General features: G+C 48.3%; 2 protein-coding genes and 1 long non-coding RNA gene across 9 annotated transcripts in view; 1 reads left to right on the forward strand and 2 right to left on the reverse strand.

Annotated features, from left to right (window-relative positions):
* Positions 1 to 3,117, reverse strand: part of PFKFB3 (6-phosphofructo-2-kinase/fructose-2,6-biphosphatase 3) — a 73,485-nt gene extending 70,368 nt beyond the window's left edge. For 2 of the 6 annotated variants that reach the window (XM_082738751.1, XM_082738747.1), the window contains exon 1: positions 2,927 to 3,079. In XM_082738751.1, coding sequence (XP_082594877.1) covers positions 2,927 to 2,942 — 16 coding nt within the window. In that variant the 5' untranslated portion in view covers positions 2,943 to 3,079. Of the gene's footprint in view, positions 1 to 743; positions 899 to 2,926 lie in introns of those variants that run through there. The other 4 variants (XM_082738749.1, XM_082738750.1, XM_082738748.1 and 1 more) reach the window with 4 other exon arrangements.
* A 20,972-nt stretch (positions 3,118 to 24,089) lies between these two features.
* RBM17 (RNA binding motif protein 17) lies at positions 24,090 to 51,768 on the reverse strand. Of its 2 annotated transcripts, none has more exons than XM_082738752.1 (12): positions 51,591 to 51,768; positions 44,900 to 45,037; positions 40,541 to 40,657; positions 37,460 to 37,626; positions 35,644 to 35,741; positions 32,537 to 32,593; positions 30,798 to 30,939; positions 28,817 to 28,968; positions 27,678 to 27,751; positions 26,776 to 26,874; positions 25,624 to 25,696; positions 24,090 to 25,497 (listed from the first exon to the last, which is right to left on the reverse strand). In XM_082738752.1, exons 2-12 carry the CDS (start codon positions 45,020 to 45,022, stop codon positions 25,394 to 25,396), a joined length of 1,206 nt encoding a protein of 401 aa, XP_082594878.1. In that variant the 5' UTR covers positions 45,023 to 45,037; positions 51,591 to 51,768; the 3' UTR covers positions 24,090 to 25,393. The 2 variants fall into 2 exon arrangements, with proteins under 2 accessions (XP_082594878.1, XP_082594879.1); XM_082738753.1 differs by lacking the exon at positions 51,591 to 51,768 and adding an exon at positions 50,863 to 51,034.
* LOC309868662 lies at positions 51,037 to 55,239 on the forward strand. The gene is made up of 3 exons (XR_014313771.1): positions 51,037 to 51,302; positions 54,512 to 54,612; positions 55,165 to 55,239. It is a non-coding gene; the product is annotated as an uncharacterized lncRNA (long non-coding RNA).
* Positions 55,240 to 60,948: the final 5,709 nt, after the last annotated feature.

A 60,948-nucleotide genomic window follows, 5' to 3' on the forward strand; every position in this document is an offset into this window, starting at 1 on the left:
GGGGGACGGTCACTGCTGCCCGGTCTCAGTCACGTCTGTTCATCCAGTGACACTCGGGGCTTTCTGCCTGCCTGACTGTAGCACTGTGGAGTGCTACAGAGCTACAGAGCTACAGTCGGGGAGACAGACCGTGGAGGTCTCCCTACAGGGAGGGAACTGCCAGGTCTTACCCAACCAGCACCTCCCGTGTGCCTGGTGTCTACAAGCACTCAATCTAGAGAACTGACGAAGGAATGAATGAACCGGGCGTGGCGTGCAATCTCTGAACTCTGCATTCTCGGCACTCAGGAGATACCAGGCCCATTCCTCACACACTCAAGACACAGGACCAACACCTAAGACCCTGGGCTGCTTATCTGTTTGTCTCACCGTATCCACCCTCCACAAGAGGAGGGTCTGCCCAGTTCTGCATCCCAGTGGGCGGAGAATGCAAGCAAATTCATGGGCCAATGCCCTGAGGTCAGAGGAAGGGAGGAGCAGAGGGGCTGACTAGCCCAGTTTGTTCTCTGGAGGAATCCTTAAGGGAAGGTCATCTGCGATCAGGCCACAGATCAGGCCACAGGCTCCTCAGCCCTTTAGGCTGGGGTGGTGATGCCCAGGGTCCTGTACTCTCTTCTTTGGCTTTTCTAGACCCCACCCAAACCTCTGTAATAATGCTTTCAATTTTTCTCAGCTCACCCCCATTCGCAAGCATGCCCCGTGCTTCTCACCAGGCCTCTGACCTCTTGATCCCAAGGTCTTACCTGTCAGGGCACAGAAACACGTCATGGGAAGGGAGTGAGCGGTCCAGGAACGTTCTAGAGGTTAGCTAGAAGGAAGTCCTTCTCCGGCCAGCTTCTGTTCGTCTTGGGGCGGGGAGGGGCAGAGAGCAGGCAAGTCTTTTCCTATTTTTTAAATTACTTTCTTTGAATAGAAAGCCCAAAAAGACATGAAAGAGTATCTGCACTCACTCAAGTCTCCCCCACTTGGACAGTTTCAGGGACAGAGCGCTGAGGTCCCCTCGCAGGCACACCTTTCCCCCTCCAGCAGCTCCAGATGACGTCGCATCACCGCACAGCACAGACCTGTCTCCCCACAGTTCCCACCCGTGCTTCCTTCGAGATAGGAGAGCACAACTCAGTTAAGTGCAAGTCCCTCCTTGGACTCCAAGCCCTCCAGGGTCCCTGCCCTGGCTGACCGCCGGAGCTTCCAGAACACCCAGCCAGGACTGTTTCTCACAGCCTGGGACCTTCAGGAATTGGCATCCACAGAATGGAGGAACGGTGTTTTTCCTCCGGCCATGTTCTCTTCAGATTAAAAAAAGAAAAAAGCCTAACATCTAGCAGTTTGCCAACGTCTGGTCCTGTATGATGGATCAGCGCCGTCATCCAGTGCAATCTCCACGCATGAAACGTCATTCGGCAGCCCAGGTATTTCTTCCCTCCGCGATGCGGAAGCCCGCTCCTCTTGTCCCCCCAGCAAGTGCTGGGACAAGCCTCCTGGGAGTTTGCCAGCAGAGACCGCAAGGAAGCAAGTTCGAAGAAGGGGTGAACTTGGCACAGCTGAGACTGTTCCCACGGCCGCTAAATGCCGTCAGGTGTGAGCTGCGAGAACCTCCCGGCCAGGGCACCATGCTATACGGGGAATCGGGGAGACCCCGAGGACATCAACCCTGGACGTCAGCAGCTGCCTGAGGACCCCAAGGAGCTCTCCGGCGTGCTCTCAGAAGCAGTCACCTCACCTCTCACCATCCCCCAAAGAACAAGGAGTGCCAACCATCCCCCTTCCCAACCAGGAGCTCCTAGTGGCATCTTAGCAACCTCTGTTTACAGGACAAAGGCCAACAGGGCTACACGGGCAACCACAGCCTCAACCTACTAACCTGGGTTGGGAGGGAAGGGAAGAGAGGGCAGGAGCACAGGGATGGAGGCAAGGAGAGGCCCACCCAGCTCAGTCCCAGGCACCGCGGCGGGAGGGGAGGCCTGCTTTCACTTCTCGCCAGGCCACAGGACGCGGGTGGGGGTGCAGAAGCCTAGGGTTCTGAGGGACAGTGGGACAACGGAGCCCAAGCCTCTCCCGGCCCCCATAAAACAGGAAGGAGTCGGCGCAAAGTAAAACCGAGTCTTCCTCTCCACCCCGGGGCCAGCCTTCCAGCCGAGCCCTGCGCGGACTTGGGAGCATCAGGGCCTCCATCACCTGCCCGCAACATGAGGCCAAATAAAGACAACGGGGGCCCCTTTCGGGGCGGGGGGGGGGGCATAGGAGCATCCGGGGCTTGCTAACAGGCCCTGTGCGCCCACCACGCCCCCCTGCAGAGGGACGGTCCCAGTGCAAGAGCCTAAAGGCCTGCAGGTGGGCGGGGGGCGGGCGGCGCTCCATGCAGGGGCCCCGGAGGGAAGGTCCGGCTGGAGGGCACCTTCCGTGGCCAGGCCCACCTCCTCCCGTCGGTTTGCTCTTCTGTGCCCTGTCCCACCGGTCCCCGTGCGGCGTCCCTACTCCGGTCCGGTAGAACAGGCTCCGGGGCGGCCCGAGGGCTGCTGCCCAGCAGTCGGAGGGCAGAGAAAGGGCGCCGGCAGGACTCGCACACAGACCTGCCTTCCCCACCCGCGCGCCCGCGGCCGACCCTCCCCCAGACTCAGCCTGCAGCCGGAGCGCGCGACCGGGACCCCACGCGGCGACGCGGCCGCCCCCGAGGGCCCCCAGGCCGCGGGTCCGCGCGCGAACCCGCTCCCGCCGCTCCGCGAACTTGAACGCCGCGCGCCCCGGGGCTGCTTCCAAGTCGCGCCGCTGGCTCCGGCTCCGGCTCCGGCGCGGGCACGTGCGGCGGCGGCAGGGGCGGCGCGGGGGGGCGGCAGGGGCGGCGCGGAGGGGCGGCGGGCGCGGCGAGCCCGAGGGCAGGGCGGACCCGGGGGGCGCGGGCCGGTGGGCTCGCGGGGACGGCGCCTACCTTTCCTGAAGGGCATCGCGGAGGGGGGCGCCCCGTGGGGCCGGCCCGGGACTCCGAGGCCGGGCGACGTCCGAGTGGCAGCCCCGCGGCTCGGGGGCGCCCTGGCCGGGCGAGGGCGGGGGGGAACGGGACGTATTTGGGCAAAGCGGGGCGCGTCACAGCCGGAGGGAGGAACCGCGGCGCGGCGGGCGGCGCAGGCTCCGGGGCGGGCCCGGCGGAAGCCGCTTAACCCCTGCGCTCCCGGCGCGCCCGGGGCCGCCCACCAGCCCCTCAGGAGCAGGGGCGGCGTCGGGCCCGCCGGTCGGCTCCCGCGGGCGGTTGGGGACGCCCTCCCAGGAAGGGTCTGGGGACTGTGCCCCGCGCTCATCCGTCGCGCGCAGGGGGACGGCTCAAGGGGCTGCGCTGGCTGGAACTGAAATGAAGCGAGGGCGCAGGGAGTCCCCCTACCAGTGCGTCTCTGGGAGGCTTCGAAACCCTCAAGCCTTCCCACCCCTGGGCTCCTGCCGCCCTTATTACTAACCACCCCCCCCCCCACACACACACACCCCCACCAAACCAGCGATGACCACCTCTGTCGAACATTCTACTTTTCTCCTTTGGTCCCTGCTGTTTCCAGGGAACCTGGAGCCGCACCTCACACGTAGATGGTTAAATATGTCAAAAATAATAAAAAAAAAATAATGGGACTCGAGGAGCTGTAGCCTAGAGCGATGGAGGAAGGCCGCCATTCCGCGCATCACTACTCATTCGGCCTCTGTAGAGGCCAGCGCCTGGGAACTACTTCGTTATTTGATGGGATCGGATACCTCACAGGCTGAGTTAATGCCTGTGGAAAGTGCTATTTTCTACTGCAATTTGAAGAAATGATGTGACGAACAATCTCCTGATCTAATACTTAAGACGCTCGTGCAAATAGCAATTTCCCCATTAGGTAGTAAAAAAATCCATCCAGGTGAACTGAAAACCCAGTGGGTTGTCTATACTTAATCATTTCTTAGAATCCGTTTCCAGGCCTGCTCTCTTTTATGGGTAGTAGTCCAGACTCCTGCCCCACATTCGGAGGAAGCCACTGTCTGGGGAGAGGGAAGTAATTGTTAGTTCAGACAAGGTATTGTCAGTTGGCTTGGGACACGGCCCCGGTGGAGCCTTCTGGAAAGACACTGTTGCACAGGGTTGGCTGGAGTCTGGAATCAGGAGCTCTCAGACCTCAGCTCCTGTGCCACAGGCCTCATGGGTGTGGGTGTCAGTCTGTGCAAGAGGAAAAGGAAGTGAGAGATGGGGGGGGGTGGTGCCAAATTCAGTGCACTGAGAGACTGTCAACTCCCTCTGCTGGTTTCCCTGCCACCACTGTAACACTCGGTGAACTTGCACTTTACTCCTTGGACTCACGTGCAAGGAAAGCCGATTTTATCTCAGGCCAGATACAGGGGGCAAGACTTCTCGTCTCAGTGAAGCCAGAGGACACGCACTTTGAGGTGGGTGGGCCTTTCTTCCTTGTACTCAGCACCTTTCCTTCATTGCCTTGTGGACTCACGTGCCTGATTGTGATACAGTAAGAAAAGTACATTTGGTCTTTGTCCCCAGTTCCTGGCACGCGGTTCCCAAGACCCTTGGAATCTGCGCAGGAATGAGGGAGTGTTTGCTCGTGAAAGGACTGCTGGGGCAGGGCATGTGGGCAGCTTCGGGTGAGCCCTGGTGGCCAGAAAGACTGCATCGTGCCGGGAGGGTTGGAACTTTGGATACCGCCTCCAGGTGGTCTACCTCCAGGAGGGCAGAGGGGCTGGAAATGGAGTCGGATCGCCAGTGGTCCGTCATGCCAACGTAATGAACACTCATAAAGCCCCCGAAATGACAGGGTTCAGAGCGCTTCCGCCACACCTCTGCCCTCCTGACCTTGTCCTCAGTGTCTCTCCTGTTCCATGAGTTGTATCCTTTATAATAAACTGATAATATCAAATAAGGCACTTTTCTGAGCTCTGGGAGCCGTTCTAGCAAATTCTCAGACCCGAAGGAGGGAAAGTTGTGGGGACCCCTGACTTCACAGTCAAGTAGGACAGAAGAGTGGGTACCCGGGCACGCAGTCGCGGCATCGGCATCTGAAGTCTTGTGGGACCGAGCCCTTCCCCACCCTGTGGGGTCTGCTGACTCCAGGGAGTCACGTCAGAACTGAACCGAATGGCAGGACCGAGAAACTGCCTGTTGGTGTGGGAACCGCACACAGGTGGTATCAGCAGCCTTGTGAGGAAAAGCGGTTCGGGCCCACGGAGCCTGATCTCTCCCCTTGGAGTGTCGCCCTGTGGGCGAACAAAGGCATGGGACTCGCCGCTGTCTTGCTTCTGTCGTGCAGGAGAGCGGCCCTCTCCGGTGCTGTGGGTAATCCCGGGACACTTGCTCTTTGGCTCCCAAGCAGAGCGCGCCAGCGGGGTTGCCGTGGACGTTTCACAACTGGGAGAGTGTTTCTGCTTGTCCTCGGCACCAGGGAGGGAACGGCCTCGGCAAGTTCACACAAGAGAGAAATGAGCGGCGTGAAAAATCGGATTTGCTCAAGAACGAGCTCATGGCAGCCCGGCCCCAGGACGGGCTGGGAAAAGGGGCTGGGGTGGGGGGATGTGGTCTTCGGTGTTGGACACGGAGGCAAGAGATGAAATGATTTAAAATGGGGAATATATTCCAGGTGCTGTCAACGATGCAGTACGAGCCATGGGGTGCCCTCATTCTGTCACTACTCTCCGAACTTGAACTTCCGACTGTGTCCGTCTAATCCCCGCTCTTCCGTGGAGCTCTCCTCACAGCAGAGTGTGGTCCGAGGCTCTCGCCTAGTGGCTGGAAGCGCGGGGGGAAACTGCGAGGGCTGTCGTTCCTCCAAGGCCCCAGTTACTGTCCCTGTAGGACGGTCGCCCTCAATAGCATCGTCTGGTCACTGAGATCCTGAGGACCGGGGCGCGCTCCAGCGTGGGGGCCCGGAGAGCAGGCTGGAGGGCAGGGACTGTGACAGGAGCTGGGCCGCCGGGGCAGTTTCTGATAGAGCGCAGTGCAAGAATGTGCACGGGAGCAAGCTTCTCGGTTGATCAGGATGTCCCCAGTCCTCTCAGGGCCGTCCTGCACTAAGAGACCCAGAGAGGGGCACGGAACTGGGCTGTGGGATGAGGGCCCCCGAGCACTGGATCACATTTGGGGATCCTTTCACCTGGGGCGCGAGCCACCCCCTCCTCTGGCATCGATGACCCGCTGGGTGCCAGCCCCCACCCCAGGCTCTTGAGGCAGGAAGGGCCAGGCCCAGAGCCTCTGGTGGTCTCAGTGCAGGAAGCAAAGGGCCTTCCTCCCGGATGACTTTCCCAGTTCCTAGGCCAAACCGAAGGCTTTCATGCCCTCTCCAAAGGGAGGGGGACACTCAAGAAGAAAAGATCTCACACTTTCTGGCCTGGAAACCCCTCCCTCCCTCGGCCCTCCCTTGGTAGGCATTTGCATTTTCAAGCCTTTCTTCTCTAGTTATAGAATGTGAGGTTTTGTCTGCAATGAAGGAATTCAGGCCATAGGAAGAGGGACCAGGGAACAGTGGGGCAGTATGTGAAGGAGGAAGGAAGAGGCGTGCCTGGGGACAGGGACCACCAGGGCGCATACAGTACTTGAGAGCCCTGGCCCCTCTACCAGGTTCCCCAATGTGGAGAGTCCGGTGGGGGCTGTCCCCACCTCTGGGCATCCCCTGCCCCCTACTCTATGCCCCTTGGCATGTATGCTCCCCGAAGTTTAAAGCTCCTGCTGTCTTAAGCTTTCCTGCTCCTGGGGTTCTGCCAACAGATGACCTCCAGCCAGCCAGCCCTAGGATGGGTGCGTACAAAGAGCAGGGGTGGGGAGAAGGGATGGGCTAAGAATCCCTGCCCGGCTTCCTAGGCTCTGTGACATGCCCTCTCGAGCCTCACTGTCTTATCTGTCAAATGGGTATAATGCAATCTTCACGGACTGCTGTCAGGGTTCAGTGAAACTGCATTGGCGTGGGGCAGAAGTGCTCAATGACACGTAGCTGCTGCTGCTGTTATTAGTAGTAGTAGTAGTAGTAGTAGTAGATCTGGAAGCAGGGTCCCTGGGGTAGTGAGAGGGAAGGGTCCCAGAAGAGGAGAGAAAGCAACGGGCAGCATCTGGGAGATGCAGTGTGGAGCCCGGGCGGCGGCCCAGGAATGGGCGCTGAGCTTCCCTGGGGTCGCGTGGGACAAAGGAAATCCTGCTGCCTGGGGATGAGCTCCTCACCTGCCCGTTACCAACATGTGAGTGTGTGTGCGTGCACATGTGCAGGTGCACACGTGTCTCACTGTGTAATTATGAACGAATCAGTGACCCACAGGATTGGGAAAACCATAAACATTACAAGCAGTTATACGACACATCTAACTCGCAGCTGTTGGTGTCTCAATACCAGTCTCCGACTGAAAGAACCAAGAGACCTTGGAGGGCTCGAACAGCGAAGTACCAGATGAGCCCAGAACACCTCGTGGTGCCAGAAACCAAGGAATTATTTCGCGGAGGTACCCACAGATGACGAGGGCGTGTGCAAAAGCCACAGAAGCGGAGCTGAAAGGGCGCGTCTGAGCCAGTCCGAGCAAGAAAAGAAACTGTGGTGGAAACGGATCGTGCCCCGTAGAATAAAGTGAGAATCCGTGAGTCTATACTGACATAAATAAAGAAAACACTCACTAAATACCTAGGGAAGGAGGGAAAGATCTTCCTCACAAATTCTAAAATTTATGGAAATTATTAGAATCCTAGATGTAGAAGGAATCACGGAGCGAGAAAAGTCACCCTTGGGCGAAGAACACAGACCTCATCGTCTCCGGGAGAAGCAGGACTGGGAGCAGGCGCTGAAAGTAGCGAGCAGTGGTGCGGTGGGGGGCAGGAGATGCACAGCCTCAGAGTATCTCCTACAAGGTAATCACGGATGACCAAGTGAAGATGGTGACTTTACGGCAGAGGAATCTGGAAGCCACCTGGAGCACATCATCAACATTGAGGTCTCCGGTGATAGACCCAGTCGGCCTCAGGTGCCTCTGGATATAATGCACTGGGGAGGACACATCACACGTGTAGTGCTCTTGCCCCAAACGCATCACCTGAACTGGACCTTGAGGACACATGAGACACTGAAGATATAGGACATTACAAAAATTACTGGCAAATAGTTCTTCAACAATGTCAAAATCGTGGAAGACAAGGAGACTGAGGAAGGGTTCTTGCTGAAAGGAAGCTGAAGACGCGTGAAGGCTAAATGGAAGAGCTGACCTGGATGGCGCCCGCCTCCATGGGGACGTTAGCAGGACAGAGGGTGACACAGGAATAGTATTGTGCCAATATTAATCTCCGGATTCAGGTGACTGTACTCCGCTGCTGTAACATCTGGGGAATTGGGGGGGGTGGGGAGATTCTTTGTCCTCTTTGCAATATTTTTGTGTTTTGAAATTCAAAATAAAAAGTTAAAAAAAAAAAAAACCTTAAAAAAGTAATTATAGAGGCTGCAGAACTCAGTAAATGAGAGAACTCCCAAACTGATTTGGCTGTGTAATCAGCTACTAATTACCATTAAAGATGGGAACGGCCTAATTTCCAGCAGCACGAGGAGCAGCATTACGGCTATGCAGTGACTTAAAATACCACGTACTGACGCTCGAGTCTGTAGGTCGAAAGTCTCGCAGCGAGACTGGGGTCTCCGTTCAGGGTCTCACGAGGCTGGAATCATGGTCACAGGCGGAGCGCCCATCCGGAGGATGGAGGAAAACCCTGTTTCCAAGCTCACTCCCTTGAGCAGAATTCAGCTCCCGTGGCTGCAGGGAAAAAGTCCTTTTCTCCTGCCGGCTGTCAGCCGGGGCCCCTCTCGGTTCCCAGGGGCTGCCTGCCTTCTTGCCACGTGGTCTCCTCCCTTCTGCAAGTCAGCCATCCAAATAGGCCATCGCTTCTCACGCTTCGACCTCTGACCCCTTCTTCTGGGGTCAAACTCAAAGGGGCTCAGGCCGGAGGGCGGTTAGCGGGAAGAATGCTGCTAACAAGAGGCAGAACCCCCAAACCACAGGGGCCGTGGCGGCCTGCACGGGGAGCAGCGGACCCAGGGCCCTGGTACAGGCCAGAAGCCTGCCTGTCTCTCGCCTCTTCTCTGCCCCGGTCACCCCGTTAGCTCCCGGCCGCGGCCTCCTCCGCCCGGCGGGAGTGCAACCGCGGGCGGGTGGCCGTGGCACTGGGGCCCCCACCCGCCACCACCGCGGAGACCCTGAGGGCCGCGGCTCCCGCTGGAAGGGGTCCCCAGGGGAGGAGCGGCTCTCGCGGGAGCGGGCGGACCAAGCCCGTCCGGAGAGCAGCTCAGCGCCCGGGCCTCCCCGAGGCAGAGCTCCGGACGGTTGGGCAGAAGGGCCAGCAAGCCGGGGATCTGGGTTCTGGCGCCGACTGCGGGCACCGGCTGACCCGGGACTTCCCTTCTCAACGACGCCTCGTCGTCCCGACACGACCGGACAGCGCGCGGCCCCGGGGCGGACGGGCCGGTCGGGGAGGGCGGATGGCGCGGCGGACTTCCTAAGGGAAACGGGGTTCGGACGGAAGGACGCCGGCCGCTGACCCGGGGACGCTCCCTGGCGCCCCGCGAGACCAGGCAGAGGGAGACGGGCCGGCCGCAGAGGCCCCGCGGCAGTGCCCGCCCCACGCGGGGCAGCCTGAGCCACACGCCGGACGTCCTCCTGCGCGACCTGAGCCCCGAGCGCGTCGGGTCCCGCAGCCGGTGCGCGACGCCCACGCGGGGAAGGACGGAGTTCCGAGCGCTGCGCGCCCCAAAGCGCTGAGCGGGCCTCGGCCCCGAACCTCCCGCTCCGAGCGCCCGACGAGAGCCCGACGAGCGGCAGCGACGGTCCGTGCGCGAGTCCGCGGGTCCCAGAGCGACCGTCGCTGCCGCGCGGCTCGGTGCGGGCGCGCCTCGTCCCCGGTGTCGCCGGCCTCGCCCCGCGCCTGGCGCAGAGACGCGCACCGGCGGGTTCCAAGGACCCAGAGGCAGTGCCTCCTCCGCTCGGTGTCAACGTGAAAAATAGTGCCGGGAGCCTCTCTCTCCCGGTTCTCAGGGACGGGCGCCTCCGCCCACCGGTAACGAGACTCGCGCGGCCGCGACGGCCCCGAGAAACGGCGTCTTTCTCCGGCAGAGGAGCCCGCGGTCGGCAGAGTCGTGGCGCCGTGTGCGGCCCCGCGGCTGGCGCTGCCTCGCCGAGGTCGGGGCCCGGGCTCGCGGTCTGGACGGGGACAGACGTAGCACAGCCCCATCCTTCCCCTGGACCGGGAGAGCCAAAGCTTTCCCTCAAAGACCCCGGCTCTTTAAAAAATCTGTAAAAAGAGTTTTATTTACTTGAGAGAGAGAAAGAGCGAGCAGGAGCTGGGTGGTGGGGGGCGGGCGTAGAGGCAGAAGCAGGCTCCGCGCCGAGCAGGGAGCCTGACGTGGGCCGCGAACCCCAGGACCCCCGGACCATGACCTGAGCTGAAGGCAGACGTGCCAGCCAGGCGCCTGACCCCAGATGTTTCTCCATTCCTCTCATCAAACAGAATCCTAACCTGGGCGCTGGAAAGCAGAGGGTGTGTGGAAGAGAAGGGGGAACGGACGCCTGTTCCACGGAGCTCCTGCACGGGGAGGGCCGATCTGAAGGCCTGTCAGGCCTGTTCACAGAATGGTCCAGGGACGGCTGGGAGCAGTGCTCTCGGTGGGATTAAAGCTCTTTATATCCCAGTGCCTACAACGTAGAGCAAATGTTCTAGACCAGCACCAACCTTGGACTACGGATTTAAAAACATTTTACTTACATGACCTGTTTCAGAGTCCCAAGATTCACCTGAAGTTCAATGTCCCAGCTCTGCGCCCCGATGGGAGCTGCTCAGTGGCCCCTCTCGGGCGGCTGGAGGGAGCACTGGAGCCAGCACAGGAGCCAGGGATCAAACACCGGGGTTTGTGTGGATGGCAGTGTTCATGCTTGGGAATGGTTTGTTTTAATATGGCTCTAGAAGTCAGGAAAAAAAACCTTTCCTCTAAGCTCTGAATGTGTTTTGGGGCTAATTTCACCTTCATCCGTTTACTAGCTTTATTGATTACATATTTTAGAGACTTTTTGAGCTGTCTGATAGACTTTATCATAGCGCCTAATGGAACGGTAAGCGTTCAAGAAACACCGCATCAACTGGCATAAAATATACGATTTCTCTGAATATCTTTTCAACCTGCTAAAGTCAACAACCGAAGCACAATTTGGCTGAAATCCTTCCTCTACACCGATCAGCAGGGAGATGGCATCTTCTAACACTGAAGAAAGCAAGTTGGAGCCCTATTCCCTCCTCACCCAGTATTTCCAAACCGACTTGCCTCATAAAGAAGTCAGCATCTTGCTCCAGCCTCCTCCTCCCCTTTACGCCCCAGGAAGAGGAAACATTTCAGCACAGACAGGCTTGCAGGGGCCACGAAAGAGTGCGGTGGGTCCGCTGGTACCCCTCAGGGGGCGATGTCTCCGGTCTTTGCAAACTACTTCTGGGTCTGCCCCAAAGGTCCGTCGTTAGCAGGAAGGGACCTGCTACTCAGAATGTGGGGTTGTGTGGGTGGCTGGTGTGTGTGTGTGGGGTGGGGGCCATAAAAGGACCAGTCAGGGAAAGGTTTATTTGTATCAGAAAACACGCATCCGTCTAATGGCTTGGAGGCCAAGCGTGGCCTTCGTTCCTGCATCGTTACTGTTATGAAAATAATATAGGCGGCGAGACATCACCAAGTGTGCAAATTACACACCAGCCTTGCTGTTGAGGGGTGGGCACTCATGAGTTTCCCCAGCCACCGGCTATCACGAAGTCTATAGGGAGTCTGAGAAAATGAGCCGTTTTCATTTCCTCAAGAAAAAGGAGGGATTCTCCGGCGGGGCCCAGCCTCCTCCCTGCCCGGCACCCAGAAGGCATCACTCCGAGACGAGGATGTACGACGGGGACGCACACGGGTGAGCTCGGGCCAAGGAGCGGGCCGCTGCAGGTGTCCTCCCCGCCTCTTGACCCCTCCCACGCACTTGACCCAACCCCCAAGTTCTCGCCACGCACCGGGACATGACTGTGACCTTCCTACTGGGACGTCCCCTCCACAGGGCCCACTGACCTAGTTCAAGCTGGGGGTCGGCGCCGACACCTGTGTGTGCTACTGAGGCCATGAGAAGCCCAAAACGTGAAGAGAAACTGGAGACCGCCACCCCCTTTGTCGGGGGGAGGCGCCCCTCAGCCGGAGCACTTGGAACAGGCGGGCGCAGAAGCGAGGTGACTCAGAGACCGCGCGTCAAAGCGAAGACGATGACTCACCGGACCAGGGGAGACGTGTGGTGGCGGGAAGTGTGAAGTGTCCTCCTCCGTTCCTGTCCCTGAAGACTTCCTACGGGGCCAAAGTGGTTTTTTTTTTTAGCAAAGGTAGTATCTCTCCCCTTTGTTTTCTCTGAGAAGGTTTAGACTCAGACTGTTGCAGAAACCGCAACTGTGTCCAGTTGCACAAGGGTAGACATGAAGCATCACGACTCCCCTTGAGTTTCTAGAGTAACGCGGTAGTTCTGGATTTCATTAAAAAAAAAAAAAAAAAAGTCACTTGAGGAGTTCTTCAACCATCTCTGAGTCCTACAAACATACATCAGCTTTTGAGAGAAAGCACTATCCAGACATTTAGAGAATCGCTTAATAAACACAGAAACTTCTGGAGATTCATTTAAGAATCCACTTACTCCACATGATGTGGGGAAGAGGGACAAGGCCGCTCCAACCATGGGAGACTCCTGGCTGCCCACCTAATCTCCGTCCACTCTCTCTTCCTCAGAAACGGAACTTCCAAGTTTGAGTGGGACACTAAGCTGTCCAAAAAAAAGGCTACGTCACAAAGCCTCATCCACAAAGTTCTGCCCAATGTGATGTAAGCAGAAATACTGAATTGTGGTGTGAAGGATGGTTGGCACATGCCACGTGAACCCTTCTTCTCCCCGTTCTCCCTCTCAAAGGTGGAAGGCAGATGTGATGGATGGAACTTAAGCAGCCTTCACACACCATGAAGTGCAAGGCACATGCTGACGAGAGAGGAGCCATCAGACAGGCCGCCCCTGAGTACCTGATATCTTCACCTGGCCACCCCCTGGATGCGTTATCTTTTCTGTAATGCGAACTTTTCTGTAAGCAACAAAAGCCTTCTCTTATTGAAGTTACTGTGCTGGGTTGACTAGTGTCTCCCCCCCACACACACATCCACACAATTTATGTCCTTTCAGACACCTCAGAATATGATCTCATTTGGAGGCAGTGCTTTGCAGATATAAGGAGTCACAATGGGGTCATGCTGGAGCAGGTGGAGGCCTGAAGCCGACATGACTGGTGTCCATAGAAGAAGAGAGACATGGAGACAGAATGCCACATGATGACTATTGGAATTAAGTCTCTAAGTCAGGAAATGCCAAGGATGGGCAGCAGCTGCCAGAAGCCAGGACGAGGCAGGGAGGGGTCCTCCCATAGCACCTCCCGAGGGAGTACATCCCCACTGGTGCCTTGATTTCAGCATTGTAGCCTCCAGAACCGTGAAAGGAAACAATTCTGTCAGAGGCCACCGGTTGTGGCTATTTGCTCTGGGCAGCCCCAGGAAACAGACGGAGCTGCTCTTCCCCTTTGTCATCTTTGTCACGGGAGGCCGAACCGTGCAGAACGCGCGGCTTTCCCATTTGGCTCTGATGTCATTGTCCACTGAGGAACTGAAATGTTGCTGGCAAACGGCTGACGGCTCCCACTGATGTAGAGGAGATTAAGGCGGTTTTATTACCGACTGCACTCTGATTCTGCCCAGAACCTGCCTCTCAGCACTGCCCACTGAGTCTCAGCCGGGTTCTCTGTGACCACTTTTCCTCACAACTGGATTTAAAAAAGAGAGAGAGAACAGAATGCCGGACGAGGTGGGAGGCAGAGCAGAGCGGACGGATGGACAAGGTCACTCAGAGCGCACTTCCTGAGACGGGGCTTCCCCTTCACGCTCGTTCCATCCTCCCGCTGGGACCCTCTCCCCGAGTGCTCCCCGGGGAGTGTATTTTAGACCCGAGGCGGCCTCCTTCACTCCCCAAATTCCGGCGGGTAACCGCCCGCGGAGCAGAAGCAAGGGAGCAGATGGGCGCCACGTCAAGCTAGCTAGGCAGGAGGCCCTGGCCCCTTCCCTCTCGTCGTGATGTAAAGGGCAGGTGTCAGCCTGAAGGACACACAGCCTCCGCGGACGGACAGCCGTGTTGGTCTGCGTCTCCCTGCCGCCGCAACAGTGAAAAAGCAAGAAGGGACGCACCGAGCTTCTCCTTTGCCGGCACTGTAGGTGGCTCCACCCCCTCAATTTTCAATTACATCAATGCCTGGAGGATTATCTTGTTCAAGCGAGAAGGTAGCAGGCAGGAGACTGAAGGGCCCAACATAAACCACCACGAAGGAAGTGTCGACATGGCGACGTGCGGCGGGCCTAGGAAGTGACCGCTCGGGACTGGGGAAGAGGACGCCAGGAAAAATACAAAACCCATAGATTCACGGATATGCCTGACCTGGGGAAAAATATTAAATGGCAGATACACACCAATGGAGAAATCAGAAAAATCTTACAATAGGTACATACACTGAACAATTTTTTCAAACTGGGCAATTATTATTAACTCTAAAAAGCCCAAAGGTTATATAAAAAAATAACCATTAATATACTAGGATCGTGCGTGAGTCATATTTGTGTCCTAATAAGTCTGTCGTGACTGCTTTAACTCCGATGTGAACAGTTCACAAGAGTTGGAGGGAGAGATGACACAGGAGCGGGGGTGAGAACGCTAAATCCTCCTCTCCCAGAAAATCACTGGGAACAGGTCTACAAATAATAAGTCAAGAAATAGCTTATGAGCCAACGAGTTCAAAATAGAAATAAATGCCATTAAAAAGTCAGTTAAAAGAGTTGAATGTGTTTGCCTTTGGGCAACAAGGCTGGTGAGGAAGACGTCTGTTCTATTTCGCTACGAGGCTCTGAGCACTTCGTGGATTTTATAATTATGTGCATGTATTATTTTGAAAAATTACAATAAAAACCGAAAGTAGGAACAACAGCCCTGAACTTACTTTTCAACCGAAATTTTGATAAGAATTCTGCAAAATTCAGGTCAGAATGACTCAATACAGCTGGCCCCGCACGAAGTACCCATATCTGTCCTCGCCTACAAAGGTTCGCTGACTCGCCATCTGTTTACTTCCAAATGATACAGCGAGCCTGATTTTGTTTCTCAGTTCTTGACTACAGCCCGAAGAACAGTATTGCAAGTAACTGGAACATGTATGTTTGCTAGTTTAAGATTGTCTGCTAAATTATCAGACTCTGATTCTATTTGTTCCTTCTGTTTTTTTGAAGATAATTCAGTAATAAAATTCCCTTAGCAACTCCATTCTTGTGGACCCATTCCCTCCACTTGCGTCCGCTCTGTTTGTCCACGGACAAGCCACGGACCCACGCACAAGCTTGTCCACGGGCTACGGTGCCTTAGCTTATGAGAAACTTGAAAACATCAGGTGTTCTCTGCTTAGTGGGACACAGCAGAAGATAATAGAAGAGATTTAATAAGAGGTATTTTTAATATCATTTGATAGTGCAGAGGAGGGGGAAAAGGCGGTTGTTAAAGAGAAGGACCCAGCTGTTCCCAAATCTGGAAGTCACTGGTGTCCTGAAACATTTAAAAATAGTCTGCCAGCAATGTACCTTCACAAGGGACGATAAGGTAGTAACACTGTCTTTCTTTGCTATCATAGTTGTAAACCCCAAGACATTCTCCATGTAAGCTAGTTTCCTAATCTTTCCCTTTCTCACACATTTTTCCAGAAGTTTTGGGTCACCTTTAAAAAGCAGAATCTATTCTATGAATGTCTAGCCAATGACTGAAAAAGGAAACTTACTAAATCGCATTTCACAGAACGAAGTCCACGTCTTTATATTTAGCAAATAGTATCTGTATCTTAATAACTAAATATTAAGAGGAATTCTTCTAGAAGGGAACTGCTAGCTTTCCCACAGTGTTGATATATGTGCATTTATATAAAATGTGATTATTAAATTCATTGTCCCTCAAGAGACGTGAAAATCTTTATCATGTACTGTTTCTAAAAATAAAACAACACACGCAGCTTCCCAATTCTGCTACCTCTAAACCCGTAAGGTTCTGGTCTTGGACTTAACCACTTCATTTTACTGCCTCAATGAGAGGTCAGCAAATAAGAGAAAAGACAGACCAATTCAGGAACAAACTGACTAATAAAAGCTTCAGAAGAGATACAATGAAGGAAGATGTAATGATGGAAGCAGAGGAAGTTCTCAAATATCACATATGACATGATAAATTTCCAGGACAGGAATTCAAACATGAATTTCCAGATTGAACGAGTTCATCCCAAATGCCTAACAAATGAAGAGATCTACACCAAGGCACGTAATCACAAAACCTTCCTGAGAGACGAGAAACATATCTAAAGGATGATATTCATTTTCTCAACAGCATTAAGGAAAGAGGATAGGATAGCAATACCTTCACATTTTTGAGGGAAAATGGGTTTTAACCAAGAATTCTGATTTAGTCAAACTATCAAGTATGATGACAAAATTTATTTTCAGATGCGAAAGCCTCAAAAAAAATATTACTTCCCAAGGCTCATTTCTCAGGAAACTACTAAGCCCCACCAAAAATAGGGAGGAAATTCAGAAAATGAAAATAGAGAATCCAGCACAGACATCCAATGTGGGGGAGTCAAAGAGAATTTTAACAATTCCATGAGTTCCTGGGAAAAACAGAGTTAGCCTTTCTACTCCCTCTACTCCTCCTTTCAAGTTAGTCATAGAGGAGCATTAAAAAATAGAACCAGAAATAAGTATTTGTATTGTTGCCACACTTTGTATGTTACTCTCAGCTAAGCCATGGTCCATTTTCATCATTGTGCCACTTTTCCTGGAATATCGTGAATCAAGTTTTTCCTGGAAGTGAGTCAGAGGACTGGGCTTCCCCCCGGAGACGTCCTGCTGAGAGCCCCCGTCGACGTCCTGCTGAGAGCCCCCGTCTTCTGGCTCCCACAGGCACCAACTTCTCCATCATCTCGGGGATTGCTTTCCCCTCTCTGTGCCAGGTCAATGTCCCTTTCCTGGATTCACTCGAGATGCAGTGGCCCGGAAAGCGAATGGAAATTACGAAGGGGGAGACCGAGTTCAGACTATTCTTAGACGTGAGCTGAGGAAGAGCAAGGCGAAGAATGGGAGCAGTGGGGAGGGTGGGGGGGTGGAAAGTAGCCTCATGAGGATGCATTTAGGAATAAGGAGCCAGAGACCAGAAGCGACCAGCTAATACATTTAAAGGTAGCTCTCGCAGGAGGGGTACAGAACAGAGGGCTGTTGTTTTCCATCGTAAGGCCTGTGGTGCCAATATGCCTTGCGTGAGTAGTAACTTATCAGGTGCAGGATAATTCTTGGAAGAATACAGGGCAAGCGTCCATTCTCTAGGCCAATCAACTTGCCGCTGCTCCCACCTGCTGGAATGTGAGGTGCAGGTGTGGTGGTTTGAGTAGGCACGTCGTCCGTCAGGGAGAGCTCCCCAGCTGTGTGCTTCCAGAGCTGAGACGTCACCAGAACAAAGTCTCTTCTCTTTGGGCAAAACCCAAACAGCTAAGGCATTACTTTGGCAGATCGGGAGAGTGCACGATCATCACAGGGAGAGAGGCTGAAGACCACCATCCATTCCAGCCAGGAGAATGAGGTTCCTAAAATCAAGGCACCCCCCTGGGTCAGTATGAAAGAAAAGAAATAAAATCAACAGGTCTCAATTACAGATGGGGTTGGGATAGAAGGGAAAAGGAAGAATTGAAGATGATGTCTAGGCTTCTGACTTAGGCAATCTTTTTTCCAAATTAGAGCGCTTAGCAGGAGGTTTGAAAGGGGAAAAGTGAGTGAAGTTTGAACACGTTTCAGATGGGAGGGAGACATTTAATAGGCAGTTGGATACAGATCAGAAGTTTTGTAATGACTGGCTGAGATCAAGATGTGTGTTAGTCACAGCAGAAACTAAAGGCTGGGAGAGCAGATCAAATCACCGAGGGAGAGAGGGTGAGCGATAAAAGCAAACACTAGCAGGAAGAGTGGTCACAGGCCTCACGGAGGGAGTGGTTAGATGTCAAATGCCATAAAAGGTCAGGAAGGAGAACTGAACAGACCCCTTTTAGAAGTGGCTCACAGTGCTGGCAGCAGAGGTCTGATTTGTAGTCAATTACAACCCCATTCCTTAAGGCTGAACTGAGAGGGGGTGGGGAATCCAAAGTCAGCAGGTGGCCACGGAGGGCACGTGATTCTTTGAGAAGTCCAACTGTGAAAGAAGAGGCTGGGCACTGGGGAGGAGGAAAGTGAGCTAAACAATAAAGGGTTTAATTTCTTTTCCCTACAGAAGGGATTCTCAGATTTAAGAACGTTTATTATGTTTCAGAAGAGAAGCCAGTCTGGGGAGAACCTGGAAAGATGCGAGTCTTACTGTACAGTCTTACCACACAATCCAGCAATCACACACTTAGAGATTTACCCAACAAATGTCCACACTGTGTCCACAAAGAACCTGCACACAAACATTTAATGCACCTGATTCGCAACTGCCGAAGCCGGGAAATGACCAAGATATCCTGCAGTAAGGGAAGGAATAATCGTCCAGACGATGGCATACTGGTCACTGACGAAAGCCACGCTATCAAAGCACAAAAACATATGCATGAATAGATGAATCTCAAATGCACAATGTTTAAGGAAGGAAAGTGTGAAAAAGCCACACACATACTGTATGACTCCAATTAGAGGACAATCTGGAAAAGGCAAAACTACAGAGACAATAAGGAGAGTAGTTGCCAGGCAAGGGAGAGGGGAGAGATCTGAACAGGTGCAGCACAGGGATGTTTTTTAGGACAGTGAAACCATTCTGTGTAATATGGTATTGGTGAACCCAGAACATTAAGCTATTGTCAAAACCTGTTAAAACTTCAGAGCCCAAAGAGTAAACCTTAATGTATATATAAAAATTTTAACAACTCATTTAGGAGACTGGGGGATCCCAGGGTGAAATGCAGAATGTGACAGGTAAATCCAAATGTTACAAACATCAAAAGCCACCTTACTAAATTAGGTCGGGATGGGGAATAAAGTTTTGCCCTAAGTAACCAGAAATGAGTGAAGTCTGTACAACTAAACATGATAAACTGTACATAAGCACTGTATTTTAGCTGATAAAGTTGTTTCCCAGAGGGTATGGATTAAACATCTGGAAGTGGCATTGAAGCAATCAAGTTGATGGATGGCAGAAGGTGGGAGTCCAGGGGACAAGGGATCAGAGTTGGAGAATATACAAATAGATGGCCACACAGACACTGGTTATTCTATACATGTCTATTTCTCCTCATGCTATCAGCTGAGAGGGCCTGGAAGCAATGACACCCCAACAACAGTGAGCACATCCAATACCCAGATCTTGGTTCCTAACACCATTCCCCGGTAAAAGGAACAACTGCTCCTTGGAGAAATGGCTGATTTTAGGACTCTGGCAGGAAATCAGCAAGCTGAACCTGAAGCACCTGGTAGTGCCAGAAAGTAAGGAAATGCTATAAGCAAACACCCTATCATGATGGGGATGTTGAAAGCCAAAGGGATATAAGTGCCAACCAAAAAAGATTCCAACAGCCAAAGCTGGAACAATTTAGGTCAAAAAATGAATACTGGTTTATAATCCAAAGTAGATTATCAATAAACTCCTACTGACAGAAGACTGAATAAATCAACAAATGGGGGAACAGGGGACAAATCTGCCATGCAAAATTCCAAGTATTTATGAGCCACTCTACCCTGAGAAGGTGGAACCCACCTCCCTTTCCTCAAATGTGGGCTGTGCACAGAGCCTTCCTTCCAGAGTACAGTACAGTACGGGAGTGAGAGGAGCAACTTCAGAGTCGGGAAACCGGACACACACTAATTCAGTCCAGTGATTGAGATAAACATCAGTAGTGACAGGTCATGTTCATAGTACGTACCCTTGACAGGAGATGAAAATGGCATTACAGCTCTGTGGTCTTCTTCCCCCACCTACTCCCCAAATTACCCAAGTCTAACCATGTGAAAACTGTCAGATAAATGCCAACTGATGACTGTTTACAAAATACTTGACCGGTAGTCAACTGTCACAGTCATCAAAAACAAGTAAAGTCTAAGAAACTGTCACAACCAGGAGGAGCCGAAGAAGACAGGGCTAAATGGAAAGTAGTATCTGAATGGGATCCTAAAACAGAGAAAGGATTTTAGGTAAAAACTTTAAAAAATCTGAACAAATTATATATTAATAATTTATAATAATATATTCTCTATAGAATAACCCATCAATATCGCTCATTGTGACAAATGTACCATGTGAGATATGACTGCATATGGGGGTGCACAAGGGAACTCCGTACTGCTGCCCCAGGATTCTGTACGTCTAAAATAAAAAGTTGAAGAAAACTGGGAGAGCAGGAAGTGACCCAGCTGGGATCAGAGGATTCCTAGCTCAAGGTCAGAAGGCCACAGTCACCATCACTTCTGTCCTTCCCCTGCAGTTCTGTCTGGGAAAGCTGTCCTCTTGCCTTTAAAGAGGGCAATCATGCCTCTTCCTTCAAGATCTATGGCTCAAGTCACCACTTCTTTAACTGCAGTGTCAGACTCTGCCCCTCCTAAGAGATCTGCTCAGTCATCTGTGATCTGTAGCCTCACAGCCAGCAAATTTACTATCACTTTATTGTTTACCAGATACGTGCTAGATGCTGGGACCAGAGAGGACAATGTCATTAACCTCAAAGTACTCAAGTCGAATAAGGTATCTTATCTCAGCACTCAGCACCGTTCACCTTGCACTGTTTTGTCTTTGTGTGACTGTCTCTGAAATAAACTATGAACTCTCTGAAAGCAAGGATAGCCACTGTATTCATTTCTTCATCCCCAGTGCTAAAATCTGTATCTGTAACCCAGTAACTGACAAAAGAAATGCTTGTTGAAACAAAATGAAGAACTAAATTCTCTTTCAGTTTAGGTAGGGACTGCTTCTAAGAAGAGCAAACTGAGAAAAGTCTACAAGGTTTTCTACTAATACATGATTTTTAATTATTTGCAGATTAAAAATCTGCAAAAATTCTCATTTTCCAACAATATCACACACATTTTGGGAACAGATCGCATCAGCAAGACGGGAATGCACCTTCGGGCAATATAGGAACAGCTGTACAGAGACCCTGCAAAGTGACAACTCATGGAGGTGACCAAGCCTCTCCTCTGCACCCTCCCTGGCACACTGGCTGATCCCCTGGACTAACTGGCTGCCACGCTCCACTGGCCAAATAAAGGCATTTCTGGAACTACCGAAATGCACAGTCCACTCCCACTTAGAACTCACAGGCCAGAACCGTCGCCTGGCTGCTCCCGGCGCCAGGTAAGAATTTAACTTTGCCAGCCTTTAAAAGAAGCCTAAGATAGAAGTTTGGGGATAGGTCCTGGGGTATGGAGTGCTACCAGTCCACGTCTTCGGCTCCCCCCAAATACTCATTGTTCTTCCCACATGAACACATAAAGGCATTCACTCCTGACCCAGAGACAACGCCAAGTCGCTTCCAGTGACTGAAAAATCCAGCCCAAATCTTGGGACTGAAAGGCAGTTTTTTCCATCAGATCCAAATGTGGCCCGACTTGGTATACACCTGCAAAGCCAGGGGACTGGCCCTGGACAGAGGACCTGACATACAAAGCAGGACAGGACGTGGGTGGCTGCCCGTCCCTCCCCTGAGCAAACCTGACCACGAGCTCACCTAGAGGGGCTCACTGGAGCACTGTCTTACAGCAGCTGGTCTGGGGGGTGGGGGTGGGTCCAGCCCTCTCCCTTACATAGTCATTAAGGCTGTTGCCTTGAGCAATCAGAAACATCCTTTCTAGTGGAAAAGTAGCATTTGTGCAGGACAATTTAGTTCCGCTTCCGCGGCACTACACTCTCCAGTCCCAACCCCGGGGAAGGCTGCTGCTGGGGCCGCTGGTGGAGCTTCAAGGACAGGAGGTTTCTCTGCACCAGCCGGGCTCTACCTCGGAACTCCGTGGACTGAGACGCAGGCCGGGAGCACAGGAGCCTTCCGCGAGGCCGGGCTTCTTCTTCACTCTTGCTTTTGAACCAGACTCTCGGGAGGCCGGCTTCCTCGTTCTTTTGCAGGACTTGGCAGCTTGCATTTACGCCACACTTCTGGGATACTGCTTTCCTCAGATGATTGACTTAATCTTCCTAACAATCCTAAGTAGGTGTGATTATCATTTCCATTTCCGGTGAGACACCTGGTCACACAGCAAGCCAGCAGAACCGGGGTTTGAACCCACGCAGCCTGGCACCAACATCACAGCTGCCTAAGAAGTGACCAACCCGTGCTCAAGCTCTGTGGTTTCCCTCCCATTCCCCCTCACACCAGTCCGTCCACATGCACAGGAACAGCTTGCCAAAGTATTTTACCACCAACTAACCCAGCCTAGGGAATGCTCCCTAGTCCTGTCCTAGCTCCCCCAGCATTTAAGGTCAGATGCGATTCCAGATAGCAACTGGTGTTTGTCAGTCAGTTGTTCTGAGGGGCCACTGAGAGAACACACTCTGCCTTAGGAAGAAAAGGAATTTACAAAACAAAAGCAAAAGCCACTTAGATAGGAAACTAGCCTGACTGGCCCCAGTCACGCTTAGAGGTTTAAATAGAGCAAGAACAGGGCCAAACCACACCTCGAAACTGCTCCGGACCCTGCCCTGTGCACAGGCTACTCCAACTCGACAAACTCTCTGCCACAGCTGCCCCCAAGGCCACACCACGCTGGGCCTGCCCCCGCCAGGGCGAGGACGGTGCAGCTGCAAGACAGGCTGGGGAAGCAAGTTTCTGGTCATGACCTTAGGGAGGGAGGTGGATGCAGGTGACTCCCTGAACACAGGAAGGGCTCGCTGACCACAGGTGGACCAGGAGTGACAAAGGTTTATTATGCTGAACATAATTATAACACAGCTTCACTGATTTTTAAAATTTATATGGAAATTTTGACCTTGTGGCTAGTATTGGAATTAACTTCAAAGTTCTCAAGCACCATCTTGCAGATGACTTAGAAATATCAGAAACTCACTGCCAGTAACACACTAAGTGACTAATGCGGCCATGGAAAATTTCAGAAGAAATAATCAGAGAGGTTGCGGGGAAAGACACTAAGCTGGGCTCATGCTAACAACTGAACCAGTGTAAGAAGGCACCTGCGTTCCTCCTAGTCCATCATGGAAACACTGGCAAAAGCCACCTGGCTGCAAATAAACAATGATGTTACTGTAAAGCAGAACGATTATATAGGCATTAGAGACGCTGTGAACTGAACACTTGAAGAACATGAAGCTGTCGTCATAAACACAGATGGTCTCAGCAGTTTGTCAACTTCGTGATGGAGCGAAAGCGATGCACAAAGCTGTACTTGGAATTTTGACTGTGAACGTGGATCTTGTCCCAGGCTAGCGACATGTGGTCATATCGGACTTCCGGTAGCTGGGCGGTGAGGGATCAGGAGAGCAGAAGGCCAAGCCCCCTGTGCCATTCTTCACTCACGGGGCCATCCCCAGAATGTGACGCGAGACACAAAGCACCTGATCATCACACAGGCTTCATGTGAGAAGACTCTGCCCACCTGGAGGCTGCCGGGAATGTTAGGACACGTTCAAGGTGGGCCAGGCCAGGCTAGGCCATTGGGCAGGTTAGGTAAATGCATGTACAGCCTGTAGTGGGTTTGCTGGTGCAAACCCGAGTAAGCCGAGGAAGGTCTGTACTTGGCATAAGCAGGGTTAGGTACTTGTGAGCCCCCGGCAGCCTCCACACTCAAGATTTGGTCCGGATGGTCAGGTCCACAGGAAGACCTGCTCGAGTCTCAGGGCTGCTGTTGGTTTTATTCCTGCAAAATACTCAAGTATGCAATTCTTGTACCTTATATTCTTCATCCCAAACTTATTTAATAGAATATGTGCACCTTTATCAGAAAAACCAAGTCTTAATTCCGTTTTACTCAGTAAAATAATAGCACAAAAGAGAAAATGTTATTTTTTTATTTATGTTAAATAAAAACATGAGCAAATCCTTTTTTAAAAAGGGTCAGAATATTCCTTATGTCTCCAAACCATGGATGCAAAGAATTGTTGAGTGCTTTTCCCTCCGCAGGGTCACAACACACTTCCATGTGGTAATCACCTAGAGACAACACAGACTCTCCAGCCGCTGCTCCGGGAAAGTCGCGCGCAGTACGTGGGCAAGCAAGGAACGGAACACAGGCACAGCGTATTCTGGATACACGTCCTGTGCTGGCAGTGATCCTCAGTACCAAGTATAGTCATCCGGTTTTGTTTTGTTTTGTTTTGTTTGTGGTTCTGCTGCATTTTTAAGCCATATATACCACCACACTTTAAAGGTACAATTTTTCACAATTCCAGAATTCTATCAACTGGCAGTACAGGTTAAGTAGCCTGTGTGGCAACATTTTATAAGTTCAAAATTACATATGAGAACTAACATCGTTGCGAATTTTGCCAGTAGAAATGTGACCCTCAAGGAGCCACCATTTCCAAAATACAACTGGACACACGTTTACAACGTACCTGTGAATTCTAGAATCAACACGTCATTTCCGACATCCACTGAGACTATAGGAGAGTCTCTGAAAACAAGTGCTAGATCCATGGTTTTTACACCCATCTACTCCTACACCTACCACATACCCCACAGTCTAACCTCACCAAAGAGGATTTATCCAAACAGTCATGGCAGGTTTGCAATTCTTCAACCTTAGCTCACGTCACAAAGAGTTTTCTATGACTGGAGTCAATGAGAACTTCTCTGTTAGAGAAAGCAAACATTTTCACCTTTGGCAGACTGCCAAATGATGCTTTATTATAGAATTTATGAAGCTACAGTTTAATAACTTGCAGGTTTTATTAAAATGAATCAAAAAAATGAAAGAAAAGCAAAGGATGACAATACAACCCCATATCCCAAAACTTTCTAGATTTTTTAGTGCAAGAAATGCTGTATCACTGAAGCATTTAAGAGTTCTCATGAAATCCTAGCAAAAAATGTAGTCACCTCAGAAGTGGTAATAAAAAAAGAGAAAACAACCAGAGAGGCACACAGACTGTTGTTGTTTTTTTTTTTAAAGGATTTTTATACTATATTTAAAAAATCACAAAATAAAAAAGGGTTCAATCAACATGTATCTTATAAGTCCTTCCAGAGTCTCTGTATGCAGCAGCCACCCAGGCCGGCCGACGCCTTTTCTTTCTCTGCTCAGCCTGCAGCTCATTTAAGGATCATTGGAGATGACTCGTGCTCTAGTTCTTAAAATCAGACTTGCTCCGCCAAATCCAAGACCCTGAACTTATCCAAATTGTAGAAACATGCTTTTACCACCCGTCCACCAAAATACCTCCCATTCAGATCAACAACAGCTAAAAGATAAACAGAGAGAGCGTCAGTTAATACAGGCGTCCTGTAAGGCATCGCGAGAGCGTGTTCTACGGCTCAAGATCACAAATTGCATTCTTTTATTCTTGACACTTAGCGCTGCCACTTACCTTTAATTGCTGATTCAACCCTCTCAAATTCTAAAAATATTCGTACTGCTTCATCATCAGGGGCACCAGGAATCTGGGAAAGAAATGACAGTGTAACAGGTGAAGTTACCAACGGACATGTAGCTGAACGTGCTTCCTTCCTTAGCTGGTCCTTGTCCGCGAAGTAATGCAATTACCATCACACAAGACAAGTCAAACACCAAGGATTTATAAGTATGATTTGTTCTTCATCAAAAACTCCATTACCCTCTGTTGCTTTTCTGGGTATCTGTCTATGAGAGGCACTGTCTTAGGTGCAAGCAATGCAGAGCTAAGTAAGCGGGGCGCTCTCTGACCCTGAAGCAGTCCTACACCAGCAACACCTCAACAGATTATGCGGTCATCGGACAGAATGTGAAACAAGAGAGCAGCCAGAGCAGGATCCGAAATTTAAAGAAAAGATCTGTGTTCAAACTGCCTCCCACATTCACTCAAATTCCCCTGTTGGGCTCTCCAAGCAGCCCCCCCACCCCACCTCCCATTCATTCCCAGCACACCCAACCATGCCACTCGGGAGCCCTCCTTAGGCTCCCGGAAGCTGTGACCCCTCCGGGATACCTCTTCCTCCTATCCAAATCCCACCCATGCGTTTCAAGCTCAGCCCACATCTGATTGCTCTATTTTTTGTGACCAAGTCCCATCCTCGACTCCTGTATTTATAGTGACTACTACAGAGTCTAGCAACCGCACATACCCTATTTTTACATGTGCTTATTTCGCTGTTTCCTCAACTGAACACAGCACTGAGAGCACAGCCCACGTTTCCTGCCCAAATGCATGTGGGAGGAACTAAATATACACTTGCCCAATGAAAGCAACCCAAGGCAGGTCCAACTAACTGAACTATTGGGCACATGACAGTCCTGAATCACCAAACTAAACCTCAATCATAAAATGAAACATTTTATTTCTTCACCAAAAAAATTTGAAGTCCTTCTTGTCGTTATGTTTAAAGTTGTTATAACCCTGTAAGAGAAGGGTAACTAAGGAACATCTGTCACCTTCAGGTCCTAAGAACACACTCACAGCACACCTTGTCTCTACTGGCTGAAAATGTGCGGTAATCTGTCAGTTACAACTTGGGTTACAAACATCAAAAGAAAACCCTCTTACTTCAAATATCACACATTTTCCAACTTTGCCATATTTTTCACACTCTTCCTTGGTTTCCGCTTCCAAGTCTTCATCTACCTCTCCTGCACCAACCATGTTCTATGAACAAAAATGAGTTAGTTCAAGTATAATTTACAAATACATAAATGAGATGAATAACTTTCTTTCACGATGGCAAATGTTCTCAATCCCAAACGACATGATGAAAATTTTCATACTTGTAGTATGCAAAAATTGGTATTGCTTAACAAAATAAAAATATGTATTTACGTTTTTTAACATGCTGAATTAAAGCAAATTATGACGTCATGGCACATAACAGAGTACAGACGGACACTCTTACTCCATTTACTCATCTAACTGAAAAAAATTTTTCTAAGCTTATGTGCTACTTTCAGTATAAGTTGAAAAAGAGTGTCCTACATGGACTGATGCCCAAGTTAAACATGGCTTACCTACTGCTCGAGGCAAAAGTTAGTGTGTTTCAGGTGTGAATAACCAGCATAAGTGCATGAATACATTTATGTTGTAAAATAACAAGTGAAATAAGTAAATCTTTTGAGAAACACAACATAAAGACACACACATACATTAGGCTTCAAAGAGTCAAAGGAGCATAACTAAGCTGAACTTTTAACAATTTCAAATATTTTAAAGCAATTACTCACTGTGGTCTTAAATACTGTATTTAGCAAAAACACACAACATTAGTGAAAAAGGAATCTAAAACATCAATCTTAATTAATGGAGTCTAACCAGAAGGATCATTTGCAAAACAAATCATTTTCGGTTTTCTTGAACTGTCACCGTATCAGGAGGGCGGAAAGCACACACATACAGCCCGGGGTGGAGAGACACGCAAAAATCAGGGTGGGAAAACTGGTTTCAATTCTGCTTCTTACCCTTAGGAGGACCACTTTGGTAGGACACTTAAGTATTTCAGTTAATGGATTTGAATCTGACTTCTTGGATGCATCTGCAGCAAAACATTTAAGACGTGGGCGTGTTAGAACATCGAGTCCAAGTTACGATGACTAATTTAATTTCAAGAGTACTTCCCACTATTTATGTCCTCAGAGTCATCTATAAGCTTTTATGCAATCAGTCTCTGAGCAAAACTGTAGCCTTATGTGTGATGAAAATATCTGCTCCGCTTTGGTACAGGTTTTTGCCATATTTCTACAAGTTTTTAGCATCTCTAATCTGTGATTTTTGCTTCATTCACCTCCTCAGTTCACGTAGCTGACAGCACAGACCACAAACCTTCTGGATCAGAGCAGTGGCACATGCAGTGTGGCCACAGGTCACTAGTCCAACCTAACAAGCAGCGGGCTGGCCAGCCACGGGCTGACTCAGCGCGCATACCCTCCACCTCCCAAATCAGGGCGACTGCTGACTTCTTCCTCAGACAGGGCTGCCGGTACAGTTTTCTTCTTTCTTTAGGAAAGGGAGCTAAACTAACATTGCCAAAATAAACTCAATTCTGCTCAAAATATGAAGTTATGTTTGTCTCGTTCCAATATGCCCTTAGCACAGAACAGAATAATCAAATGAAAATAAGACACCAAGTGCTACTTGGTGAAGGCATCATGTAGCAACAGACTGTGAAATAACATTACATCTCACAGAATGATGGATCTGTAAAAAATGAGAAATCACACTTAAAATGAAAGGGCAGGAAAAAAAGTAAAGAACTCTAACAGGATGGACGAACTGTGTGTGGCTCCTTCATGACCCAAAAACTAACTAGGACTTCACCAGTTTAACAAGGTCTTTGCCTAGTACAAATCAGCATGAAATCACTTCTCTGAGTGCTGTTTATTTTCTGCCAGTCTCTCATCTTTTCTCCTCTAACCTTCCTATCTCTAGGTCTGTTTTAAACAACAGATGAGCCTCTGGAGGGTCTGTGTCCACAACACAGAACTGGAATGCACCATAATCCCAAATTCTTGTGGACTCCAGAGAGGGCTGTCCTCTGGCCCTGGCCCGGCCCGCCCCGCCCCTGCCCCCACCCGGAAGGCGGGCTGTGGAGGAGACCCACCTTTCTCTGTGGCGTCACCCACAATGATCTTGCCTCCTCGCTTGCTTGTCTTCTCCACTGACAGTGCCGTGCTCAGTCCCTGCTCGTGCTTCCCAAGACCCTGGCCTTCCCGGAAGCCATACTTCTGCATGATTTTATGTGCTACTGTGCCACTGGGAGGGAAAAAGAAGGAGCTCTTGGACTTGAAGTCACCAGCTACAGCATAAACCAGTTTCATATCACAGCAATCGCCTTCTAAAAAGACAGCGTAAATCCCACATGGGCTTCAATGTGGTCACATAGAATTACCAACAGGTCATTCGCTAGGAGCTGTAGGGATGTTCAGGATGAAAAAAATGGAAAAAAGAAAATTGCCGAAATCCTGGATACCCCAAGACCATCTTGGAGCCAAGGGAAATGCCCATTTCCTACGAGGTTCTCTCGCACCCTGTGAGAAAACACTGCACGTCCCGCATGCCCCAGAGTCAGCCCTGCTCTACAGTTTCTGACCATGGTTTACTTACAAGTGTGCTTTCACACTATGTAGAGCGCCACATTTTTCTAAATAGTACAATAGAGTTTCCAATGACAGCTCCAAAAGAACTCTTAGAGATCATCCATTTAACAGATGGAAAAATATACTGAGGCCCAGATTAGCTGACCAGCTTAAGGCTGACTAGAAGCAAAGCAAGACACACCTAACTTAAAATTCTTTCAGAGGTGCTAATGGTCAAGCAAAACTGGAACCTACAACTCGATTCCCAGGCCACGGCTCTTTCTTTAGTACGCAGCATCCAAACTGCACTTGGAGGTGCTTCATGGGTTTCTATGGGGGGCCCCAGTGACCACTGCTATTTAAGGCTTGAACCATAAAACGCTGCTTCAAGTAACAGCATCACCTCATTGTTTCCCTTACAAATTCCACTTGAACAAGCCAACCTAGAGCAGAGAAGCCTGAGGAAGGCTGAGCTACGCCACCCTCTACCTTCCTGGGGTATCTGATGAACACTTAATCACTGTTCAAAAGGAATTCAGCAGAACAAGAACCAGCTTCCTATCTGTCCCCCATTCAACACACATCCTAGGGCCAGCGTGGAAATGTTCTCCATCTACGCTGCTCATAGAGGAGACTACTGTGACCGAGGAACCACATTCATCTTCAAGTAATTTAATAACCGCCAATTACCCACAGAAAGCAGCATAGGTCAAGGAGATGGATCCCAACAAGACCAAATACTGAAAACCCTCTTGCAGGGCGTGAGGCCCAGCTGTCTACTCCCACGGGCTGGCGCTCTCTCCGGGGCTCTCCGAGTCAAAGCACAGGCACTCAGGGTCACTGCTGCAGTCACAGCAGCCCTGTCAGAGGCAGAGTGGAGGCCTTAGTGTCATGTCGCCTCACTGACAGCTCACAGCATGAGACACACAGAGGCAACACTGTAAAACATTCTTTAAACCAAAACGCAGGCCAAGTCCAGTGGGGGTCAAAAAACCCCAAAAAACAAAAAAACAAATCCTCAAGCCCCACCAGAAAATCAACCTTAAAACTGAATTTTATATGCCGGCAAACAAATTTTAATTATAGTCAGAATGACTAAGTGTGTTAAACCCAAACTGCAGAATCACTATCTTAAAGCAAATGGCTCATTTCATTCGCCCTTTGGATGTAGCATATGTCAGCTCTAATTTGTAAGATAAGTAATTATCACAGGAACTGCTCCTACCTATAGACTCTAACACTGTATCGAAGTCCTTCAAAACTTCCATCGGAAGGCTTACTGCTGAATCCAAAACCTACCAGTGTCAGGCCGGAACACCCTCCACAGCACTCGAGCGCTGATTCTTAGGAAGGACGCTCTGCGACCGAATACACCAGTGTCTCCCCATAAGCTTGGGGCGCCCTCATTCCCCAACAAAAGCTGCGTCTACTGACAAGGCCCGCAACACTCCACACCGAGGCTCGTCCTTCTCACGCTACTGAGGTGAGCGCACTCAGAACCATTACCCCATGTTGGCAAGGAAGGAGTTGCCAGGTCCGGTCGGAGATCTAGGTCTGTCTTGTTCCTCATATACGGGAGGAGGGATAGCAGCTTTGGAAGACTGGGAGCGAGGTCTTGAATCCTCTTCGTAAGGGAAATCTCGGGGTACTAATGAATAAAAATAAATCAGGTTTACCAAAATACTACAAAAGAATTCAGAACTAAATTTAAGTAAATCAGTTACTTACAAGGAGTTAAGAAAAAAATCAGTCTCACAGCCACCACATCACATTTTTAAAAACCAGAGGCAGAACACGGTCTTCCTGATTCCTGCTTTGCTCCCCCTGCTTTTATCTCCTCAAAAAAATTTTTAACGTCCTACTGAAATGTTACTCACCTTTTAAAGTGCTCTAAAATGACAATCTGTGCCTAAAACTTTACGATGTTCTCTATGTTCCAGGCAGACCCAACTAATTCTCTTCTGCTGCTCACAGCGTTTTGGGTACCGGTCTGAAGACTCTACTCTTACTACCTCGTTAGCCTAGTAAACGAGGGTCTTTGTGATCAGGGACCATAACGCCAGAGCACTGAACAGGGAGGCTTTAAAAAGACCTAGATGCTTGGGTTCCACTCCCACAGACTAGGATTCTATTGGGGCTTATGGTTTGTCAGGTGTTTTCACATAAAAGGTATTTAACAGTGGGGCGCCTGGGTGGCTCAGTGGTTTAAGCCTCTGTCTTCGGCTCAGGTCATGATCTCAGAGTCCTGGGATCAAGCCCCGCATCGGGCTCTCTGCTCAGCAGGGAGCCTGCTTCCCCCTCTCTCTGCCTGCCTCTCGGCCTACTTGTGATCTCTATCAAATAAATAAATAAAAATCTTTACTAAAAAAAAGGTATTTAACAGTATCTTTTGAATTATTTTCCTTAAAAGATAACATAAATTGGGCAACAGGTATTAAAAAGCGCTAGGACTGGGCGCCTGGGTGGCTCAGTGGGTCAAAGCCTCTGCCTTTGGCTCAGGTCATGATCTCAAGGTCCTGGGATCGAGCCCTGCATCGGGCTCTCTGCTCAGCGGGGAGCCTGTTCCCCCTCCCCCCTCTCTGCCTGCTTCTCTGCCTACTTGTGATCTCTGTCAAATAAATAAATAAAATCTTAAAAAAAAAAAAAAGCACTAGGATGACTGGATTTTCTTGGGATCATTTAGGTGTGGTCCAATCCAGAGGATACAAAAATGATCTAGATGCTGTATCAAAGTTCAATTCCAACCCAAATATTCTAGAATAGATCACCGGGAGAAGCAGCAGCAGGTGAGCATGTTTTGGCAATCTAAGTAAATACACACAATACGTGGAAGGAAACGAACTACACAAAAATCTGATCGAGGAAGGCACTGCCACCTTGTGGAAGGCCATGAATTTAGCAGCCTCCAAACCCCAGGAGTATGAAAACCGTAAACTGAGCTACATTTGTCCTAAGCCAACTCCAACTATGAAATGTTAGAGAAAATAAAATAAATTACTGAAAAGCAAAGCATTTCACTGCATAAAACACAAGGCTCAGCCTGGTGTGAAAACTTCCAAAGCACAGGAGAGAAGGGCGGTCGCCCCCTTGGCCTCCCCAAATCTGCTCCGTGGTGGGGCCAGAGGATAGGTTTTCCGGCCATTACCCTTTACGTGCAGAACAGCTGGCTGCTTCCGGCTAAGACCTCCCCTGACCAGGCCCCAGATGTGGGTCAGAATAACAAAGGACAAGAAACAGGTACGTACACTCTTTGTCCTTCTCGACCAGAGAAGTGGGTGGCGCAATGGCAGCTCCGCCCATACCTGCAAGACACGGGAGCAGCCAGCGTTAGAGGAGACCCTCGGGTGCCTCACAGCCCGTGCCCTACCACACCCCTTCTGGGGGGTGGTGGAGCGGACACCAGCCACCTCGTCCCTCCTGCTAACATTTATAAGTTCACCTCTGAGTCTGGGATTAAAAACACAGAAAATGGGCAAAACAGAGGCAGACAAGATTATCTTTTTCACAGCAGGCACTCAAGAGCCCCAGAATGCAGTTCATGAGTCAACGCCAGGTGAAAGGACGCAGCCCAGAGAGCGCGCGGTCCCTCAGGAACCAGTCACACAACCTCCTGAGAGTCTGCGGCCTGCGAGGTGGTTCCAGGTGGTTCCGTAGGTGTTATCTCCTGTAGGTTTAAGAGACCTTACTCCTTCCGAGGAATAACGGGCAAAGACAGAATAAAACCCAGCTGCCCGTGGCACCAATGCTCTCGCGCACGAGCCGGCCCACGAGCCCGCCCACTTCCTTCCAGGGCGTCCACCAGCAGAACACCTGTTTGGAAAGGTGGCTGCTTCTGGCTCCTGGGCTGTCGCCATTCCTGCTCCTGTTTCCTGGACAATGACGACACAAGCACCAAAACAGACCCCACTTGCCACCCAGCAACTGGAGAACACGCATGGAGGACATAAGAATTTTTCATTCAATACAAACCCTAACATGCATATTACAACGTAGTAGCCAGTGAAACGATCAAAACAATAAAGTGTCAATTAAAAAGAACTGATTACACGGGGCGCCTGTGTGGCTCAGTGGGTTAAAGCTTCTGCCTTCGGCTCAGGTTACAGATCCCAGGGTTCTGGGATCGAGCCCCGCATCGGGCTCTCTGCTCAGCAGGGAGCCTGCTTCCCTTCCTCTCTCTCTGCCTGCCTCTCTGCCTAATTGTGATCTCTGTCTGTCAAATATATAAATAAAATCTTTAAAAAAAAAAAGAACTGATTACAAACCATGCGGCGCCAGCGTTACGTAAGGTTTCACAAAAGCAACTCCTCCAAAGCCGCATTACGTGCGTCACGGAGAATGCGGCCGGACTAGACAACACACTTATGAAAAAACAGGAACCTGAATAAAACATGTTCTTTCTGAAATACCTCGTATCATTTCTTTTTCACCTTGTCACTAAGACACAGGTGATGGTTGACTGATACTGAAAAAAATCAGCTCTGAGTTCAGTATAAAAAATGCAGGTGATTACTGGAAATCTGCCATCAATCTGGTTAAAATGTGAACATCACTCTGTTAACAGCAGCATGCAGAACAGCTATAATGCCATTATTTTCCTAATACTAGACTGTATGGCTCCTGTTAACATTAAGAAAACAATGTCCTTAATATAGAAAACACAGCTCCTTATCCAAAGGGCAGCCAATCTGTACGCTGGCAAGGTTAAGACAAACATTCAACCTATACACTGGCTTCTAAAACAAATCAATTAACATTTGTTAGTTGGTAAGATAATGGATATGGAATGTTTAACACAATGCCTGACACACAGTTAACTCTCCTCTCCATTAGAAAGACAACATAGCACCTGACTGACCATGCTCAGCATGTTTTTTTTTAAATTGAGGTGTAATTGCCATATGGCCTGTTTCAGGTGTACAGCATAATGACTTACTGTTTGTGTACACTGCGACCACAGTAAGTGTAGTTAACACTGATCATACACGGTCACAAATGTTTTTTTTACAATGAGGGCTTTTAAGATCTACTCTCTTAACAACTCTGAAACAGGCAATATAGTTTTATTAACTACAACCATGTTGTACACGCGCATCCTCATGATCTATTTTATAAGCGGAAGCTCGTACCTGTCCGCCGCCTTTGCCCGTCTCGCCTACCTCCCATCTCCACCTCTAGCAACTGCCCATCTCTTCTCTCTGTGTCTCTGAACTTGGGTTTTTGTGGTTGCATATAGTAAGCCTCCTATAAATATATTAAATTCATATCTGCACTGAAAGATTAAGAATTCTAAATTACTACAGACTTGTTCCTTTCCAACTCAATCAGTACCTTAAAGTTTACATTAAACCCTGAAGCAGCGTTGGCTGCACCCTGCGGAGGGCCAGGCTTGCCAAACTGCTAGTCATTCGAGCGCGTTCATGTACACGGACTTATGCCGCAACTTTACGGTAACATGACTCTTAGGTCCCACGTTGAAGATGACCACGTGGGTTTTCAGGCACATGAAGACCTTGGATAAGCTGAACAGCGGACCTGTATTTAAGCAGCAGTAATTCCCTCTGTGCCCGGGATTCCTCACCTTCAAAACAGGGATAATCACAGCTCCAACTTGGAGCTGTGTAATGAAGCAGGTCATCTATGAAGGCGCTTATTCGACCAGTACGTGGTATCCCATAGACAAGCAGAAGACCTACATTCCTCACTTAAATAAATCTCAACCTGTCCACCAAACTGGTCAGTTAAACCAAGGAAATCCCAGCAATTAAAACACAATGAAGTTAATATTAGAAGCGATCCATTCTCTCAAGAATGAGCACTACTTAGCTATCTAGAGATCACGCAGAACTCAGCTCTAACACAAGGACAATTCTGCCTGTGAAGTTTTAGAGATGGAAGGGGCCATATGAAGTGCCTGGCTCAAATTCTTGTCGCCCTGTTCTCCACAGACCCTGAAAGAAACCAATGTCCAGGGAAGCTAAGGGATTTCCTTAGATTCCTGCATGTTAGTGGCGAAAACTGTGGGACCGAGCGCCTGGACTCTCTGCTCATGCTAAACAGACACACGGCTGGCGACAGAGAAGAGGTCTGTGTGGTGCTGCTGTCAGTAAGGAAACCGGTACGTACTTAAGGTATCCCCGAGATCTCCAAGCAACACACGTGAGAAAGTGATCTCGAAGCACAAAGCGAAAATAGGATGTAGGTTAAAACTGTTATGCAAACACGCTCTGCTGGGATTCCAGAGAGAAAATTACCCAAATCGATGTCAACTGAACAATTTACCAAGTTGGACAAGAAAAGCAAACAGCAGGATGTCACCATGTTTGAAACGTGACATTTACGTTTCACGCCTTACTTCTTTTCCGCCTCTCTCGCTCATAATCTTCATCTTCATCCGAATCTGGATCTGGTCGCCTCGAAAACCCACTAGCTTCATGTCTGTCCTTACGCCTCCTGCGGTAACAAAGGCACCAAATATTCATCACAGAGGAACCCATTTAGAGATGTGAACCCAAGGATGTCACCTCGACTTGCTCTTGGTTAGAAAATATCAAGCCTTCTCTTTCCCACTGAACTATTAATTTGGGGGGCTGGGAAGGAGGCACATGTGCAAATAACTGGCTGACGACTACATGTAGTAGAAGTGAGCAAAGTGAGAAAAATCCAAAATATTAAACTGAACAAATTTAACGGGCACATGGATATAAGTAGCAAGAGAAAAGTTTCCTTGATGTTTACCTCTTTGGATTTAAAGCATATCAACAAAGGTAATACAATTAACATTCAATATTTATAAAATAAGAACTACAAATAAAGCCTTTTTACCCAAACCTTTAAAAAATATAAATAAAAGATGTATATACACTTTTCAAAATTCCATCTCGCTCAAAATTAGTTAAACTTAAGAAACATTTTAAGTGTTTTGTTTTATCTTCTAAAGTAAGCTCTACTGCCCAACATGGGGCTTAAACTCATGACCCTGAGACCAAGAATCACATGCTCTACTAACTCAGCCAGCCAGGTGCCCATAATGTTTCAAGTATTTAAATAGTTATGATTCTAGTAGAACAGGAAAAATGCCCAATTATTCAACTCCAGATTTCTAAGTTTCTTTTTTAACAATTCACCTAGAATGTTTCCTTCCACGTTTTCTGCATCTGGACGTGAAGTCTGCTCTAGCGTTTGTTTTCACGCTGGAACGTAAGGGCAGGCACACTTTGGAGCTACTGGTTTGGCTCCAGACCACCACAGTAAGGCTGATATTGTAACCAAGGGAACCAGAGTTTTTGGTTTCCCAGTGCATAGAAAAGTTATGTTTTCACTATCCTGTAGTCTGTTAGGTGTGTAATAGCACTCAGCCTTAAAAAAAAAACAAGTATATACCTTAATTAAAAATATTGCTAAAAAAGGCCAACCACCCTCTGAATTTTCAGCAAGTCCTAATCACTGATCATATCACCATAACCAATCTGATAGTGGAAAGTCTGAAATACTGTGAGAATTACCAAGTAACAGAGACATGAGGAGAGCAAATGCTCTTAGAAGAATGGCCCTGAGGGACTCCTGGGTGGCTGAGTCAGGCGAGCATCCAGCCCCTGCTCTCAGCGTCAGGAGACGGAGCCCGCTGTCAGGCTCCACGCTCGGCACAGACTGCTTGAGCGTCCTCTCCTTCTGCCCCTCCTCCCACTTCCACACACACTCTCCCTCTCACATACGTCATCTTTAAGAAAGAGAGAGAGAGAAAATGGTGCTGATGGATTGGCTCCATACAGAGCTGCCATTCTAAGATCGATTTACTGGCGGGGGAGGGGGAGTGGGAGTGGGAGAACCTCAAGCAGGCTCCGCACTGAACGTGCAGCGGGAAGCAGGGCGCCAGCTCAGGACCCCGAGATCAGGACCTGAGCCAAAAGCAAGAGTCGGATGTTCAACCAAATGAGCCACCCAGGCGCCCCACCACAAACTTTTAATTTGTAAAAAATACTGCATCTGCAAAGCACAGTAAAATGAGGTATGCTTGTACAAAATCTTAAAAACAGACGGATTCCTTCCGATGACTGCTTAGAACAACCAAGAAAACTAACTTCAGCCTTACAGACAGCACAAAGGTTCACTCATTAATATCACAATGATATTTCAATGTAAAATATCCTCGAATCCAAACAGAGCCTTACTTTTCTCTCTCTTCTATTTCTTTTTGTCTTTCCAGCTCCCGCTGTCTCTGTCGTTCCTCTCTTTGGCGTTTCACTACTTTCTCATAATCATTAGGAAACATGGGATCATATTCATCAGCTAAAGGAATCAGAACTTCTCCTGCAGAAAATCCACTGGGAACAGGATCCTGAGGAAGGTAAAAATGCCAGACCATGTATCATCCTCATGTTTGAGAATTTTATTCACAGTCAAAGAACATGAGCAGGGGCTCTGCAGACCACCCATCTGCCTCCTTTGTTTTACAGAAAAGGAAACAGAAGCCCAAGGAGGGTTAGTGACCTGACACAGCCACACACGAGGTAGCTATGTAGCAGCTGAACCAAGAGTTCCCCGCTCAGTTTAGTATTAATTCCATAAATACCTTAGGGCATCTTGCTGCAATTCCTAAACAAGCTGCCACCATCTAAAATTTCAAGCAATACATTTGACTCTTTATAATAAACAATGAATATTTTCATTTTAATATGTCTCTATGAAAACTTAAATAAATAATCCATGAATAACAATCATTCTTGTGGTCATTTTAGATTCTAATTTTAGATTCTGCTTACATGGAAACATGATATATCCAGAGTTCGCAATAAAAGCAGAAAGGCTTTCTGAAACCCTTTGGAATACACATCCCTTTCCACGTGTGCAGCATTTCAGGAACTGAGTCTGGCACAGGTAGACAGAATTCCCTTCATCATTCATTCTCTTAGGGTCCACTAAGATCATTTTGCATTTTTCTGTATATTTAGAAACTGAGGCTACTCTTTGAGAGTAAAAAGGTAGCCTTAAAGAAATCAGAAAAACAAAAGGTAGACAGAGCACAGCTGACCTGAAAACGGGGACCTAAACTTCCACACTTTCATGTTAGTTTTCTTAGCATTAACTCCTCCTCAGTTATTTGTGAGAATGAGATGCTTTAACTGGTCTCCACAGGTACCCCACGCAAGCACAGGCTGGGACTAAGGTCTCTAAGGGCTCACCCTGCACTGCCTTCAAGGAGGACACTGCCCACACTCACAAAGGCAGGACAGTTGTTCATAAAATGTATTTTGTATTTGAACATAAATACAAAGAGCTTATGTTCACCATCAATGGATCTAAATCCCATCATTCCTGCATTACACGGTACCCTCTGATGTTTTGTAAATGTGAACACACATTTCAATGCTTCCATAGAACTAAAAATCAGGAACCACGATGTCCTATGAGTATATGAGAAAAACAGCTATAATCAGCTTCAGGCCTGAACAGTGGAATGTTTACCCAAATCTATTTAAGGAAAGGTTCCCAAAGCGTAGTTACGAATTTGCATTCATATAAAAGACATTTTAAAAAACACAGAGGCACATGAACAAGATTTTCTTTCAGTTATTATTCAGACAAGACAGAAACTAACAATTAACTATTCAATTTATATAATACTATCACCACAGAGTTTCAGACAGAACTGTCAATATCAAGCTTAATTCTTTGTCATTTCAAAATCTGAAAGTGAACAACTTTTACTGTATAAAACCTGCTGAGTGGAACAATGAGACATCATCTCAACATGCTATCAAGAGTAAAGTGATCTGTCCAGTTTTTTTTTAAAGATTTTATTTATTTATTTGACAGACGGAGATCACAAGTAGGCAGAGAAGCAGGCAGAGAAGGAGGAGGAAGCAAGGTCCCCGTTGAGCGGAGAGCCTGACGCAGGGCTCGATCCCAGGACCCTGGGATCATGACCTGAGCTGAAGACAGAGGCTTTAACCCACTGAGCCACCCAGGCGCCCCATAATCTGTCCAATTTTTAAAAATTTAAACGTTAACACCCCAACGCTGGAGAAACTAAAACACTCGTATGCTGTGGGGATATCACAGAATCAAGACACAGTAACAGAAGACAGTGAACCAGTTTTTGATGAGATGCAGTCAGGGAAAATTAGGTAGCTAATCTGTGGGGAAAAAGTGCTGACTGATGAAGAATCCCCAGAAACATCTCCACTGAGGGACCCCTTTCCTCCTCGACAGATGATCAGCCTGCAGGACCAACACCTGTTCTTCTGGCCCAGAAGGCTCAGGATAAAGGCAAATGAGGGGAGCAGACTGCAATCCAGAACAGTCTGGACTAAATCTAAATACAGAAAGGAGGGGTCATGCAGTTGGGACTGTGTCTCAGATTCATTTGGGTTCTTTCTAATGGGTGCGGGGGTGCGGGGTGGGACGAGGATCTTGCTAGAAAGAGCAGTAATAGCATATTCTAATTATTAACCTTTTGGTCATTTTTCATCAAGCCATTTGTGTGCACAGTCACATCACACTCCTGCAGTCACACTGCTTGACTGCCACCTGCGGAAGGACGGACGGTCCCTGATGGTGGGCGTGGTTTTAACCACAATCTACGCTGCATTCACTGAGCCCTCACTCTGTGTCATCTGAACTATGTTCTCTGTTATCTTTGTCCAGATCCTCCCCATCCTCACGAACCCGTTTACAGAGCTGACGATGTCTGTTTCTTTGTTTTCAAGATGATGTAAAATCGCTGAAGGTAATCAAGGTTCGGTTGACAGAATTTCAACCTTTTCTCTATTTTCATCCATGATAAGACGATAAGCACTAACATTCCTTTTTGACAGTAGAAATTAGGAACAACCCATATACCCAGCTTTAAGTAAACTAAATAAATTATAGTATACCCATCTGAGGAAGTACACTGAATCCATTAAAATGATCATATAGTCCTGTACTTTTTAACACAGATGGTCACCATAAATAGAGTGAGAAAAGCAAGTCAGAGAACAGTAGACAGAGGAGGCAGAGAATGGAACGCTATTCCAAAACACAAAGTTTTTAACTTCTAGAGGGTAGGAGTGAAGTCCTACTGTTTTCCTTTCTGCATCTCTCCAGTTTCTGATTTTGCTATGATGCACTATTTTACATTCAATACTAATTTTTAAAATTCAGTTGAGAAGGACACTGGCTAGCCTACAAAGACCCACTGAGGGGGATGGTGCTCTGAGGACACGCAGGTGAAACAGAAGAGCCCAAGGGTGGGGGTGCCTAGGGCTCACCTTCAGGCCAGCTGCGACGTGCGGCGGGGTGTCCACGATCTGCCGGTCGTCTGAAGAGCCGCCTCGCTTTAGGTCAATTACTGGGGCAAGTACTGTACTCTGTTTCGTTCTCTGGCTCTAAAATCATGGAAAAACAAAAGGACACTGAACCTCCAAACTAAAACTCATACTGTTTATAGTAAAGCTTCGTGGTCTCTGTAACAAGCCTCCAGATATGACAAAAGCAATCTTAAAGCAACAGCCTTTTAATTTAGTTATTACCATTACCACATACCAATTACTGTAGCCTTTTTTTAACAACACAAATTTCCTCTATTTTTATAAAAGGTTTATAGTAAGCTTAGTTTCTTTTATTTAAATCTGCACATATATAATATACGAGAAAAGCTCTAACACCGATTTTCCCTCCGAGCACAGGAGGGCAAGTCTGCAGCGGCACGACCCCCTCGGAGTGGTGGCAGTCCTTCACCAGGAACAGGTGTGCCTGTACATCCTCAGCAAACGATACCTGCGGATTAGGAGCTTTCCCCTCCCAGTCGCATTTAAACTTCTGCTTCTTTTATTACGAACGCACAGAAAAAACTTTAAAGAAAGAGGACCGTCCTCCTTCGTGTCCCAGCAGCCACTGTTCCCACGTTTCCACATTTTCCTCACGGCGCGGTATTCCGCACTAAACCATCTGAAAGGAAGTTGGAGACTCACAACACTTTCCTTTAACCTCCCCAAACTACAGACTTTCTTTTATGTAGGCGCAGTACTACCACCGCACCATTTCCCATCCAATGTACACTCAGGTTTTCTAAACTGTCCCCTAAAATGACACTTAAATAGCTGATTTTCTTTTGAACCAAAATCACACCAAAGTTCCACAACTCATTTGATTGTTAGAGCTCTCAATTTAGAAAAGATTCCTTTCCCAGCGCAGAGCCTCTGTCTCCTGTTTTTCCCGACACCTGTAAAATGCCACATGTTCTAGACCAGTCTGATAACTTCCTGGCGGTCTAGTTTCACTTACTACTCTACGCCCTGTAATTTCGGAAAATAGTGCCTCCCAGGTATGGTGCTGGGCTCCATTTGGCCCCAGCGCTGCAGCCCGTGGGTTCGGGCTGTCCGGCAGCAGCGTGAACCACAGATGGGCAGGACAGTGACCATCTGGTCTTGTGCTTATGAAGCTTTGACGCCCCCTGTGCAATTTAAAGGGTTACAGGTTTTCACTGTTATTACTACAAAAGGCTCAAACTAAACCACCTTCCCTCTTGAATTTACCAGTGCTTACAATGTTAAGGAAACAAGCTTAATCCAATCATTAAACACAAAATCCACCAAAGAAATACCACAGGTGAGAGGACGAGGAGGGAGATGATCAAAGCACGTACCTTTCTATGCCCCCACAGAGGAGAGCGCAGCTCCACCTTCCCGGTTTATGTAAAATTTTCTCCACCAAACACCTTTACAGGTTTGGTTAAGCCAACCTAGTACTGAGTAATTTATTAGTCAATTAAAGCTATGAGAATCAATGCAACGTACCTTAACTTCCCTTCAAGAAGAACAAATTACTAACTTCACACAGCAATCTCAAAAAGATAGAAGAAAGTTAGCAGAAATGATTTCACAGGCCGGTTTTTATTCTGACCTATCTTTTAAAAACCCATCTGAAAGCGCAGGAGACAACCTCGTAGCTGACATCACTCTACTGGAGAAGGGAAAACCTGGCAGGCGCAAATTAAACGGAGGCAGATGCTACAGAGGATGTCCGAGTCTAGACTCCTGCTTCTCAGCATCTCACACTTTTGCATGTGAGTGAAGTAATTGCACAGAAAAATCGGTACGTGATGAATACATTTCATTAAATTTTCTAGTACATTTTTTGAAAGGATCTATTTTCTGAACCGTATTTTATATAAGCTAGTTTTTAACCTACAGTAAACACGCTCTGACTGGAGAAAGAAGTGATCCTGAAGTTACACTGGGCAGGAGAAAACAAACTGGTTAGATTTTTAAAATTTGGCTGCAAGTGATCTCTGAAGCTGACAATATTTACACTGGTAGTTAGAGAATTAGCCCGGTTTTTAATCTGTGTACATCCAGTATAGTCTGACTTCTCTTCTGCTTTGTTAGTCCCCACTGACCTAAGACTGTTCACGAGGTACATCCACTCAGTCTAACTGAATTTACGTCCTTCAGCGCGCCACTGCTCCTTACGGCCAGCGCCATCTCACTAAAGGGCCTACCAGGCCTTGAAGAATGACACATGACACGGTATGAACCTTTATTCCTAGATCTCGTGTGCAGAGTAAAAATTACATGAAATTCAGAAAGATCTAAAAAACTTACCAATTTAAAAAAACTAAAGGGAAAAATAAGACTTCCTTTGCTGATCTTCCCTTCACGTAGGGTGAAAGTTTAAAACAACAAAATTCTGTCTCTCTAAAAATACTGGCATAAAAAAAAGTCCACCTCGTCATGATGAAGATGAAAAAGACAAAAACCCTCATGACAAGAGCTGACAAAACAAACTAAAATTTTCAGACACTGTTGCTTTACCGGTGGGTATCCTGACCCTAAAAACCTTCCACAGCGCTGAGCACTCGCGAGAGCACGTCAATACGGGCACCGACTGAGGAGGTGGTAAAGGGAAAGAAAAATAATTCCAGAACTTTAAGAAAATGTTTATGATGTAAAATTCCAAACACAAAATGTAAAGAGAACAGGTTCATGAATCCTTCAATCTCTCTGACCCAGTGACACCAGCGACTGCGTTCTGGGTGCCTCCTCACCTTCCCTGCCCAAGAGTGGATTAATTTAAAGCAAATCCCCTAAGTTCAAACTTTTTTTTTTTTAAAGATTTTATTTCTTTACTTGAGAGAGACAGACAATGAGGGGGAGGGTCAGTGGAAGAAGCAGCCGCCTGCTGAGCCGGAGCCGGAGGCCGGGCTCAATCCTCCTGAGACAAAGGCAGTTGCTGAACCAACTGAGCCATCCAGAAGCCCCAAAGTCAAACATTTTATCAGTAAATATTTCAACCAATCTCTAAGACAGGTTTTCTTAAGTTCTTGTTTCATTATTGGTTTCCCCTCAAGAAACTTTGTAATACATTCTTCCCTGCCCATAAAACTTCACCACAGATGTACTATGTATCTGTTCACGTACCTGATGTGTATCTGTGCTCTACACATAAGAAGAGCAGTTTTCACCCCATTAAGACAATATTCACCCCCTTCAGGGGGATACAGCCTCCACTGGGTTATATGCTCTAAAACACAAGGGCCTTAAAAAACAAGCAAATCAGATACCATTCTCGTTCCTACAAGTGTAATACTCAGTGGATAACTGTGTTCGGAATGTCTTTTTTTTTTTTTTTTTAAACCTGCAGAAAGCATTTGTTGAATGAAATAATCAGGAAGAACACTGAAAGCAAAACAGAAAATGTCTTCTTACACTTGCATGTTACATTCTGGTCATAACCTAACAATAAAAACCAATAAGCAATAAACAGCACTATCTAGCAGTGGAATGAAAATAATGTATGGTAGATCCATAGAAACTTCTTCAAACATTGTGTTAATACTTAATATTTTAACAAAGTTTATTAGATACTTAATAAATTAAATCAAATTAATTAAGTATATTCTAGAATATTATCTCTATAGCCTTAAATGTCTTTAAATTTCAGCTCAAATGAATATGTTTTGTTATCTTGGATAAGTTACCTTACAGAATAAGTATAGTTACACCAACAAGTGCATAGTGTTATTTGGATTCTGTTGCCTATATTGGTTACTTTTTTTTAGTTTTTATTTTTATTTTTATTTTTTTTTCGGAATGTCTTATATGTCATTCAGTTTCAGTTGTCACCAGTGCCCAGCACGTATACAATAGGAACCAACCAATTCCTCCCCGAACACATCCGGCCGACACATGCAGACCAGCCTGAGCCGTCACTAACGCAAACAGATTATCAATTCCTGCGCAGCCTCACTCCTCCGCGGGCCGCCTTCACGCCACCTACCACCAACAGCAGACTCCTAGAACCGGACCCAGGAACACAGCGAACGAAGCAACACTTCACCCACATTTTCGGCCAACCTCAGACATACCGAATGAAGCCTAAAAACCAGGGTCATTGCTGGAAACAGTCCTGCTTTTCCCTTCCTTCCGATTCCCTGAAACAGTTCTATTCCCAGGACTGGAGAAGCACAATCACCTTCCCTCCGTACTTCTCCGCGCGCAGGGCCTCTCCCTGTAGACACGTTTGCCCTCCGCATTTGCAACACAGGCAGAGGAGAAACCCAAGTACCCGTGCTCCCGAGGAGGAATGCGCTTTGTAGATCTCTGCTCCCACCCGTCGGGGCATCTTACCTTGGCCTGCGTCAGGGCTGCCTTCTTGACCTGAAGCTGAGACTGCAGAAGTTTGAAGTTTTTGGACCAGCCCTCCGTTTTTGAATCACTGGTCTCCACTCCTAGGTCATCGTACAGGGACATCTTCCCAGTTTAACGCTGAAAGGCAAGGGGGAAAAGGCTTAAAGGACGCAAAATACAGGAAGGATTTCACATCTTTCCATGTTAAAATAACTCAGTATCATGGAATTTTAGAGGTGAAGGGTACTGGGAGAGAACACCTCGTCCAGGAAGCTTCAGCAACAGAAGCCAAGACCGATGCTGCCAATCACTGCCCCTTCTAATGCCGATCCGCGTATTAGTTTACAAATGAACTTGCAGGATCAAGTAATTCAGGAGTGAAATCATGCAATAGATCTCTAAGGCAGATCTACGCAGATCTATGCTGCACTATTGCATATAATGATTACTAATAATTTCATATTGCCAATTTTATGTATCCAATTCTTAAAAGTTCTTTTTTGTCTCAACAAAAAGTAGAAAATTTACAACAGTGCATTACCAGGTTGACTTAGCACTATTAGCTATGTTTTTATAAAAAAGAAATCTAAACATATGCCTAAAAATTTAAAGAAAAACAGAAATGACATGATGTGGTATCACGGATGCTGTATTTTCATAAATCCTGAATGATTACTGAGGAGAGCAGAGAGCAGATCATAAACACCCTGACTTCCTCATATTCCACCAACCTGAAGTTTATAATCTCTGAGAACACCTATTACTAAGATAATCAATAATCTACAGTAAGTGATCAATACATAATATCCTTGCTGATCAGAGGAACATAAGACAACAACAGAAAAAGCCAGAATTCCCACTCAGGAAGCCTTATCAAGCTGGGCCGGAGTAAACGCAGCATTGCTGGAGAAACCTACTAGATGCCACCATTAAAGCCGAGCCTCCTACAGAACTGGGACTCTGCGAGATAAATCTGCCCAAGGTCACGGTGGGAAGACCCATTTCAAACCTAGTCATGGGAACAGCACAGCCTAACTCCCTACTGTCACCTTTTTTAAAAAAAATCAATGTTCTGGGCGAAACCACAACAGAGACCACTTCCCAAAATTAAAAAAAAAAAAAAAAAAATCAAATCTCCTTCTCACAGATGGAAAGAGAAAAAAAAAAAAAAAAAACTTCACGGAAATCCCGAAATTGCACAATTTTTAGCATAGGTACTTTCTGATTTATGGACACATTCCAAAAACTTTTGTCAGTTCCCAGGTCCAGACAGCATTTTGCCATAGAAACCGTGTTAAACAAATCCTGTTTCACCTGTGTCTGTCTCTCAGAAAGAGAGGGTAATATAGACGAGAAGGAAAATATTTAATCTTCTCCGGTTGTGTCTGACTCAGGGCAAAAACTTCTCTCTGGCATGTTTACTACTTCTCCATCCTCTAAGGCTGGTACTCTAAGACCCTGCCACCGCAACATCCTGGCCAACCTTGGTCCCACTCTGTGTGGGGTGGCTACCAACATTACCCCCTGCCACCCCCCGGAAGAGTTGGTCGGGTCTGAGCAGAGCAGCTCTTGACCTGGAAGTCAGAGTCCAGGCAACTGTTGCTGTTTTTCGGTTTCTTCTATTCCTTAATAGGAATAGGTTTGATTTCTAAATGCAAGGCCCCCAAGGCAGTACAGAAACAGGGGGAATAAAGGAGAGCCCAGGGTACTGGTGGCCGACTGCTCTAATGAATCACCTACAAATCGAGGCGAGCTTGCATGTTCTCCTCAGTAGGCTTCTGTGACAACTCACCCGCTCGGCTGATGGCACGAACAAAGAATTTCCTAGACAGCATCTCTAACAGGGAAATAAATGCCCACTGCCTGCAGTGCCAGACAAAGTGAGCGTTTTACTCAGGAACTTGGCAGCCCATTGTCACGTTAAGCTGGAGTCACTGAGGCAATAAAGAAACAGCAAGGAAAGCCCCTGGCGGCCACTTCAGAACCCGTTTTAATCCACACTCTGGGAAACCCCAGGAGCACCCGGATCCAGCCCACTGAGTCCGCTGCTCTCTCCCCAGACTATGACCACGTCTGACCCAGACAGAGCTGAAAAGGAAGGCAGGCCAACTGCACAGGTAATGCTCTATTTGCAAACCCCTTCCAAGCCATCTTTCCAGAAACTTCTGGCCAACACGAGTGCCCAGAAGAGCAATGTACCGGAGAACTTCAGAGGCTTTCATGCACCTTCTGCAGAGCCCACACGATATTCAAAACGAATCGTTCTTATCTAAATACACATCCTTACACTTTAAATTTCATCTGAAGAACTCGGAGCAACAGCAAAGAAAAACAATGCTGAATGTTCTGCCTGCTCCTGTGGTTCTCGAACTACTTCAAGAACGACATGCACTTTTCATCCAACCCAGTCTACCTGTCTGGGCTCTCTTCATTCAACCAGTCACTAAACGAAAGCCCAGTTAACCTGTGGGTTCAGTTGTTTTCTCTTTCTTTATACTCATAAAGGCGAGGGAAGACAAACACATCCTGGGAAACAACTACAAACAACGAAGCTTTCAGGGAAATTACAAACAGATAAATTACCAAACTTTGTTAGCAACCCAAACTCTGCTTCTCCCTGAACTTCTTCATAAAAACTTCAGAACCTCATCAAAAATGGTATTTACAAATATGTTTGTGCCAATGGAAATAGGTTAACCAAATACCCACTGAACTACGAAGGGAAAAGATTAGCTTATCCATTTTTGCATCTCCGATTTCTGGCACAGGAAATAAACAAACATCTGCTGAGATACTAGTAATTAAGTCAAGTCTGTGCAGCCACGTGAATCAGCAGGGAAACGACACAAGGCCCTAGGTCCCACTAGAAAGGTAGAGACGGGCAAAAGGTCTGGAGACAGATGGTTCTAATGGCTGTACAGTGTGTACGTACCTGCTGCTGCAGTCCTGCGCACTTAAAATGCTTCAAATCCCAAGCGGTGTGTGCACACACAAACGAAAGACTAGGTAAACAGGAAGGAGAAGCAGCAGTGGGGGAGAGGGCCTGAGGTGACAGGCTGCTGACGGACACCAGCACATCTGCCTACAGGAAGCGTAAACGTCCATGGAATTATTTCCCCACATTTGGGGGCAAAAGAAAGTCCAACAGTACAGAGGATCTGTTCCTCCACCAGAGTTCTTCCACCCAAGAATCCAGTATTTCGCCAAGATTTCACAGCTGAATTAATGAGGTCCCACAGGGCCACACTTCCAGTGACTCCACTTCCAAATCGAAGGCGGTCTGCTGACAGTTCCGTCTGATCCTCCTCCCTCCCCAAGCTTCGAAAATCACTCTGCAGCAGAATCTTACGTTCATCTAAACCTCCATTTCTGTTCTCAAAACTTTCGAAAACACACTTCAAATATTAGAAACTGATGTCATCTCCCAGCATCTGCTGCTTTTCTGTGAACACAGAGCTTCTAGATCAGATCTGTTAATCACAGAAAATGAGGAAGAGCTTTCTTTGCTTTTCTCCCTGGAACAGAACTTCGAATCCACAGAACTGGATTAATCACAGCAACGACACACGTGTCATCCATCCACACACGTACGGCCTGCTTTTCATTACTGGAATGCTACAGCACCGGTGAATTTGCCAAGAGTCAAAATCTACTTCCTGATGCCCACCCCCTCCCTATCCCATTCAAGTGATTTCTCCAGCCCAGGGGTGGGCAGCACCCTGCATCCCATTCCCACTAATTCCGGACTATTCTTTGACATAATGTGATTTCCTTAAAAGGTCCCACATTTTGATTTCAGCTGTTTGAAGCACTTCTAACATAGCAGAGTTGATTCATTCGCTCTTCCCACTGCAGTCAGGGAAATGGAACAAGCACTGAGGAGACCGCCCGCACATGAACTTAACCTAATGCCTGCTGAGACGTCAGAGGGCAGAACACATTCACTTCATGAACTCGAGTGACAGGTAATAAAAACCAGCGTTAACATTTGGATACACTACAAGCCAGGGACAAATACAAACACGGACCCGAGACTTTTAGAACTTTAAAATACCCGTTACTTTTGTATGGTAACACCAGGCTTTGATCAACGCATCTTTCTTGATGCACTGTTTTCTTTTTCCTTAAGAAGAAACACGGTAAACACGGTTCTGCCAGAAGAACGAGGACTTGATAAAATTCTACCTAAGCTGGCAAAGTATTTTTTTAAACGTGCAACTAGTAGAAAAACCATGGAACGAGTCCTCTCAGAAGCAGCCCACCTAGCTCATGTCACATGATCTCTGAAGCCTTTGGTGACTGCCACCCCCACATCAAGTCCTCGTCCTCGGTGTCTTTCCCCTGAACAACTCGGAGCAACTCCCATAGGTTACGTGGCCTGCTGGGTGACACGCCTGTCTCTTCCCCTGTTTCAAGCCCCTTAAAAGGGCTGTTTTTGTCTTCATCTTTGTATCTCCAGCTGAACACCATGCTCTGAACACTGTAACACTTTGTAAATATTTTCTAAATGCTATCAAGTGCACCTACTTAATTTAGTTATCAAACAATAAGATCTTCAGATCAGCCTTTTAAGGACACAACTTATTTTAAGTGGTTGGTATTCGACATACGTGTGCTAAATTTTTTTTTTCAAAGATTTTATTTATTTGTCAGAGAGAGCAAGCGAGAGCGAGCACAGGCAGACAGAGTAGAAGGCAGAGTCAGACGGAGAAGCAGGCTCCTTGCGGAGCAAGGAGCCCAATATGGGACTCAATCCCAGGACGCTGGGATCATGACCTGAGACGAAGGCAGCTGCTTAACCAAGTGAGCCACCCAGGCGTCCCATACGTGTGCTAAATTTTAAGTTGCACACCGTCATAATGGGAGAAAAACCACCACGACCATACAACAGAGTCGAAGTCCGAGTTCTGAGCACCTAAAGCAGCCGCATGGTAAGAGACCTTTTTAAAAAACCATTAAATAGATACTCATGTAACATACAGCAAAAATGAAGCCTAAAGAACACGGGGAAGTATGTACAGACAGAAAGGAAAAGCAAGGGGACTACGGGGCGGTGCATGTTGATGTTCACACAAAAAAATACGTAATAAGCAATGAAAGAAATCTGCCCAGCTGTAAAACTTACAACGGCTTTTTAAAGAATAAAAACATTTCCCCCTGTATGTGCACCTCTGCCACCCTGGTTACATTCCTTCTGAGGCTGGAGAGTCTGGCAACACAGTCCAAGAGAGTCGCCTGGAATGTGGGTGTGAACAATCTCTCCTCCGCCATCCACTGTTCCGTCGACCTTGGCGGATTACTAGCCCTGATGTTCCCTGACGATAACTGAAAACAAACCGGGTAAAAAAGAAACCCCTTCTGCACATTCACGGTTGGGAACACACCGACACCCCCCCTCCTGTTTTCCACAAAGGCGATCTTCAGTTGTCCCAGAACTCCGCTGCTAACAGCCCATCACACCTGCCACACTCCTGTCTCACAACCCACCCGCTCCAAGCTGTACCGCAGGCCGCGCGTCTCTTAAGAAAACTCTACAACGCACCTTCTGTTTAGGTTCCTAATGCACAACCCCCCGTTCCTCAAGTACCTCTGTTACGGTGAATATGGCGGTGACCTGTATCCCCTAAATGTGCGGAAACCGAGGCGCATCCTTTAAAAGCTGCACCTGTCGCCAGGAGACACAGTGCTCAGCGGCCCTTCCCCAGGACACGCGACTTTCCACCCCGAGGCCCGGCGCCAGCAGCAGGGGCCTTCGGCGTCTGCCCTCGGCGGCCTTCTCTCGAGCCCACCCGTCCAGCCGCTCCTCGAAAGCACCCCCCCTGCAGTTTCCAGAAGGCGCGACGGCGCTCCCCCGCGGCGAGCCTGTGCCCGCTCGCGCGCACCTCACCCAACGCGTCCCAGACCCCGCGCTCAGCCTCACCCGCGCCGGGAAGCCTCGGGTCAGGCCGGGCGCGGGTTCTTACTCAACGCCTGTTTCCCGAGAGCCCAAGCCCCCGGAGAGGAGGAACCCGGTCTTCCTCGGCCCGCGTCCGCTGCTCGGCGCACACGGTCCGGGCCAGGGCAGGTGCCCCGGGGCCATGCCTGCGGCCGGAGCGTCGGGGCTACGACGCCGCCTTCACCAGGTCCGGGGCCGAGGCCGCCCGAGCTCCGCCTCCCGCCGCGCGTCCGGGGGAGCCCGCGTCGCCGAGGGACGTCTGCATCCGGAGCCCCCCGTCCCGCCGCGCCCCTGCTCTCCGCCGCCCGGGCGCTGGGGGCGGGCACGAGCGTGCTGGGCCCCGGGGGACACACGCCCGGCGCCCGGGGTCGAGGCCCCGGGGCAACTTTGTCCAGCCCGGACCGACGGGGAGGGGAAAGGCAGCGTGCTCCGGTCGGAGCGAGGCAACACCCGGACGGGAAGGGGAAGGTCAGGAGGACCGGGAGGGCTCAGGGCCCGGTGACCCGAGGCGCATAAAGGAGGCGGCGGCGGCGAGCGCGAGGGGCAACACGGCGGGTCGCCCTCCGCCGGGGCCGCGGCCACGCTGTCCGGAGGCCAAGGGCTCGGCGGCTGCGGGGGGTTCGGCCCGGGACCTCTCGGCCCCCTCACTGCGCGGCCTAAAGCCGCGGCCTCGCGTCCAGCGCCGCCCGGGGACGCGCTCCCGCCCCGGCTTCCCGCCAGGCCGCCCGTCCGGACGCCGCCGGGGGAGCCACTTACCCGGCCCGCCCGGCCGACTCTCCCCATGGGCCGCGGCGGCGCACCGGGGCCGAGGCGCCGCGGACAGGGCGGGCTGGGCGCACTCGGCGTAAGCCCGCGGCCGCGAGACCCGAACCGGCGCCAACCCCTACGCCGAGTGCGCGGGGCGCGCGGCGGCGCGGGGTCACGGAGCGCGTGCGGCAGGGAGAGAGGCACGCCTGCGCCTGCGCCGCGGGCCGCTCCGCCGCGCGCCCCCTGCCGGCCGGAGGACCGCGGTGCACCTCCCCTCCGCCGGCTTCCTTCTCTCCCGCCGTAAGGGGTCGCAGCGGTTCCGAGTTTGGGAAATTTCAGCCTGGGGAGAGCCGGGCAGTGACCCCCGACGGTGAGGAGGAGAAACGGTCCACAGGCTGCACCCAGCGTCCTGGGGGCTCCCCTGCTTTCTGATCGGAGAGGGCCCAGAACCCCTCCAAGCGTCCGTGCGCGTTCACCCAGAGCCGTGCATGCCTAAGCACAGAGCGGAGCGTAGGTCACCGAGGGCGGCGGGTGCGGGACACCTGCTGCCGGTCGCCCGCGGGTGGGGGCTCGGGGTGCGCGGGAGAGCGTGCGCGGGATGAAGCCCCACGGCTTCAAAACGATGCAACAAAAAGCGGGAGCAAACGGGACATGGGATTTCGTGTAAATATGATTTTTCACCTCCATAAGGAGGCGTAAAAATATGTCGAGCTAAGAAATCGAACGGGGCTCAAAATACACATCTTCCTACGAAGGATCATATAAGAAGAGAAGTACAATCAGCTCAAGTCTGGGGATTAGGGAAAGGGAGAGAAGAAAGAAATACGAGAAGGAGTTGGTTAACTGACACTCAAGAAACGGACGACTGAGGACACCCGGTAACATCGTCCTTGTGATCCCAGACCCCAGGACAAGAACCAAACCTTTCCCGTGATCAAACACAGACACACGACCGCGGTCAAGCGAGGGCCAGGAACTCACAAACATAAAGAAGTCACGGATCACGAACTTACTGATTTCAGGGCAAAAAGCATTGCTCAAAAGATTCTTTTTTATAATCATGAGATTTGCAATTCACAAAGAGGAAAAAATAGGAGCAGCTATGCACCAAATATAATTACTTCATTATTCATAGCAAACACTGGAGGAGATATAAAAAGAATAAATAGTTAGAAATAATTGATGGTCTTTGCCCGACTAAGGCCACAGGAGGTAAAAGAGGATAGATAAGACCTAAAAATATAGTCTATCATATTAATTATATATATAAATTTAACATTAGATAGGTTATTAATATAGTAATATAGTTAATATTCAGTATATAGATAATATATCAATATATGTTTATAATATGTTAATATTAAATTAATAATATATTAGTGATATATTACTAATAAAATAGTAATAGTATATAGTAATAGTAATATAATTAGTAATACATTACTAATATATTATAAATTTATTATGGTGGATCTAATATATTAAACGCTGTATCCTGAAACAGAAATCACATCTTTTCAAGTGTCCTTGGAAGGAGCCTTCATGGTTGGCTATATTTTAGGCCACAGGCAAAATCTTAATATATCCCAATATGTAGAGCCATATGGGTAATATTATATAATCCCAATTCAGTAAAACTAGGAATTAATGTTAAAACAGAAAATAAAATGCCGTACTCCCTGGAAATTTTTAAAGGCTTCCGTAACATTTGTATCAAAGAGAAAAACAAGAACAAAATAGAAAATACCCGCGAGAGTCTGAAAGTGAAAATGACAAATCCAAACCCATGGGGTTTAGCCACATCTTCCTAAGATTATTATTTTAAGTGATGATATTAATTAAAGAGTTAGAATAAACAAAATGAATCAAGCACCCATGCAAGAAGGTAGAAATACAACAAAATATAGCTTAGAAAAGCAGAAGGATGTAATGAATAAAAATAAAAGCCTAAAATGATGGCGTGTAAAACAGAAAAATAGAGAATTATATTTGTTTGAAAGCAAATAGGTAAGCGGTTGGTTCAACAAGATAACAAGAAGAAAGTACAAATATTCCAAGTACCGACTCAAGGCAAATAGCTCCAGACACAGAGGAAAGGAAAGTTATTTTAAAAGAAGACTTTGTTGAGTTTTATCAAATATGTCAGAAAATCTGGACCAAGGAGTTAATTTGGAGGAAATTTCTTAAAATTTCTTTTTTTAACATTTTATTTATTTATTTGACAGAGAGAAATCACAAGTAGGCAGAGAAGCAGGCAGAGAGAGAGGAGGAAGCAGGCTCCCTGTCGAGCAGAGAGCCTGATGTGGGGCTCGATCCCAGGACCCTGAGATCATGACCTGAGCCGAAGGCAGAGGCTTTAACCCACTGAGCCACCCAGGCACCCCTCTTATAATTTCTTTAGACAAGTTATGAAATTTAAATAGACCAACTATCACAGGAGAAATCAGAAAGAAGACCAAAGTCCTACTGTCCAAAACAGCAAGTCCACAGGGGAACCCTTAGGGCCATCGAATCCTGATGTGCTGTTCTAGGGCATAGAAAATGAAGGGAGGCTTGCTTCAAATTTCTTGTATGAGCCAGCACAGTAGTGATACCTATTAAATATATCCCAAAGAAAACTATGTCATTCTCACTTAAGATTGTCAAGTCAAAAATTCTAAATAATATATAGTGTGGCATTAGCATCTTCATTAGTTTGAGGAGAGATCCTTAGTCCTAGGGTAAGTCCATTCCCAGAGATGTGGCAATCCGCCCCAGCGAGAAGGGAAACATTCTGGCAGTAAGACAAACATGCTGAGGGCTGGGGTGCTCACTCCGTTGTTTTGAAGGAACCAGTCCTGGTTTGGGAGGGTTCATTTCCAGGGTTGGCTTAGAGACCCAAGTTTGTGGGAATCAGCTTCATCTTATGATTTTTTTTTTTAATTTGACAGAGAGTCAACTGTGGCATCCGAAGACTTGTCCAAAGACATTGCTGCTTCTAGGAGCCTATGGTCAACCAGGTAGCATTTCAGCCTAGCAGAAGGAAAAGCAGGTAGGAAACATGGACCAGACATATTGAAGATGGCTAGAGGTAGGTAACATAACTAGGAAGAGATGCTCAGGGCACGGACAAGGATGTGTGCAACTCTAGGGAACACACCCTTCCCAGAGGCAGGAGGGTGTGCAAGGACTGGGAGACAGTCACACCGAATTCTCAGTGGAAGGAACTTTGGTCTAGACACACAGGCAATGACTCGGCCCTGCAGATTAGGATCTCATTGGAGAGAGACAAGGTAGATGTGGGGCTCTCTGCACCCCCAGTCTGGGGCAGGGGGTGGGTAGACCAGATTGTAGGAGACAGCCCTCTTCCCTGGGAGGGTGGGACATCAGAGACCTGGTGAACAGATGAAATAGATGTGAACAGATTTATTTGTCCAGGGCCTGGGTGAATTTCGAGAAGAAAACCCAAGCTGGGCCCGTGATGGTCTGTGCACCTGTCAGGGCAGCCCACCAGCCCACCAGCCGGCCAGCCAGCTGTTCTCTCCAGGCTCCTCCTTCTTATTCTCTCCTTTTCTTATCTGCCTGTCTGTTATTTATTTGAAAGCAACTACAGGACCATGAAGCTACCATATGAATAAGCAAGCCTGTGTGATGTCTTAGTCTGTCCTCCTGTCAGAAGCTTTCGTAAGGACATCAAGCCTGTTCCCGGGGGCTCGCACTCTCACGACCTCCTCACATCCCAGGGGGCCCGCCTCCTAATAACGTCACTGAGAATAGGATTCAACATGTGAATCTCGAGAGGACACAAGCATTCCGTCTATAGCACCTGGTCTTTTCCAGGCTCTGTTAGAAGGAGCAAACCCTGTAGAAACCATTTGGATATCACTGAAATCCCATTGAGTGCCCGGAGTGACAACTGAGCCAGCCTGAGAGCCCAGAATGAGAGGGACCTGCCGCTGGAAGCGAGAGCCTGGAAATGAGGAAGCACATCTTCCCATCCCACAGCCTACAAAACCGGCACCAACAAGGAACCCAAGAGAGGCAGATTTCTACAAGGAAATCGATTGTTAACCGACTATGGTTAACCAGCTCTTCCGGTTGTTTGACGAGTACTAAATCCGTGATCCGGAATCCGGCTCACTATTTGCTTCTACAACTGGCATTCTACGTACTCCCCGTCCCCTCAATCCTCATGTGACATGGTGGAGAATTACATCTATCAGGTAATCCCCATAAAGATGGTTTGAGAAAGAAGCCGTGAGAGTGTCTCAGCCCAAGCTGCTGTAACAAAATATCACAGACGTTGATTTTTTGGTCACAATTCCAGAGCTGCAAGTCTGAGTTCTAAGTGCTAGCAGATCTGGTTGCTGGTGAAAGGGCTCACTTGGTGGGGGGGTAGGCGGCTGCCACCTTCCTGTATGACGGAGAGAGAGCTCTGAACCCTTTCTCTTCACATACGCATACGCCTCCCATTGTGGGTACCCCTGCCTCCTGACCTCATCTAAACCTGACTGCCTCCCAAACACCCTACTTCCTAATAGCAACACACGGGCAGATAAGGCTTCAACACCTGCATCTGGGGACACACCAACACGTCGTCTCTAACATAGTGAGCAAAGAACCGCACTTCTCAGGGGCTCAGAAAACTTCTGGAAGCTGCCTTTTCCGGGAGTGAGGGAGAAGGAGGAAGCCTGGGCTGGCTCAGCTGCTGTCTGTGTCCTCGAGTGTGGTGTGGGGCGGGTGTGGGGCTGAAGTCCCATGGAGGTTTCCAGTCGGGAGACAGAGCCAAGAGTAACCTGGTGGTGAGAGAGGACAAGATTGTAGCCTGTTTGCTCACAGGAACCACAGAGGGCATGGGGAGCGGCGTCCATACTAGAGTCTGAGAAACAGAATCGCCGAGTAGAATACGACAGCCATATGCCCTTCAAAGAAAGATACACTAACGATCTACTTTTTATTTTCCAGGTTGAAGTTTCTAGAGGCAGGCCCACTACCCTTCTGTTACCTCACATGTAAACCAGGCAGGGGAAGCGGGGAGACTGGCTTTTACTTCGGTCACACTTTGACAGTTCTGTGAGGTTGTATACAGTAGGCCCCGAACAGCGTAGTGGGGAGGGGTGCCAACCCCACCCCCACCCCGCACAAGTCGGAAATCCACATGTCACTTCAGACTCCCAGAAAACTTAACTTCAAATAGCCTCCTAGTGACTGGAAGCCTTACGGGTCACATAACCAGTCAATTAACACTCACCTTGTATGTTGTATGTAGTAGAGATTGTGTTTGTTCTTCCAGTAAAGCAAGCTAGAGAAAACAAAACATTATTAAGAAAATCATAAAAGGGACGCCTGGCTGGCTCAGTCAGTAGAGCAAGCGACTCTTAATCTCGGGGACGTGAGTTCGAGCACCGTGTCGGGTGCAGAGATCACTTTTAATGAATAAATAAATAAAATCACAAGGAATAGAAAATACATTTACAGTACTGTACTGTATTTATCAGGAAAAAAAATCCACGTGTAAGTGAACCCACGCAGTTCAAACCTGTGTTGTTCAAGGTCAGGGGCGTTATCCCTTTTCCAGATGACCCTTCATGAGGTTAAATGGCTTTGTCACGGGCACGGTTGGCCAGCGGCACAGCCGGCGGCCTCTTGTTGGAGACTGTTCTCTCTCAGCAGCTCCAAGAGGAAAAGGAGTGTTGGGCTAAGCTCTCAGGCTGACATAAAATGTAGTTCCTAGACAAGGAGAGTGGAAGTCATTGATGACATAGGATGTTCATTGAACATTTCAGAAAGAAATTGACCCTACAGAGGGCCTCTGATGGTCTCTGGCTCTCTATCAAGCTCTGAGCAGGGGAAGAGCCCTGAAAACAAACACAGAGTCTGGGCTGGGTCTCTCCACCCCGAACGAGGCATGGGACGGTGCGCAGGAACCCTGAGTCCGAGATACCGAGTTCTCAGGACCCTCCGAGTGGATCTGCTGTCTCCCGAGCCTCCCTAATTGGCCAGACATGCCTGGCTTCCTTCTGGCCAGAGTTCTGTGCATTTCCCAATCATGACAACACACATTTACAGACAGCTTTTTGGCTTACAGACCACAGACGTGATCACCTCCGTTGTTGAGGAGGTCAAAGAAACCTTCTTTCCCTCGTGGCCGAGTGTATTAGAAACTTCATTCTTTCTTCCACTGCTGTCAAAAGTAACTGATACGACCTTCATTTTACAAACGGAGAATCTGCGTCTTCATGGGATCGAGGCGTATAGCCAGGGCCATGCAACAAGCAGGCAGGATAAATAAATCGTGGAGACTCAGAAGAGGGACAAGATACGAGGCTTGTCTTGGGGTGGAAGATCGGGGCAGGCAGGAAGGTCCAGGACGGAGAGCAGCGTTCAGCAGGCCGGCGGGCAGGAGGGCCGAAAGCAAATGGGAGAGTTCATCGGAAGCTAGAGATCAGCAGGGCAGATGTTCTAGAAACACCGGAGACGAGGGAGATGCTTGGGCTGCTGGCAACGCAGCACACGGGCCATTAGAGATGGGGGAGGCCCGGAGGGGAGGCCGGGGTGCACTGGAAGGAAACAGTTGGTCGACCGACAGTTTGATCAAAATTATAATTTTTTTTAAAGATTTTATTTATTTATTTGACAGAAATCACGAGTAGATGGAGAGGCAGGCAGAGAGAGAGGGAAGCAGGCTCCCCGCTGAGCAGAGAGCCCGATGCGGGACTCGATCCCAGGACCCTGAGATCATGACCTGAGCTGAAGGCAGCGGCTTAACCCACTGAGCCACCCAGGCGCCCCTGATCAAAATTATGATTTGACCAAAAATAATAACTCCCAGGGGCACCTGGGAGGTAGGGTCGGTTAAGTGCCCCACTCTTGGTTTCTGCTCAGATCATGATCTGAGGGTCGTGAGGCCGACCGACCCCTACACAGGGCTCCACAGTCAGCACGGAATCGGCTTGAGGAGTCTCTCTGCCTGCCCCTCCCCCGACTCGAGCGCAGGTGCACGCTCTCTCTTTCCCTCTCTAAAAAAAGTTAAAATAATAACAGTCCCCAGGGACTGTTACCACAGGGACTGGTCTACCATAGAGGATGACTTCTGTGAATGTTTATATATCTCTAAGCAGTTTTGTCCACTTTGAAGAAACTTTTTTTCCCTGCCTTTTTCCTCAAGTCTTTCTCTACAGCTATTTCTGCTCTGCAAAGTTGGTAACAGTGACAATCTAGAAACAAAGTATGTAGTCAATAAAGACTCAGTAAAATTGAAATATGTTGGGTGACAATTTATAAGAAAGGATCCCATTTTTGTTTTAAAAATAAGTAAATATATACCGAGAAAGCATCTAAGGGTGATTTGCCACTCCGAGTTTCTCCAGATAGGTGGGATCACAGTAGCTCTTTATTTATATTTTTCGCTTGTTTGTATGTTTTCCCAGTAAAAGATTTTACAGGTTTGTAGAATTATCAGAATTAAAAAACAAATTTTTAAAAAGATTTTAATTTATTTGGGAGAGGGAGAGAGTAAGTGCCGGGGGAGGAGCAGAGGCAGAGCAGAAGCAGACTCCGTGCTGAGCGTGGAGCCCAACGCAGGGCTCGATCTCAGGACCCTGAGATCATGATCTGAGCTGAAACCAAGAGTTAGACACTTAAGCAACTGAGCCACCCAGGCACCGTTTAAAAAGCAATATTAAATTTATTTACTACCAACTGATGTTCTGTTTGTTCAACTAGATTTTTTGTAAGTTTTTAATTGTGTTGATTAGTTGAAAACTCACTCTTTTAATAAGAAATTTACTTTTTTAAAAAACATAAAAATTTTGGTACACATTATATAACTTTCATGTGGGTATTTTTTAGATGCTGAGTTTCCATATGCATTCACCTAAAACAGTCAATAAAACTATGAATTGTCAGGGGGCCTGGGTGGCTCAGTCAGTTACTTTTTCCACTCTCGATTGTGACTCAGGTCATGATCTCAGGGTGGTGGGATCAAGCCCCACTTCGAGCTCTGTGCTCAGCATGGAGTCTTCTTATCCCTCTCCTTCTCACTTTCTCCAACCCCTTCACTATCTCCAAAATAAATAAATAAAATCTTCAAACAACAACAACAAGCATGAACTGTCTATCACTTTCCAACACTGAGGTTCCCATTCTTCAAGCAGCCAGATCAAGAGCTTGATCTGTGAGCCAGTGACTGGGTGGGGGTCGGTTATCTTCTCCATCATGTTGTTTGGTGCCATCCCCAGAGTGCGTGGGCAGAAGCAAGCCTTGCTCCAGAACTTTGATCATGAGTACAGCTTTGAGTGACAACCTTAATGTGGTCCTCAGTGTGTGATCGGGTCATCAAAACCAGATCAATGACTTACGTGGCAGGATCGGGAAATGAGTTTATCTATGATCAGAGGGTTTCGAGGGATTAGTAACCCTTTTAAGTTATGCTCTTCCTTTGTGGAGAAAAGCACTGCAGAGAAGAGTGATGATGGCCCAGCGTGGAGGTAAGACATCCATAGAACCACAGAGAGCCAGTGCTCACCTATGCTGGAAATTTTAACGTAAATCGTCTCTTTTTGATCTTGAAATACCCCCGGAGACAGGTGTTGCTATGAACCTCTCCAAGAGGCCAAGTCATGTGCTGAAGTTAAAGTTAGTAACTGGCTGGACTGTGGTGAGAGCCCAGGTCTGTAGGACTCTGTTGAAGGTTAGCACACTTTGTATTGGATTAAGCTGCCTCCTGACCAGAAGGCAATTTAACGAAGAGCAGGACAGATACGCCTCCTGTGCTCTACAGTTTATGTCACTCTACAGTTTCGTCTCCGCAGTCCATTGGAACGCTCCCGTTCTTCCGGCTCTGGCAGGGATAAGGGATGCCATTTATCCGGCGCTTCCTATGTAGCTGGCTCTGAGCAGAGTGATTTGCATATATTATCTTAATTTATTCGTCATAAGAGCCCCGGAAGGTAGCTATCATCAGCCCCATTTATGGGGCTGAAAAAATGGTGGCCAAGAGAAATTATTTGCCCCAGGTTCTAAATATAGGAACCCAGAGCTCCCTGACTCCCAAACCTGTTCTCTTCAACTCTGTGCCTTACACCACTCATCAAAGACACACAGAGACCAAGCTCACTACAACATACTGTGTCTCTATAGCAAAAAAGTCTCTTAAGTCTGAGGTCATGTTTTATTTCTAACACTGAAGGAAGACTTACAATTCTTGGATGCCTCCTTAGATTTTATTGAGTTCCATCTTGGAATTTCTGAGCCCAGTTTCTTAGAAATTCATCCAAGGTCAGTATTGTGGTTCAGAAACAAGGAACTTTACCTAATACTGAATATCAAAGCTAAGGCTGAACAAGCCCTCCAGTTTTAAAAGGGAAAGGCACAGTTGATGCTGCTC

The sequence above is a fragment of the Mustela nivalis genome (assembly GCF_964662115.1).
Source record: "Mustela nivalis genome assembly, chromosome: 7".
Taxonomy (NCBI): domain Eukaryota; kingdom Metazoa; phylum Chordata; class Mammalia; order Carnivora; family Mustelidae; genus Mustela; species Mustela nivalis.

Coding starts and splice junctions, on each gene's coding strand:
- RBM17 (XM_082738752.1), bottom strand. CDS start 45,022: ATGTCCCTGTACGATGACCTAGGAGTGGAGACCAGTGATTCAAAAACG. Junction 37,627..40,540: donor ACGTCGCAGCTGGCCTGAAG/GTGAGCCCTAGG, acceptor TACCTTCCTCAG/GATCCTGTTCCCAGTGGATT. Junction 30,940..32,536: donor GGTCGAGAAGGACAAAGAGT/GTACGTACCTGT, acceptor TTTATTCATTAG/TACCCCGAGATTTCCCTTAC.